General features: G+C 42.8%; 1 protein-coding gene across 1 annotated transcript; it reads right to left on the reverse strand.

The window, feature by feature from the left end:
* Window positions 1-39,267: 39,267 nt before the first annotated feature.
* TEF (TEF transcription factor, PAR bZIP family member) lies at window positions 39,268-57,329 on the reverse strand. Its single transcript, XM_060245385.1, has 5 exons — window positions 57,074-57,329; window positions 47,673-47,996; window positions 44,298-44,518; window positions 42,533-42,744; window positions 39,268-40,196 (listed from the first exon to the last, which is right to left on the reverse strand). Exons 1-5 carry the CDS (start codon window positions 57,210-57,212, stop codon window positions 40,175-40,177), a joined length of 918 nt encoding a protein of 305 aa, XP_060101368.1. The 5' UTR covers window positions 57,213-57,329; the 3' UTR covers window positions 39,268-40,174.
* Between the last annotated feature and the right edge of the window lie 3,619 nt (window positions 57,330-60,948).

Raw genomic sequence — 60,948 nt, forward strand, 5'->3', positions numbered from 1 at the left:
TGGTTTGGAGTTATAGGGCCACAGGATCAGGGCCACGGCCCCTCTAGGCTGCTTTGAATTCCAGTAGAAAGAAAAATATATAACTATCTGTAAAGTACTGGGGTCGGCGCAGTAAGAGACCAGAGTCGGAGAGTGATTTCAGCAAGCTTTACTTCAGGAACACACACACAGACTGAGCTCTATTCAAGCTTCCCGTTCTTTTATACAATTCTTGCCCCCTTCTGATTGGTCCTTAACTATCTACATGGATTGGCTATTTACAGGGCCCTAAGGGCCTATCAGGGTACAGTATGAGCCTAGATGTTGATTGGCTACTTATGTTTCAATCCTTCCCCTGATTGGGCACGCTTAGGCCTTCTCTGGAACCCTGGTGTGGAGTACAAGCTTTGGCTTGTTCAGCTTCCCTCCAAAAGTAACAGTTCCCTCCAAAAGTAACAGTTCTCCCATTTAAGCCTAGGACACAACACCCCTCCCCCCATAGTTCCAGCTATCAGGTGACATAGTCCTGGAGATATGCCAGAGGGCGGTGGTCTCGTGTCGAGCGTCGGAGCTCCGAGGGGACTGGGCGTTCCGACTCGGTTGGTGGTTCCGCGGCTGCAGAGCTGGAGACATCTGGGACGGCGGCCCGGGGAGACCTGGGTTCAGCTGCGCGGTCGGGGGTCTCCTCCTGCTGGGCAGAAGCGGGCTCCACGGAACCCTGTTCTGTGTCAGGCTCTCGGGGACTTACGTTGTCCGGATCTGGAGCCTCTCACCTTGGCTCCCCGGCAGGCAGGCGACCTCGGAGTTGGTCGATGTGTCGCCTCAGGAGATGTCCACCCTCCAAGGTCACTGCATAGGAGACCGGTCCGGTGACGTGGTCCACCTTTCCAGGGAGCCAGGTGGGGCCAGTGGTGGCATAGTTCCGTGCCCACACTGTCTCACCTGGGTAGAACCCTCTGGGGGCTTTAAGGTGTTCCGGCGCCGGTCGCCTGTCTGGGGCTCGGTCAGGGTGCAGCTTGTCCAGCAGGGTGCAGATGCGGCAGCCCATGAGGAGTTCTGCTGGACTGCGACCTGTGGAGGCGGTAGGTGTGGTCCGGTAGGCCATTAGGAAACATGCCATGTCTTTTGGCCAGTCTGAGGGGCCCAGACAGTTCAAGGCCTCCTTTGCCGTGCGCACCATCCGCTCTGCCTGGCCGTTGGTGGCTGGATGAAACGGGGCAGAGCGAATGTGCCTGATGAGGTTCTTGGCCAAGAAGTCCTGGAACACTGCAGACGTGAATGCTGTGCCGTTGTCGGTGACGATGGTCTCCGGCAACCCGTGGGTTGCAAAGATGGCCCTCAGAGCCGTGATGGTCACCTGTGATGATGGCGAGGGCACCTGGACCACCTCCAACCACTTGGAGTATGAATCCACTAGTATGAGTAGAGTCCGCCCATGGAAGGGGCCAGCAAAGTCCATATGCAGTCTTGACCAGGGGGTTTTGGTGGATTCCCATGATTGCACTGGGCCACGTGGGGGGTCAGGCCTTGACACCTGGCATGTCGGGCACCTTTTAACCCAAGCCTCAATTTCTGCATCGAGGCCAGGCCACCAGACATAGCTCCGTGCGAGAGCCTTCATGCGGACTATGCCCGGGTGTGCCTCATGCAGGGCTCTCAGCACTTGGTCTTGCAAGGGTTTGGGGATGACGACTCTGTTGCCCCATAGTAGGCAGCCTTTGTGGGTGGATAGTTCATCTTTCCGGGCTGCAAATGGAGTAAATTCCGGCCCAGTCGAGCCCTTGGGCCACCCCCTCCCCACCCAGTCCAAGACACAGGAGAGGACTGGATCACGAGCGGAGCGGGCAGCAACGTCGCGGGCGAGCAATGGCCTGTCCGGAAGCATGTCCATCAGTAGGATCTGATGAGCCGGGGCTGGATCGGGATCCACGTCAGGCAAGGGCAAGCGGCTCAGGGTGTCAGCATGGCCCATTGCCTTGCCCGGGCGATGCACTAGGGTGTAGGTGTAGCCGGCTAGAAAAATGGACCAACAGAGGACCCGTGGGGACAACACCTGAGGGGTCTGCCGGTCCGATGCAAAGAGGCCCAAGAGGGGTTTGTGGTCCGTATAGAGGGTAAAGGGCCGGCAGTAGATGTAATCATGAATTTTTTTTATGCCGGCCACAACTGCCAACCCTTCTTTGTTGATTTGGGCGTAGTTCCGCTCCGCTGACGAGAGGGTCCGCGAGTAGTACGCGATAGGGACTTCGGTCCCATCAGGGAGTCGGTGGCCCAGAACTGCCCCCACGCCATAAGGGGATGCGTCGCATGCAAGGACCAAGGGCAGGGTCTCATCGAAATGGGCAAGGACGGAGTTGGACATCAGGAGGCCCTTGATATCCTGGAAGGCTTTAGCGTGCTGGCGGCCCCATGCCCAGGGTCGGTTATTGTCTAGAAGTCGGTGCAGGGGTTCGGCCACCGCTGCCTTGTGGGGGAGAAAAGCATGATAAAAGTTTAGGAGGCCGAGGAAGGCCTGGAGTTCTTGCTTGTTGGTGGGCGCTGGAGCATCTCTGATGGCACGCAGCTTGCCGTCGGAGGGGAGGACCCCCTGGGCATCGATGGAGAACCCCAGGAATTCCACCCGATCCACGCCCAGGAGGCACTTCTCCCGTTTGACCTTGAGGCCGGCTGTTTCAAAACGTTGTAGGACTCCTCTAAGGCGGGCGGCGAATTCTTCAGGCGAGGCTGCCGCGATCAGCACATCATCGAAAAATGGAGTGACTCCGGGAAGTCCTTTTAAAAGAGAGTCCATGAGTTCCTGGAACAACCCCGGAGCCACACTCACGCCAAATTGCAACCGCTTTACTCTAAAGGCCCCCCGGTGGGTCACAATTGTTTGGGCGTTGGCCGTGGCCTCATCCACCGGCAGCTGTTGGTAAGCTTGGGCCAAGTCCAACTTGCCAAAAAATTTTGCGCCGGCTAGGGTGGCTAAAACGTGGTTGACGATGGGCACAGGGTATGCGTGGGCCTGAAGAGCCTTGTTGAGGGTGCACTTATAGTCTGCACAAATCCGCACCTCCCTACTGGGCTTGACTGGAGTCACGATGGGAGTTTCCCAGGTTGCGTGGGTGACAGGCTCTAGTATTCCCTGTGCAATCAGTTTATCCAGTTCCTCCTCAATTTTAGGCTTGAGCGCGAATGGAACTCGCCGCGCTTTAAGCCTAATAGGCCGCACTGTGGGGTCAAGGTGTAGTGTAACCGGGGGACCCGTGTAGCAGCCCAAGGTGCCATCGAAAACGGCCGGGAACTCTTTGCAAACCTTGTTAAAGTCCACTCCGACAGTCTTATTGACCCCCCTGATCTCTATTCCCAGGGGCTTGAACCAGTCGAGACCCAAAAGGTTTGTAAGGTGGTTCTTGACCACTAGCACTTGTAGCTGGCCCTTGAACCCCTTGTATTGGACTGGGACCAGGCCCACTCCCAAGATAGGCACCTTATTCTTCTGGAAGTCCACTAAGGTAAACCCCGGGTCCCTGAGACGAGGCCTCAGCCTGGTGGGAATTTTAAAAAATGTTTCTGCCACTATAATAGATGATGCTGACCCAGAGTCCACCTCCATTTGGCAGGGCACCCCCCGATCCCTACATTGACCCGGATTTTGGAGGGCCTGACTGGCTAGGGTAGGTACTGTACCGGGTATGGGTGGGCGTGGAGAGCGTCGGTCTCGAAGTCTGGCTGGCCTTCGGAGTGCGCAGATCTTTGCGGGACGCGTGCTCGGGATTTGGATCTGCAGGCGCAGGCGATGTGGCCTTCCTTGTTGCAGAGTCGACAGGTGGCATTCCGGAATCGGCAGGTCTTCCGCTCGTGCTGGCCCCCGCAACTTGCACATGCAGGTAGTGTCTTGTGTCTCATGCCCTGTGGGACATGGGTGGTCTTCCTTCCTGCTGAACGATAGCCGGTTTGTAGAGCTTTGTCCTCGTCTGAGTCCTCTGTAGATGGTTCAGGGTTGATCTGGTGTGCCGCAGCCTGTCTTGTCAGCCGTGGCTCTGCTGATCTGTCCTTCTCCCAGCTGGTGGCCACATCGATTGCCTTTGTTAGGTCGCACTCGGAGAGCCCCATACAAACTCAAGCCCCATACAAACTGGTCGAGAAGGGCTTCGTTGAGGTCTGCGAAACTGCATCGGCTTGCCACCCGGCGCAGGCTTGTCAAGAACGCCATCGTGGTTTCGCCTGCCTTCTGTGTCCTTTGTCGGAAGTCCCAGTGCCGGGTGAGCTTGGTTGGCTGGGGCTGGAAATACTTCTCCAGAGCGCTGATGATGTCGTCCACCGGCGTCTCTGAGAGCTTCCTGGGTTGGAGAAGAGCCCTGGCTAAGTCCACGGTCTCCGTGCCACACGTACTGATAAGCAGAGCTCTCTGCATGGTAGTCTCTGTAATCTTCCGGAAGGTCAGGTATGACTGGAAGCTTTCGACCCACGAGTCCCACAGCTCGGGGCGATCGATGCTAAAGGGCTGTAGGAGGTTGGCTGGAGCCTCCATTCTTGGCAGCGTGTCTGGGCGGCTTGCGAGCTGGGGTGTGCGCAGAGCGGAGGTGCGGACCCAGATGGCTTGGATTTAGCCACCTTTCCGTGTTCCTGGTTCTGTTGCTGGTTCTTACTGGCATCCCATCCTCGTCGCCAGTGTAAAGTATTGGGGTCGGCGCAGTAAGAGACCAGAGTCGGAGAGTGATTTCAGCAAGCTTTACTTCAGGAACACACACACAGACTGAGCTCTATTCAAACTTCCCGCTCTTTTATACAATTCTTGCCCCCTTCTGATTGGTCCTTAACTATCTACATGGATTGGCTATTTACAGGGCCCTAAGGGCCTATCAGGGTACAGTATGAGCCTAGATGTTGATTGGCTACTTATGTTTCAATCCTTCCCCTGATTGGGCACGCTTAGGCCTTCTCTGGAACCCTGGTGTGGAGTACAAGCTTTGGCTTGTTCAGCTTCCCTCCAAAAGTAACAGTTCCCTCCAAAAGTAACAGTTCTCCCATTTAAGCCTAGGACACAACACTATCCATTCTGTGCCCTGCTTTTTTCCCAGTTGGGTTTAGAGCTGACTTAAGAAGCCGGCATTTCTGAATAGAGGAATAGTGCTGGGGAGGCGGGGCGGGGGGGCGGAATAGGGAAGGAAGAATTGCAAGCCCTTCCCCAGCATGGGTGGCCCTCATCAGTTCTGACACTGCGTGATTCCCTTTTCTGAAAACTCCCATAGCCTCCCCCCTTTTCCTGCTTCCTCCTCTCCTTCTAGGGTTGCCAACCTTGAAGTGGGGCTTGGAGATCTCCAGGAATCACAACAGAGATCTATTCCCCAGTCTAAGGTTGCCAGCTCCAGGTTGGGAAATTCCTGGAGATTTGGGGGTGGAACCTTGCAAGAACAAGTTTTGAGGAGGGAAATGACCTCTGGAGGTATAATGCAATAGAGTCCACCCTCCACAGTAGCCATTTTCTCCAAGGCAACTGATCTCTGTCATCTGGAAAGCAGTTGTAATTCCAGTGATCTTAGGGTTGCCTGTGTCGGAAAATACCTGAAGACTTTGGGGGTGGATCTGGGAAAGGGTGGGGTTTTGGGAGAGGCCTCAGCATGATACAATGCCCTCCAAAGCAGCCATTTTCTCCAGGGGAGATCTCCTCCTGGAGATCAGTTGTAAAAGCAGGAGATCTCCAGGCCCCACCTGGAAACTGGCAACCCTAATTGCTGCTTGAAACTCATTAAAAGCTAGATGAATTTTGCTGTCTAGCAGCCAAGAAATAAGAGTGACACATTTAGTAATGCATAGCAATCTTTTGGTAAATATGTTGGTAAAGACTGGCTCAAACTAGGCTCTTAATTTTATCTACTCTTTTTCTTATCCTCATTTGGTTTCTAAATAACTCAAACTGTGTCATTCCTACTCTACTCCAGTCTAATCTACTCATGTCTGATAAAGGAAGTTTTTACTCTCAAAAACTCCATCCCCCTGCCTCCTCTTCACCACCTTATCCCCCCTCCCATCTCTTCCCCTAGCAGCCACTTCTTCCCCACCTTTCTGATACTCTTCCCTCGTCTACCTTGCTTTTTTTAGCCTTACCTGTTCCTCCCTCTCCAGTTTCACTCTTCTAATTCCATTCCATCTTATCCCTAACAGTTTATTTTCCCCTCCCCCAGTATTGCTACTAACTGAGGCTGAGTATTTTCAGCAAAGTTGGAAAGTAAGATCTGTGTTGTTTTAACTCTAAACAAATATGTCTTTACTCTACTTGTATGCATATCTCAACGCATATTATTATTTCCTTGTCCATTTTCACTGTTGAGCAATAGTTAAATTGAGTAGTATGGGTGTATTGGCTTAGGGAAGAAATGAAGTACTGACAGGATCTTTTTTTAGTCTATCCTTGATTTTATACTAAATTTAAACGTTTATAGTTTTAAATGGCATTTTCTTTTATAATATTGTATTGCCTCCTACTTCCTATTTTCTGGATTCCTATGAAGCCACAAGCATAGCCACCTTCAAGAGGGGTTTAGATAAAAATATGGAGCAGAGGTCCATCAGTGGCTATTAGCCACAGTGTGTATATATTGGTACTCTCAAAAACGTATTCCCCAAAACACTTTGCTGATCTCTAAGGTGCTACTGAACTCCACTCTGTGTCACTCCTGAAGCTTAGGAAAGAAGGTAGGTGGGCAGGATGCAAACTGAGGTTTACAAGGACTGACATGTATCAATGTGCACCATACTTCTAGACTGTCAGGCACCCTAGGCAAGACTAACCTCTGGCACCCCACCCCCACCCCAGTACTGATAATGTCACTGAGTCACATGGGGGTGCCTAATTCAGAACCCCTGAAGGTCAGCGCCCTAGACAATTACCTAGTTTGCCTAATGGAAGGGCCGGCCCTGGCTGAGGGCCAAACTTGGGGTGTGCGTACCCATTTTAGTACTCCATAAGGTATAGGTGGCAGGGAACAGCACCACAGCCCATTGCATTACAGGCAAGCCCTCATCACTTTTTAAAATAATTTTAAAATGGTGGCAGTATTCCTATGATGGCCCCAAGTACAAGCATTCATTTATTTACCTTTGTTGCCTGCCTTTGGGAGAAAGGGAGAGTAGAGGCTCCTGATGTTGTTGTAGTGTTGGCTTTATTTATAAATATATAAAAGTAAAGAACAGGTGGAAGCAAGAGGCACTTCTGAAGGACAGCATATCCACTACCTCACATCAGATCCCAAAAGCAGAGAGAGATCGCTAAAGATCCTGTACCCCTATCCCCAAAGATGCTTCAGCCACCGCACAGTAGTGCTTGTTTCTTCCACCAGCTATAATGCCACAATTAACATAGACACCCATTAGCTCCTCCCCTCCAGTTTGGTGGGAAAATAATCTTTCTAGCCCTGTTGGCTGGGTGTGTGTGGATTGGAGGGGAAGGCACTGGAAAAGGGCCCAGTCTGCCCAAAGGAGGGAGGGAGACCCATATCTGACCTGCCATGAGACAGACATGTGTGGCAAAGTCCCTGGGCCAGCTGGGTAGGGCTCTTGCCACAGGGACAGTGGCTCAGTGGTAGAGCATCTGCTTGGGAAGCAAAAGGTCCCAGGTTCAATCCCTGGCATCTCCAAAAAAAGGGTCCAGGCAAATAGGTGTGAAAAACCTCAGCTTGACACCCTGGAGAGCCGCTGCCAGTCTGAGAAGACAATACTGACTTTGACGGGACTAAGGGTCTGATTCAGTATAAGGTAGCTTCATATGTTCATAAGTCCAGGGCCCGCCCTGTGCTGAGCAGGGGGAGTCTGAGCCAGGTACCTATTGTTTGACTCTTGGCAGTGGGGACTTGCACCTGCCCCTCTCTTTCACCTTGGGTGGCCTCAGTAGGAGGCCAGATTGAAGTGGCCCTGGGGGGCCACCTGCCAGATACATCCCTGTTTCCTTTGTCATGTGGTGACAAGAGCCCAAACATATAGGCAAGGCTTTTCTTGAGCAGTAACTCAGTTCCGGCTGGCTTAGCATCAGGTGTGGCCTAATATGCAAATAAGTTCCTGCTGGACTTTTCCTACAAAAATAACCCTGCATATAGGACAGAACCATTCACAAATTCCACATTCTTTATGTTATGTTATATATTCACTAAACCTCTAATCATATTCTAAAAAAATGTAATAGGGAAAAAGACCAACAGGAGAAACTTTTATAAACACTGAACTTTCTCTTTGCTGAGAAAAGGTTCTGATCTTGAATTTCTGCCTGTAATGTAGGTGATAACTGCAAAGGACCCTTGCTGCCCAAAGAAAGGAGGGGGAAGAGTGGGTAATTTTCTATTATTAGGAGCTGAATTCACATGAAAAGGAATATCCAGGTTGACCACTGGGCCTGACATACCAGTTGAAGATTTAATGAACTCCATGTCCTTCTGGTAATTCTATTGTGTGTGTGTGTGTATCCACCTGCCAGATGGCTTCTGTTTGTGATCAAAATCTTGACTACATCTCATGCCATATCCTGGACATTGTTTAGGATTAAGTCAAGAATCACCTCTCCTTTTGGCAGTTCTGTGACTATCAGAAAATGAAAGGGAGATTCCCAAATATAAAAGTGGATTGGAAAGAATTAAACAAAACAAAAAAACAGAGAAGGAAATTCTGGAGAGGCAGAAGAGGCCTTCAAGAACAAATCTCCCCAGCCACAGTGTCACTTCATGGAAATCTTTGCTCTTCCTGGCAATGCTGAACAAACAATTAACTACAATCCTATTGAACATGTTATTTAAAACTCCAGTGAGACAATGATAAATATTCAGGAGAGACAAGCAATTCCACATCACTCACTTTCTTCCTCTTGGGCCTCATCAATGCCCTCTCAGAGGTGGTAGTTACTTTACGGCAAACTTCTATACATGGAAGCAAGCAGCTGCTTACAATCTAGCCTGTTCAGAAAAAAATAAGTTTCTCTAGACCATGTGACCACTCCCAGATTCATCTCCCCTTTTGTTGGCCAGTAGGAATGGGGCTGAAGAAAAAAGGGACTGTGACACAGGAGACCAAAGGGTTATTTGACTGCCTCAACACGATCTCAATATGAAAGGGAAGCCCTTATTGAACCATGCCATTCCTCATTCCAGAAGCCTTCTAAAGGCTAATGCTGCAATTCTAACCCAATTACTTAATTAGTCCGATTTATGTCAGTGGAAATACTCTAGATATTTTTTAATGTGATCAACATCCACTTTTCCCAGTCCAGTCATCCAGTATACGTTATTTGATTGGGATTTTAAAAAAACTTTACAGTAAACTGATCGAAACAAGATGGTCAAAACCAGCTGGAACTGTAGGGATTTGTTCTCTGTCCTCCTCTATATACCATCCAAAATGAGATGGGTGACAACCCTAGAAAGGGCCTTTCGAGTTCCCTACCCAGGGAGATTAATCTGTTCTTTGTCATCATCTTCTAACAGTGAGTGAAGATTTCTTGGTTTTGTTTGACAATCTCTCACTGACCATCATCCCTGTTTATGTTTTCAATTTTTTTAAATTTTTTACACATACAGATAGAGATGATTTTAATGTTTTTGATGATTCTTGTTTAATGTTTTGGGTGATGCTTGGAGAGGGCAGAGTTTGGAGAGAGGAGGTCAGTAGGGATGGGATGCCACAGTCCACCCTCCAAAGCTGCCATTTCCTCTTGGGGAACTCATCTCTGTAGTCTGGAGATGAGTTGTAATTTTTGGAGAATGCCAGGCTCCACTTTTAGGTTGGTAACCCTATTCTCCACCTAGGATGACCAACCTCCAGGTGTGGCCTGAAGGCCTCCCAGAATTACAGCTGATCTCCAGATTTCTGAGGTCAATTCCCCTGGAGAAAATGGCAGCTTTGGAGGGTGGATTCTATGGCATTACATCCTGCCGAGATCCCTCCTGTCCCCAAACCCCATCCTCCCTAGGCTCCACTTCCAAATCTCCAGGAATTTCCCAATCCAGAGTTGGCAACACTATCTCCACCCCAGAAGTTTCTCCTGCCATTCAAACTCACATCTTCTTCTGCCTGTCTAATATTTCTTTTTTGGACTTTTAATCACTTCCTCAAATGCTGTACATCCAAGATGGAGCGTCACAACTTTCCCGTAAGTCTTCCTTTCCTGATATATGGACAGTGTGACTATGGCCATTTATCCTTGCCTACAATATCCTCTCCTGTCTTCAGCCTGGATGGTAATGAGGTTTTCTGCTGGTGGAACACAGTATCACTACCAGAAAAGTGAAGGGGGATTTACCAGTTGTTCTCCTTTTCCATGGAAGATCACCATTTCACTTCCCGAACTGTTACAAGGAGCCTTATGACTCCAGGGCTGCTGTTTCAGGGGGCACAGCAGAAAGCGACAGATATCAGGAGATCACTTCTGCCCATAATAACTAAGATCCAAGCCTCCTAAAACAAATTTTAGGTATATTTAGGGAGCTAGTGTGGTGTATTGATTAAAATTTTAGGGTCTGGGGGAGCCAGGTTCAGATCCCCATGCTGCCATGAAAGCTGACTGTATGACCACGGGTCAAACACACACACACTCAGCCTAAGCTATCTCACAGGGTTGTTGTGAGGATAAAACAGAACAGTAGAACAATGTAAGCCACTCCCAATTGGGGAGAAAGCAGAGTATGTATGTATGCATGCGTGCGTGCGTGCATGCATGTGTCAAGCATGCGGTTTCAATGATGAGTTGAAGTTGATACAAACTACGTTTATTGATAAACCGATACTTTCAGTTTAACAGATTCTTGAGAATGATGCTGCAAATACATTGATACAATACTTTTAAGGCTTACTTCAAAGGGATTCCAAAAGGTGGGGGCGAGGGATAGCTCTCACACATAAACTATCATAAATGTCTACATTCTCATAGCGTTATCAGGACTCTGTCCTTGCTTTCCCCAGATGTGTCGCACTCCCTACCAGGAATGTATGGGAAGGTGCTGATTACTTCTCCTCATGTTAGTTTAGTTTCTCTCTACTTCTACTTTGCAAGCAATAAAGCAGGAAGGGGGAAGGGAAAGAATAACAGAGCTAACAGACCTTGGTCCTCCAAGATACTTCACAGACCAGTGTTATGGAGGACCCTAAAACATCAATGGAATTTTACCATGCTTGACATACTGCCCCCCTTAACATCAGCGTCGGGGTTTTTGAAGGAATGCTTTATAAAACTTGTTTATCAAATCAGGGGCTAAAACATCTTGTTCTGCTACCCATTCATTTTCACTGGCCAGGAAATGTTTCCACTTAATCAAATAATACAAAACCCAATGTTTTACTTTAGCATCTAAAATTTCTTATACTTCATGATGACTCTGATTCCCAATCTGGATAGGTTGTGGAGCTGGTGGTCGAGGGTGCCAAGGAGTACCACCCGGGTCTCTTCACAAAAGACTGCAATGAAAGACAGGGTGTATTTTACTAAACATCTTGGGCAACTCCAGTTCTACCGTCACTTTATTGATTACCCTCTTGATCTTAAAAGGACCCAAAAATCTATAAGCTAGCTTCTTTGAAGGCTGATTCAGTGGAAGGTTTTTTGTTGATACAAACACAGAATCCCCCACTTGGAAATCCCAAACGGGCACATGGGATTTATCATACTGCTTTTTATAAGCTTCCTTGGCCAATTCCAAGTTATCTTGGATCCCCTTCCAGCTGCTCTCCAATTTGCCCCACCATTGCTCGAAAGAGGTGGGGTCTCGGGGTCTCTCTCCCCCCGGCAACAATGGAACAGGCTTGCCTTCATACCCATTTACAATCTGGAACGGGGAAGCTTTGGTTGAGTTATGCACACTGTTGTTGTAACCATACTTGGCAAATGGCAAGAGGTCCACCCAATTAGACTGTTGGTGGTTCACATAACACCGTAAGTATTGTTCTAAAAGCGCGTTCACCCGTTCCATTGGTCTGTCCGTCTGTGGATGGTAAGCTGAGCTCAACCCCTGTTCTATACCCATCAGTTTGCAAAACTCCCACCAGAAGTTGGCAACAAACTGTGGGCCCCTGTCACTAATGATCTTATCGGGGAAGGAGTGGAGTTTCACAATATGGTGGAAAAACAAATAAGCTAGTGTCTTAGCAGTTGGCAGTTGCGCACAAGGGATGAAGTGCGCCTGTTTGGAAAAGGTGTCCACTACTACCAGAATTACGGTTTTCCCTTGCAAGGCTGGTAATTTGACTATGAAATCCATTGACACTACAGACCAAGGACGTGTGGCTGTTTCTAAAGGTTTCAATAATCCAGGGGGCTTTCCTCCCCTTTTCTTAGCCATTAAACAAATAGGGCAAGAAGCCAGGAATTCAGAAACGTCCTTTTTCATGGATGGCCACCAGAACTGCCCTATTAATCAGATGTAGTGTCTTCACATACCCAAAGTGCCCAGCTAGCTTGTTGGAATGGCAAAATTGCAGGACCTCTGAGCGGAGGCTCTTAGGAACATAAAGTTTGCCATCTTTATACCAGAACCCATCCTTCCCCTTTTGCACTTCACCTGGTCGGTCTTCCCCTTCCTTTTCGGTCTCTGTGGCCAGTCGTTTCCCCCCCACTTCTCCGTTTGCAGATTCCGCCTTGTTTTGGATCGGGTGGTTACCATGGTGGCTACTTGAGAGGGGGAGATCAAGGAGTCCACTACCTCCTCTTTTGGCTGTTGTGCTGAGGAAGGTGCGAAAGGGCGTCTGCCAAGAAATTTTTTGTCCCTGGGATGTGCCTTAGTACAAAATCGAATTTGGAAAAGAACCCCGCCCACCTAATTTGCATTTCATTGAGTTTACGATGGCCGGTGAGTGCCTCTAAGTTTTTGTGATCGGTCCAAATTTCAAATAGCAGTTTGGCGCCTTCCAGCCATGACCTCCATGTTTTTAAGGCATAAGTCACAGCAAAAACCTCTTTATCCCACACTGACCAATTTCTCTGCTCCTGGGAAAATTTTTTAGAAATATAGGCACAGGGCTTTAGCCTTTCCTCCTCATCTCTTTGCATGAGGATGGCTCCGACAGCGACATCGGAAGCGTCACATTGCACAATGAAAGGCTTCAATTCATTGGGGTGGCTTAAGACTGGCTCACTTGTGAACAGCCTTTTGAGCCTATTGAATGCTTCCTGACATTTTGGCGTCCAATTCAGCTTTGCTCCCGTTTTTTTGGAGTCTGGACCCTTCCCCTTTGTTTTCAGTAACTCTGTGAGGGGTGACATTATTTGAGCAAACCCCGGTATGAAGGTTCATTAAAAATTTGCAAACCCAAGGAACAATTGGAGCTGTCTACGTGTCCTCGGAGAAGCCCAATCTAGTACCGCTTGAACCTTACTTGGGTCCATAGCTAACCCCTTCCCTGATACTCTGAAACCCAAATAGTCGAGTTCGGTCTTGTGGAACTCACATTTTGACAACTTAGCATACAACTTATGCTTCAACAGTGTACTGATTGGAGATCTTGTGAGTAAATAATTATGTCATCCAGGTACACCACCACCCCCTTAAACAAATAGTCGCTCAGCACTTCATTGATAAAGTTCATGAACACTCCCGGCGCTCCTTGTAACTCAAATGGCATCACTAGGTACTCAAATTGTCCCATTGGTGTATTGAACACTGTTTTCCATTCATCCCCCTCTTTGATGCGCACCCTGAAGTATGCATCCCTCAAATCCAGCTTAGTAAAGATCTTCCCCTCCGACACAGTACCGAGTAAGTCCTTGATGAGGGGTACTGGATAAGCATTGGAGGTGGAAATCCCATTAATCCCCCGAAAATCAGTACAAAGTCTGAGCAAGCCATCCTTCTTTTTCCTAAAGAGGACGGGGGCTGCATGGAGGGCTGTGGCGTTTCAGATAAAGCCTCTCTTCAGGTTCTTATCTAGGAACTTCCTCAGTTCCACTTTTTCAGCCCACCCCATTGAGTACAGCTTGGCTTTAGACAGGGTCTGCCCTGGGATCAGTTCAATGGCACAGTCTGTGTCCCTATGGGGCGGAAGTTCATCGGCTCCCTGTTCACTGAACACCCCCTTAAGTCTCGATAAGCCTTAGGAATCGTCTGGACTTCCTCCATTGTCAAGCAAACCTTTTCATTTTGGGGCAGCGGACTGGGGCCCCACTCCTTCTTCTAATGATGGGCTCGATACCTCGTATCATTGAATTCTATCATCTAGTCTCCCCATCGAATGTCTGCTCGTGCTTGGCTAGCCACCCTACTCCCAAAACCACATCGTAAGAGGATGATGGTGCTATTACAAAAGCTTCCTGGTCCCAGTGGTCTTTCATGCCCACTGGTACTAATTGAGTCTCTAATACGCATGGCTCCCCCCTCATTACTGACCCATCCATCTGCTCAAACTGGATGGGATGCGGCAAAGCCGTCGTGGGAAGCCCCAATGCGTCCACCAGCTTAGGGGCGATTATGTCTCTTGTGCACCCCGAATCAATCAAAGCCTTCACCTGCACGAACCTCTTGAGTCTGCTGTTTAGCAGGATTACTGGCACAAAATATAGCGACCCCGTTACTCTCACCCTGAGGGGTGCCGGCTCATCGGCGACCTGCTGACTGGCACCGTTTAGAGCAAGTTGTTCTCATTTCCCGCCGGCTCATCCTCCCAGGACATCTCACTCAGCTCATCGATGATGATGGTGTCCTTGTCAGGCATCGAGCTCGCTGCTGCGCTGCTCTTCGCTGCATCCTTAGGGTGGCCGGTTTGCTTCTTTGGAGTCGGAGTGCTTGTCTTGAAGGTGCTGGATGGTGGTCTAGGGGGGTTCGGGCAGCTACTGGCCAGGTGGTTTGGGTCCCCGCACCGAAAGCATTTGCGGGTTACTGGGGGCTTCCCGGCTCCTCCCCCCACCTGGGTCTTTTTCGCCTCCATCTTCACCCCTGGTTTCAGGTCACAGCCCGACTTGCTGCTCTGCTGCTGGCGTTGCATAGCCACTCTCTTCATGTTGGTTTCCACTTCCCCCGCCAGCTGTATCCACCCCACCAGGGTGGTTGGCCTCGCTTGCTGCAGGGCTCGATCCAGGACACTAGCATTCAGCCCGCGGGTGAAGTGCTCGATCTTCATCGGCTCACTCCACCCCCTCACTTTGGCCGCGTTGGTGTTGTTGTCCCCCAACAACAGACTAGGTTTTACGATGTGGCCACTTTCCTACAAGCCTTACTGGCCCAGTATGAGGACCCCCTACAGCTTAGGGGCGATTATGTCTCTTGTGCACCCCGAATCAATCAAAGCCTTCACCTGCACGAACCTCTTGAGTCTGCTGTTTAGCAGGATTACTGGCACAAAATATAGCGACCCCGTTACTCTCACCCTGAGGGGTGCCGGCTCATCGGCGACCTGCTGACTGGCACCGTTTAGAGCAAGTTGTTCTCATTTCCCGCCGGCTCATCCTCCCAGGACATCTCACTCAGCTCATCGATGATGATGGTGTCCTTGTCAGGCATCGAGCTCGCTGCTGCGCTGCTCTTCGCTGCATCCTTAGGGTGGCCGGTTTGCTTCTTTGGAGTCGGAGTGCTTGTCTTGAAGGTGCTGGATGGTGGTCTAGGGGGGTTCGGGCAGCTACTGGCCAGGTGGTTTGGGTCCCCGCACCGAAAGCATTTGCGGGTTACTGGGGGCTTCCCGGCTCCTCCCCCCACCTGGGTCTTTTTCGCCTCCATCTTCACCCCTGGTTTCAGGTCACAGCCCGACTTGCTGCTCTGCTGCTGGCGTTGCATAGCCACTCTCTTCATGTTGGTTTCCACTTCCCCCGCCAGCTGTATCCACCCCACCAGGGTGGTTGGCCTCGCTTGCTGCAGGGCTCGATCCAGGACACTAGCATTCAGCCCGCGGGTGAAGTGCTCGATCTTCATCGGCTCACTCCACCCCCTCACTTTGGCCGCGTTGGTGTTGTTGTCCCCCAACAACAGACTAGGTTTTACGATGTGGCCACTTTCCTACAAGCCTTACTGGCCCAGTATGAGGACCCCCTACAGGAGACCCGTGCGTTGGCTGGCCTGATAGGACATACAACAAGGCTCTAAGTCAATCCATGAGTATGCGGCCGAGTTCCACACCAACGCGAAAGACCGTTTTCTAGCAAAGGAGCATGGTAAAAGGAAGTCTTTTAGTGTGGATCCCTGGCAGGGAGCCTGTTAGCAATTTTGGCTGAGTTGATACTGGGAGGCAACAGCAGTCAAAATGGAGGCTGAATCATAGAAGACATGTGTTAGGCCAGTGAGAGTAAGGATGCTTCTCTGTATATATGTAGCTTGGAGTGCAGTCAAAATGGAGGCTGAATCATAGCATCCTTTTGGGGAGAGCTGAAAACAAAAAATTGGAATATGCCACTGAAGAAGTGTGCCAATGAAAAAGTGCATGATAGAAGACATGTGTTAGGCCAGTGAGAGTAAGGATGCTTCTCTGTATATATGTAGCTTGGAGTGCATGCTTGATGTAATCCACTATCTTGCTTAAAACTTGCCTAGTGGGTTCCCAGCTTAGATAGGTCTCCCCATCTCTACTGATTTAATTTATAGCCCACCCTTTCATGCTGAGACTCAAGGAAGATTACAAAATATTTTTAAAAATTCAGACAGCAGATGATATCCAATAAATAATGCAGTAAAACTAAAAGGTAAAAGTAGTCCCCTGTGCAAGCACCAGTTGTTTCCGACTCTTGGATGACATTGCATCACGACATTTTCATGGCAAACTTTTTTACGGATGGGTTGCCATTGCCTTCCCCAGTCATCTACACTTTCCCCCAGCAAGCTGGGTACTCATTTTACCAACCTTGGAAGAATGGAAGGCTGAGTCAACCTTGAGGCAGCTACCTGAACCCAGCTTCTGCCAGGATTAAACTCAGGTCATGAGCAGGGCTTGGACTACCGTACTGCAGCTTTACCACTCTGTGCCATGGGGCTCCTAGGTCTCACATATAACACTAGGACTGCAGAATTAAAAAACAGTGAAAACAACGGCTTTTTTGGAGAAAAAGCCCAGCAGGAACTCATTTGCCTATTAGGCCACACCCCCTGACATGAAGCCAGCCAGAACTGCATTCCTGTGTGTTCCTGCTAAAAAAAAACCCTGATGGGGAAAAAAAAACTGTCTTAAGGCATAACATACCCATAACACAGAAAGTGGATTACAAAGGCAAAAGACAATGCAGTAAAACAAAGGTATTTGCTGATGATGCTGCACTCGTCTCCCACTCGGTATCAGCTCTGCAGCACATGACGTCCTGCTTTGCAGAGGCTGCCAAGCTATTCAACCTAGAAGTTAGTCTGAAGAAGACAGAAGTTCTCCACCAGCCTGCACCCCAGGAAGATTATCACCCTCCCTGCATCACTGTGGGTGAATCAGTACTGAAGACAGTCCAGCAATTCAGCTACTGGGGTGCATCATCTCCTCAGATGCCAAGATCGACAAGGAGATTGACAACAGGCTGGCAAAGGCAAACCATGCATTTGGCCGACTGCACAAAAGAGTGTGGAGCAACAAGCATCTGAAAAAAGGCACAAAGATCAATGTTTACAAAGCGTTTGTGATGACAACCCTCATCTACAGCTCCGAATCGTGGGTTTTATACCGTCATCACCTGCGACTCCTCGAGCGCTTTCATCAGCGCTGCCTTCGCACCATCCTCAACATCCACTGGAGTGACTTTGTGACCAACACTGAAGTCCTCAAGCGGGCGGAGGTTACAAGCATCGAAGCACTGCTGTTGAAGACGCAGCTGCGCTGGGCAGGGCATATTTCTCGGATGGAAAACCACCGCCTTCCCAAGATTGCTCTGTATGGCGAACTTTCCACCGGCCATCGAAATAGAGGGGCACCAAAGAAGAGGTACAAGGACTCCTTGAAGAAATCCCTTGGCACCTGTCGCATCAACCATCACCAGTGGTCTGACCTAGCCTCAGATCGCAAAGCATGGAGGCACACCATCCACCAGGCTGTCTCTTTCTTTGAGAACGCACGCATAGCTGGTCTTGAGGGCAAAAGGAGATTGAGGAAGAATCGCACTGCTACAGCACCAACCCCAAATCAGACTTTTCCCTGCAGCCACTGTGGCTGGATCTGCCTGTCCCGCATTGGTCTTGTCAGCCACCAGTGAGCCTGCAGCAGACGTGGACTACTGCACCCTTCTTAAATCTTCGTTCGCGAAGTCAAGCCGAGAGAGAGAAAAAAACAAAGGTTATCCATACAATAAACCTTGCGATTTATTGCAATAGAACTACAGTTCTATTCCTTTATAAAAGCTTCCTCCTGAGCTGTTCCTCTATACTACAATTCTAATCCACTTATAAAGATGCTCTTCTGAACACTTTTGATTTGCACATTCTATGAGATGACACAATTGCGGGTGCCTTCCTGATCTCCCCAGATAAACTATTACACAAGATGGGGGGCTACCTCAGAGAATGCACATGTGCAGGTTTTGCTCACATAAGCAAAGCTGTTGCAGTGGAACAGAATAGGAGAGCTAGTGCCGTGGGTATGTGAGACAAAGATCAGGAAAGGCCTTTTATGTGATAGCCAGTTCCTTGAACCTGGTAATTGATTAGCAACCAGTGGAGTGAGTACAGAGTGGCTGTGACATGCATGCTCCACTTAGCTCCCAAATAGTTTAACTTATCCTTCTGTTTACAGTATTGGTAGTATTTTGTTAAGCTTTCCCACAAGAGGAAATCTTTCTGTTGCCCCTCCAGACTCTGAAGCCTCTCTTGAGCACACAGCTATTAGCATCCCACAACAGCTAGGAAACTACTTGTTCATTTAAAGCAACCTCACCCTGATCCCTTCATAGGGGCCTATATCCTTTTCACCACAAACACCATTCTTAAAAGGAGCCCTGCCTTACCTCCTAGTTCCCTCCTATGTCATCCATTCTCCTGCAAGGCTTTGCTACTTTTGCCACTCACAGGAAGGAAACCCTTTATTTCCGCTATGAATGCTGCTCCAGGTGTCAGATCAGCTCAGCATTTGCAGGGTTTGGAAAGGAGCCCAGTTAGAGATACAGACTGGAAACTCAAGCCATGTAAATGTCATGTCACTCTTTCCCTTTTTTGAGGCTGAAATAATGCCAGAGCATTTCCCATTACGTAAGTCACAGAGTACCTGGGAACCTGGATGCCATCAGTGGATAGCAGGGAGCAAGTGGAACAGCCACAGAAATCAGACAAAGCTATTTTTATAGTTCGCCTCCTTTTTTGCCATCTCCAGTCCCCCCTCCACACACACACTATGGCTTTCTTCACTCATCGTGTGCTGAACAGAGACGTAAGGTATTGCAAGCTTTTTGTCAAAACTGGAACAGGAAGGATCCCTTAACTGTTAAGCTGTTACTCTTCACACTGCCTTCAAGGCATTCAAGAACTCTGAAGAACTTTTATTCATATCCCCTTCAGTGGTCTACCTCTCCATTTTTACTACCCTCCCCCCCATCCCTTCCCCCTGCTGTCTTTTCTTAACCCCTATCTATGCTCCCTATGGTACTGGCAATCCCGTCTCATTGCTGTAATATTAGAAAGGTCACTCCTGTCCTTTCCCATCCAGGAGCAGAGCAGGAAGAGTTCCGAGAGGAAAAATTGCATTCTCATTTGGGAACCTGACACTCGAGAACTGCACTATCAGCTGAACTAAGATGGAGAGACAGATGGTCTGAACCACGAGGACGCTTTGCTTAACGCGGTGACATGACCGACTCTCTCTTGAAAACCCTGCACAGATGCTGCTTCAGAGCCAGGCTTTGCTGAATCCACCAGCATTGAGGCAGATGATGAGAAGATCTGCCACTGCCTTTAGAGCAAACACATCTAACAGAGGATAGATGGGGTTCCTCCTCTACTTTTAACTTTTAGAAAAGGACAACAGGCATCAGTTGTTCTTTTACAACATAGCACTGAATTAGTAAAGCTGTACTGATTCAAATTCCCTGTTCAATGCAACTCTGAAAGGTGCAAGAGCCTTGACCACTATTATACTTGGTCAATCAAGGTGCAAGTAGGTATCATATTTAAGAGAAGGGCTATTATCCATATTTAGTTGTCTGTATTATGATTCTCTGTATTATGAGATCCTTACTGCATTGATTTTGCCTGTAATTCACCTTGAGTGTCAGAAAAAAGACAGACTATAAATGAAGCAAGCACCTGAAGCAAAAGCAATAAAATTAGCTCCAGTCTTATTTGGGGTATTATTTTGTAGTTAAACATTTCCAATATGACTGTTGACATTTATTAGAAGATGCTGTATTCTGTAATATTTTGAATCTGAATCAATACTTTCTCCCTGGACTGTAGTCAGGTTTTCAAAAAAATCTGCATGCCAGTGTCCACTGTTAGGCCACACATACACTGAACAACCCATCATGGTCAATCAGAAGGCCCAAAACAAACAAACAACCAATCATTGCCTTGCTATCTCATAGTACTTTCCCTAGCTCATATTTGAGCACTGCACCTGCACACCATTTTCAAATTCTGTGTGCAGTGTGTGTGGACAAGCTAGGGCTGACAGCCCAACAAGTCCCTGGTGGGCAGTTGGGCAGAGGAGAGAGTTCCACTCTCCACTGGCCAAAAGAGGTACCTCTATGTTGTATGATCACCTCCACTCACAAAATCAGTTCATGCAGTAATAGAAAATGAAGAATAAACACACAAAATTCTTTACTGATGAACAGAACAGGACCAGTGTAAGGGTGCTTTGATGAACCTCAACAATAACCTTCCAAAGCAATATTAGATCTAAAATAAGTTACGTACTACTTCTGTGTCAAGTTTGGGTATAGGGGAATCCTCTGTTACAGCAACTATAAATGGAATTTCCTGGTGGCAAATAGGAAGGGGAAAGTGGACCGGGAGAATAGTTCTGGAACATCAAGACCGTTCTGGAGCAGAGGAAGGAGCATCCTTGAACCAATTTTTTAGAAGGGGTTATAAGAATATTCTTAGAATTAAGTGGATAAATGGCTTCTTTTATGGAAGCTTAAATAAATATGGCCTAACTCAAATAGGAACAGAAGAGCACTTACATTTCTGTCCAAGTGTATTGTCTGTACAAGCTCCAATGCTTATTAGACAGGATAAATGAAAGCAGACAAAAGAAACTGCTTACAGGAAGGCAAGTTTTCTCTTCATTATCTCTACAAGTTTGGGATATCTATCCTATTCCTCTGCAGATCTTATCGTCCCCCAACAACAGACTAGGTTTTACAGACTTTACACTCCAACTTGGCAATTCAGGATTTTTGGGGCTTTTGTGACACAAAGTCTTTTTCCATCATTTGCTTTCCTTGAAGCTGCCTGCTGGCCCGGATAAAACTAATCCAAGAAGAAATAGACAAGAATGTATAGCAGTTGGACTACAGTCTGACCATCCATCATGCTGGCTCAATAGTTGTATAGAAAAAAAAACACGATGACAGTCTAATGGGAGCAAACATCCTGTGTCTTTAACCATCACAGAAGCTGCTGAGTTTAGACTGGATTAATGTCAGCAAATGCAATTTGCTTTTCTCTTTTCCTCTTCAGTTCCTTCCCAACAACCTTTCATTTCAGGTTTTAATTTAGAGACAAGGTCACAGTATTTGCTATGCCACAACAGAGCCATCTGGTGGTCAGATGCTAAAGAGCTGGACCTGGACCTTCCTTAACCAAAAACAAACCCCCAAAAAACTGGTCTAGTAAGATGGAGGCAGGTGTGTTTCTGCATTCATGTATTTGTCCCATTAATGGAGGAAATGGGGTGGTAGAATATTTCTACAAGAGGACCTGATCCCCTCCCCATTGTCACTTTCCTCCCAACCCAACTCTCTTCTGGCTCTAGTGCTTAACTGGGAGAATGCATGGTGGCAAAATCTTTTCCATAACCACCACAATGATAGGACAAAGTCCATAGATTTTTCCTTAGGAAAAATGTGATCCAAGAATTATTTAAAGCTCTGTAAAATGCAGGGCGGGGGACCACTTAAAATCTTTTGGAATGCTACATGATCAGCTATGATCCAGTGAAATTTTAAGGTGTTGAAACAATGGTGGGCATTCTACCACTCCATTCAGGAAAGACTGAAGGCAGAGAAAGGACTACTGAAATGGTGTGAAAATTCCTCAGATTGGAGGTATTCAAACACTGCTGAGCAGAATGCCAAGGTACAGGCCATTATATACTATCTTGGCATGGAAGGAGGTTTCCGGGTTTTTTACCCTCGGTTTACCAGATATTGACAAACAAGGAACAGCAATTTCAGAAGAGAGTTGTTGAATCAGATTTGAAAATATATATGGCAGATGAGTGTGAAAATTTTCACAAGTCTTTTAGAAAATTTAAATTTCTACAACATGTTATTTGGATGCCATGGGAACAAAGAGGGCTATAGCAGGCAATTGTGTCCAACCTCCTCCCTCCAAAATCAAAAGAAAAGCTAAGCTGTCCATTCACTCTGAACTTTGCTCATGCTGTGGGAGTGGCAAGGTGTTTGGGCCAAACAGCTAAGATTGTTTGCTATGCTCTTCTTCCCCGAGACAAAGTTCAAAGCCAGAAAATCACAGAACCATGTCAGACAAGTTCATTCCATGTAAATCATATATAAAGGCCACCTATTGCTATACCTGGAATAATGCCAGTATCTCTCTACCTTTACCCTGAAGCTGATGTCCTGTAGCCCACTCCATTCCACCAATCTTAGCTCTTTCTGTGTCACTCCCCTTTCACAGAAGGTAATAGTTTGACTGTGTGTTGCTCTTTCATTCTGAAGAGGCAAAAAAGTATAAAAATACTGAAGGGCTATAATTGCATTAACATGTCTCATATCCAAATGGCAGAAGAATGGAAGGAAAGAAACCAATTACCTCAAGGCCTGAGACAATAATTTGTCCAAGAGTCAAAAGTAGTTTGAATGAAGTAGTTTCCCATTACATATGGTTTGTGTGTGTCCTTTCTTTCATAGTTTTTTTTTTAACAGTAATCCTTCTTTCAAGCCACACGCAATTCTGCAGGAATAATAAATTTATCTCTAGTCCAAATCAACCATATTTCCCTAAATTCCCTTTGAAACATACTGGAGACAAGAAATGGGCTGAGTTCTTTCTAAAGGAACAATTTATTTACTTCTGCCCTTAACAGTTATTTTCCTCTCTTCCAAAATGATGTCCATACTCTGCAATTCCAAGCAGAACAGAATAGCATGGGGAGGCGGGGCGTCGCTCAGAGATGGCAGACGTGTTTTAAGCTAGCTCTGCTCTCTTATCCTCCTTACTACTGAAAAAGAAATTATGGATAGCTGTAAATACGGCGGAAAATGAAGAAAAGCTCCCAGAAGACCCCCAGACCAACAAAAAAGCCAGATAAGTCTGTCAGAAGTTTTTTCCCTTTGTTTAACAATAGAAGTCCCCAGGGAGATACAGGGCCTCTCCAGATAACTAAAATGGCGCCCGCTACTAACTCTCCCCATAACGAAAAGAATTCTGAGAATTCTTTTTCCAATCACAAAAAAAGACTTATATACCTTTAAGGATGAGATATGCATGTTTTTTACCAATTCAATGACAACTCTACTCCAACCAGTTAATACTAAACTGGACTCCCTAGCAGTTGAATTCAACGAAACCTCTAAAGTGGCTGAAAACGCCACTGAAATGCTGTATACGGCACAAGATGAAATAAAGGCTTTACAAAACTTTGAAGCACAGGTGTCAGAAAAAATTATACTGCTGAAAAATCGTTGGCGGGAACGGAATTTGAAAATACGAGGGATAGAGGAGGGTGCGGAAGAGGGCACCACGCTGACAAAACTAATGGTGGAATGGCTAGATAAATATATAAAAGCTGAAGGAGAGCCAGTTTGGTGTAGTGGTTAAGTGTGCGGACTCTTATCTGGGAGAACCGGGTTTGATTCCCCACTCCTCCATTTGCACCTGCTAGCATGGCCTTGGGTCAGCCATAGCTCTGGCAGAGGTTGTCCTTGAAAGGGCAGCTGCTGTGAGAGCCCTCTCCAGCCCCACCCACCTCACAGGGTGTCTGTTGTGGGGGAGGAAGGTAAAGGAGATTGTGAGCCGCTCTGAGACTCTTTGGAGTGGAGGGTGGGATATAAATCCAATATCTTCTTCTTCTTCTTCTTCTTGAAGAGATTTCACGAAGTACCATATCTAAAGCTTACAGGCTGGGTTCGAAAGCCCTAGGAAAAAACAAGCCAAGAGATATACTAATTCAATTCACTTCACTGGATGTGCGAGACGCTGTGCTGCAAGAGGCGCGAAAAGCCGATTTCAAATTCAAAGGGAGAAAAATTATTATTCTCACAGACCTTTCACCAGGGGCCTTAAAGAAACGTCGTATATTAAGGATCGTGTCCGCCAAACTCTTTGAAAAAAACATAAGATTTCCCTGGAGCCCAATTTCAGACATATCGGTGTTTAAAAATGGCGCGCTTTTCCAGGCATTGGACAGGATCACTGGAAAAGCACTACTAGCAGCTATGAATATCTCCATTACGTAGGAAGAAGATCAGCTACTATCCACGGAACAATCTGCAAACTGACTTTGAAGCAAACTCCTGTTGACGTTTTTCGTTATACACTATATATATTGCTCTATGTTTCTGTTTTGTTGCAGGGCTATACTCTAATAAAGCTCTGGAGTGTAATGATCTAGCACATTCCATTACAAAGGCAACAAGGGTTTCATGGCTGCAAGAACTCATGAAAGCGATACTGAATGGTTTGTCTGTCTTCTTGGAGTACCTTAATGTGTTATAAATTTTTGTGTTTTAAAATAACATAGATCAAGCTCATTTAGTTAAGGTTGCCATTCTGGTTTGTCAGTCTTCTTGGAGCATCTTAATGTGATATAAATTTTTGTGTTTTGAAATACCATAGATTAAGTTTATTTAGCTAAGACTGCCATTTAAATTAATTGCATTTCTTGGTGAATGAGCCTAATATGTATACACCTTATGAATGAAGCAGTTGTTTAATACTTGAATATAAAAGTAGTTTATGCACATTTAAATGAATAGTGTAGTTAGAGCTCTTGGAGTTACAAACACTAATAAATTAGATAGTAAATAGTATTAAGGGTTAAAATTAATTTTATTGAGAGTAATTGTTTGTGGATGTGTGTGCATGTATATATATGTATATATAAATGTGTATATGTATGTACATGCATATATATATATGGTTTTGACTTGAGATATATATTTTATAGTTGAAATTGAATTTTGTATGAGTTCTTAATAACTATATTGATGGTTATACTTAGCTTTTTAGTGGTAAGGAAAACCTTATTAACTTATAGGATAGAGCTTAATTAGTAATTAGTGTAAGGATGGTTAGCTCGCTATGGTAAGAACTATTCTATTATAATACATGTTAGTTATTACATAAATGACTGTAGTTAAACAGCTGTTAGTGTGGAGTTGGGTGACTTGTTATGGTAAGAAATATTCCATATATGTATAAATCTGCTACTGCCCTAGGAAGTTACTTATTCTTCTATATTTATATATTTAATATATTATTGCAATTTTTTATGCAACTTATAACAAAAGCAAGATTGTTTTGCTGTTAACATAAGTATTAAAACAACTTTTAGTGATGTTAGTATAGATAGAGAGAAATATTTCTGACAACTAACTTTCCCTTTATTTCCTTTATAGGTACTCATAAACATAACATTTAGTTTCTTTTTTAGATAATAACTATCATTTATTGCCTTATTTTACGCAATAAATATACAACTAAATAAATTTAATAGACTAATAAATTCATCTGTTCTTATATATATACAAATATAATAGATGATTGCAATTTTTGTATAATTTATAGGGCTCGACCAAACTCAAGGGTGTCTAGATGTTAATAGTAGTATTTATACAACCCTAAGTTAAGTTAGTTAGTGAGGAATAATTTTGACTACTTATTTTCTTCTCTAGCACAGCTAGATCTATTTCCTGTATAGGTACTCATAAATTAAAAACTTAATTCCTTTATGGTATTTTAAAAATAAAATGAAACATAACTTTTTATTTTTTTAGATAAACATTAATTATTGCCCTATTTTACTCAACAAATCTACAAATAAATTAATTAATAATTATTACAGGGGAAGAAACTCTTATAGTTCTAAGAGTTATCAATAAGTATATAAGCTGTACGCTGGAGGAGGGAGTAGCATGCTTAATCATATCTTAGTAAACTAAAAGTGCCCCCACATTATTTAAGTGTAGGAGCAATTAGGTGAAAAATTTTTCGGTCGTTGTTGTTTCAGTTCCTTAATGAGAGTTTTTTTTACCAATTTCTCTCAAGCCTCTTAATGTGTAGAGGTGTGGAACTGTGTCCCATAATTGAGGACTTTGTAAATAATTAGGTGTTTAAGAAAAGTTCAAAGTTTTTGTTACTTTATAGTTTTACACTATCTTGCTACGTTATATATAAGCAGACTGAATTAGAAGAGGTGTACAAAATGTCTAAGCATTTAAAAATAGCTTCCTGGAACTGTAGAGGCTTAGGAAATCACATTAAGGTAAAAAGAATCACAAATCAAATGTTCAAGGAAAAAATTAATTTCTTATGCTTGCAAGAAACACACTGTAAAAAAGCTTGTGATCCTATTTTAAAAACAATGGTTTCCCCAAAGTGTTCAAGCACCTGGCTCTTCTAAGGCGAGAGGGGTCGCCATCCTGATTTCAAAAAACGTTCCTTTTCAATGCCAAAAAACGTTAGTGGACTCACAGGGTAGATTTCTGTTTATCAAAGGTGATTTAGATGGATACCCATTGACAATTGCAACAATTTATGCCCCCAACACCAATCAATTAGAATTTTTGGATAATGTGTTTTCAAAACTAAATGAGCTCAAACAAGGAGAAGTTGTGATTGGGGGAGATCTAAATTTAATAGTAGATCCCAAAATGGATAAAACTTATAAAAACAAATGCTGTGTGAAAGACGTCAATAGTACATCTAAATTACAAGCTTTGTTTTCAAAATTTGGTTTAAATGATGTTTGGAGGCTACTGAACCCAGGGGTTAGACAATATTTATTTTTCCCCTGTCCATGGAATATATTCTCGTATTGATTACTTGCTAATGTCGAACAACATTTTACAACACATAGTTGAGTCAGATATTGGATCTAAATCCATATCTGACCACTCAATTATAACAGCTATATTAGATCTGAATAATTCAGAAGACACCAGTCACACCTGGACATTAAATACTTCTTTATTATAAAATCAAAGCTTTTGTGAAGCAGCTACGAAACAAATAGAGGAGTATTTTCATTTTAATAGCATCGTGTGGGGTAAAACAAGAAGTCATTTGGAATGCATTTAAAGCAGTTACTAGAGGGAATCTTCTGTCGTTATCCACTCACTATAAAAAAGAAAAACAAAAGGCAATAAGGGAACTGCAAAATAATATTAAACTACTAAGGCATATGAGATTTGGGGGTAAAAAAACGTTTAAAAAATTAGATCTTGAACGTAAGAAGCTAGAGGTTCTTGAAACCACACAAATTCAAAAACAACTAATGTTTCTAAAACAGAGATACGTAACTAAATCACCTAAATATTTAAAACTGTTAAAGCATAGGGTTGCCCAAAAGAAAGCATCTTCATTAATTCATGCCATAAGATCTCCTCAAGGTACATTACAAGTGAAAACAAAAGAAATTATTGAACAATTCTTAGAGTATTATAAAAACTTGTACAAGTCCACCAACCCTCAACAAAGTTCTATTGATGATTTTCTCAAAAAAATTGATTTCAAAACCAAAATTTCTGAAGACCATTTATTGCTTCTAGAAAAACCAATTGATAGTATTGAATTACAAAAAATTGTTAAAAATATGAAAAACAACAAAGCACCAGGCAATGATGGTTTGATGTCAGAGTTTTATAAAAAGTTTTTACCTAACCTTCTAGCCCCACTTTTGGACATGTGCAATTCAGTGCTGGCAACAGGCTCTATGCCAGATTCATGGAAGGAAGCTAGAGTGATCATTTTACCAAAACCAGACAAAGATAAATTAAATTTAGGATCTTATAGGCCAATCTCTATTTTAAATCATGATTTCAAAAATTTTTCTTCAATTTTGGCATCTAGGTTAAACAAAATTATTCCCAAATATATTCACAAGGATCAAGCCGGGTTTATTCCAGAAAGGTCAATTATGGACAATATCAGAAAATCCCTAAACATCATCAACTATTGCAAAACAAACAAAACCGAGGCAATTTTGTTGTCACTAGACGCTGAAAAAGCCTTCGATAGAGTAGAAATCCCCTTTTTAAAATTAGTTCTTAACCACATGGGATTTGGCCCTAAATTCATGCGTTCAATAAAGCCTATATATGAAGAACCTAGAGCATTTTTAACAATTAATAATTGTAACTCACAGTCCTGGATTTTAACAAGAGGCACTAGACAAGGATGTCCTCTATCACCAATTTGGTTTGCTTTGTCGCTGGAACCTCTTGTGGAAGCTATAAGATTTGATCCTCAAATTACAGGAGTGTCAATAGGTTCTCAGAAAGTTTCATATAAGTTAAGTTTATTTGCTGACGATGCTATTTTTTATTGTACAAATCCAATATCTTCTTTATCTAGACTAATGAATTTAATTAAAGAATTTGGCAATGTGGCAGGGTTCACTATAAATTTTGGAAAATCTGAAATATATCCCATTTGGTTGAGTACAGAACTGGAAGTAAAGATAAAAAATTTATTTCCTTTTAAATGGGTTAAATCTGCTTTTAGACATTTAGGTATCTTAATCCCTTTAGATTTACAAAACTTATTTAGGGCAAATTTTGACCCGTTGATAAATTCTATAACAGATAACTTCAAGGAATGGGAGAAGCTCTCAATAAGCCTACTAGAAAAAATCGAACAAATCAAAGTTTTTATTCTACCTAAAATTATTTTTATTTCAAAACCTCCCAATTTTAATTAAAGCAGAATTCTTTAAAAAATAGAAAGCGTCGATATTAAATTATATCTGGGCAGGAAAAAAACACAGAATAGCATATTCAGTATTAGTTAAACCACTAGCTCAAGGAGGGTTGGCCTTACCTGATCTGGAAAAATATTATTTAGCAGCTCAACTAAAATATGTTATCCTTTACTCTGCACCCTCACATGAAAAAGACTGGATTCAAATAGAACAAACATTTATAGAACTGGACTTAATGTATGAAACTATTTGGAATATACCTAAATTTCGCAGTTCAAACATTCTCCTTAACCCCTTTTTAAAGTTAACCTTGAATGTCTGGGATAAATATAGATCATTATTAGCTCCTAACCCTCTGGCGACTGTTTTTCTGGGCCAAGACTGGTTCCTGGCAGCAAAAGATAAATCAAGTTTTCAAAATTGGAGGGATAAAGGCGTCTTCAGACTTAAGCATCTAATTATAAATAACCTTATGAGAACGAACAAAAACTTAGAAAGGAAATTTCATCTCAAGGCTGATTGGATGCAATATAATCAGGTTCACCACTTATTACATAATCCCAATATTTTATCCCAAATTAACAGGCCAATGAGTGCCTTTGAAAAAGCCTTGACAGACTCTGTTAATAAATTAAAAGGTAAGACAGCGGTTATTTATAAAACTCTTAATAATTTTAACATAAATATGGATAGTCCTCTTTTAAAAGCATGGAATAAAGACTGTGGTACACAAATACCTAAAGAAAATTGGTCTAACATTTGGCAATCCAATTTATTTCACACTCCCTTATTGAATCTAAGATTACAAAACTTTAAAATTTATTCTAGATGGTACTTAACACCACTATAGGTTTTCCATGCTAAGAGATCGAAAGACGCCAATTGTTGGAAAGGATGTGGCCATTTTGGATCATTTATTCATTGTTGGTGGGAATGTCCTAAAGTTTCGAATTTCTGGAGAAAAATTTTGCCACTCAGCGAACTAATAATAAATCATAAGTTACCTTTCTCCCCGGAATCGATTCTACTAAATTTATGGGAAAATGAAGAATTGCTGAAACAAAAAACAGAATTGGTGTCTCTGCTTATATTAGCAGCAAAAATATTAATAGCCCATCAATGGAAGTCAATGGTTTCACCATCTAAAAGACAATGGTTCTTGAAAATCTGGGACATAATAGCTATGGACAAGATAGCAAGCACTATACAGCAATCAGAAATATTAGAAAGAGGAAACAAAAACAATATGTTTGTAGAAAAATGGTTTTATTTCTTTGAATTTGTACAAAAACAGCAGAATGCTTTATGTAAACTACCGGAAAAATATCTAAACTTTGAATTTTATTAAGATTCCTACCTCAATATTGTAATCAAAGCAAGATAGCTAAAGTTATGGATAATGTTATAGTTGTAAGTTCTTGCTTTTGTTTGTTTGTTACGGTATATGTTTTATATAATATTAATAAAATTGTTTAAAATGAAAAAAAAGAATAGCATACTGAAACTAGCCACATTAAAAAAAATGTTATTCCTTATCCTTTGTTACTTCATGAAATAAACTTCTCATCTGCATGCATAATTATGTAAAACACCCATTCTCCCAGGAAAAGCTCTTAATGTTTATTGTTACCTGTTAAGCAGCTTGTATCTTTTCACTCTGCTCAGGTACATGTGGGAAAGAGCTCTCTATCTGCAGGAAGGAACCTTCACATTTAGGTGCACAGAGTGGCAGGTACAAGCCAATATTTCTGACCAAAATAATAGTATTACTTACTGAACAGTTGTATATCTTTTACAAGAATCATACATTACCCTTAACAATAACTAGTGCCCATCTATATTCCTTTTACAAATCATGTACAGCTAAGCTCAAACAAGAATTTTTTTGATCCTCTGCTGTCCCATATTAATACACCATTTTACCTACTGGAAATTGACAACACTGCCAAAGAAGCAGTAAGAAGTGACTCTAGGTATTTTATGGATCCAACTGGACCTTTAGACTTTTGTCTTTGCATCCATGGATTTCACTAAATTACTTAACAGGCATCTAATCTCAGTCTTTGTTCTCAAGGAGAAAATTTCAGCTATCTTTTAAGCAACACTTCTGGTGATTAAGAATATTTACTTACTATGAATTAATGACACTTCTGAAACAGTCAATCAATATTTCATTACATGTACCATCAGCACCAGTGCAATTTAATTCTTACATAGGTCTGGTACATTCTCATTTAAGGTGGCTCTGGATAGAACTTGTGATATAACCTGTTTGTGCACAAACATGAGAATGTTAAGCACAGGTTGGTAGGTACCTCAAACAGAGCCTGGCTTACCATTTCAGACTCCCACCAATGTTTCAAGATGGCTGTGAGAGCACAGGTGCCCTCTAGAGGGGATGGAAGAACACAGCCTAAGAACAATAATATCCTTGAGATTAACATTTCTGATAATTTGTTTCAGCAGACCATAACAATATAACCAGGAAGGAAAAGAAGAATGTGCGTTTGCATTCATGGGCAGAACTAGCCTTCCCAAGCCTCCCGCCCTGGCGGGAGAATACTGGATTTTCAGCCTCTTTTCCCGCTTTCCATAACTCTGGAAGCGGGGGGAGGAGGGGGGAATGGCGCCAAGGAGCATTTGCGTCGTCCGGGGAGGAGGTGCTGAGCCTGGCAAGGGAAATCTTGAGAAGGGAGGCTGGCTCGCCAGCGAGCGGGTGGAGGTGGCTGCCGAACGCAGGCGGGTCTTGACGGACTCCAATGCCCGATGCTTCTCCTCCTCCCTTCCCTTCCCACCCAGCCCCGTTGCAGCAGCCGTTCTTCCTTTTCGCAAGCTGCTTCCCGCGCCCAGTCAGCTGGCTGGGGGGGGGGGGAGGAGAGAAGCCCCGCCTGCAAAGGACCATGTGCCTTTGCACCTCCGGAGGCTTGATTGCAAGGCTCCACTTTGGGATGGTGTGACTGCTGCTGTAAAGAAGCTGGCAGCAACTCGTGAGTAGAAAGGCCAGTCCCTCGCTTCAGTTGCCAGAAAGGGGGGGGGGAGGGAGGAGGAGAGGGAAACGTCTTCATTATTCCCTATGTGGAGATCAATTCTCATAGGGTATAATGGGGAATTAATCTGGAGGTTTTGGGGGCTCTGGGGGAGCTGTTTTTTGAGGTAGAGGCACTAAATTTTCAATATAGTATCTAGTGCCTCTCCCCAAAGTACCCTCCAAGTTTCAAAACGATTGGACCAGGGGGTCCAATTCTATGAGCCCCAAAAGAAGGTGCCCCTATTCTTTGTTATTTCCTATAGAAGGAAGACATTTTAAAAAGTGTGCTGTCCCTTTAAATGTGATGGCCAGAACTCTCTTGGAGTTCAATTATGCTTGTCACACCCTTGTTCTTGGCTCCGCCCCAATGTCTCCTGGCTCCACCCCCAAAGTCTCCTGGCTCCTCCCCCAAAGTCCCCAGATATTTCTTGAATTGGACTTGGCAACCCTAGGCAGAACCAATGTACAGCAGGCAGTGCAGAATCAGAGCTCATTCTGAATTTATGTGGCCCCAGAAAACTCTTACTGATAGACGTCAGTGAGAGATGAAGTCTCTGCACCATAATGCTGTGGGTAAGGTATGTGTACACAGTGTCTAGGTAATCACTACATCTTTAGTAGAATATACACTTTATTTTTTAAAGGAAAATACCAACAGAATTCAATACAATCAAAACTTTACATTTTTAAAACAAGAGCATTTTTTAAAAAAAGGACGCTTAAGAGCAGAGAGGCTTTAATATATCCAGAAAATCCAGCCTGGTTTCCACAACCACAGAGTTCATATCTATTATTTTGTCATTTGAAATAAGTGTCGGAAATGGAAACACAAGTGAATACCAGGCAGACTTTTAAGCATGTAAATAATTTCCTTATCAGGACCACCATCTAAGCCCTTTCACTAGTCATCTGCCAAGTATTCATACATATAAAAAAGAACCAGGATGATGTATTTGAAGAAATAAACAGATGTGCGGCAAGGGATAATTTTGCCGATATATTTTTACAAACTTAATTACATAATTAGTTATCTTACTTTACTATAGTGCTTTTATTGCAGGTCACAAAAGCATATACAAACTGATCTACAAAACGTATATACAAGAATAACTTTGCCCACCATGGATTGAGCACATCTATGAGGCGAAATGCAGCAAATCTTAATACCATACAGCAAATGTAAAGTTTCATTTTTATAAAAACTAATGTTTTGCAGTGCACAGTCAAATTTTCTGTACTGACAAAAAGAACTTAAAACTCAGTTCTGTTACTCAAAATAAAACGGGCAAAACACATTAGTTCCAACTGAATGGACCAAAGATAAAAGCCTTACAGGACTCACAAACTGAAAGGTCTATTGTAGCACACATCTCCACTGAATGTCTTTCATATAGCAATGCTGCTGGTATGTGGCTATTTAGTAACATATATTTTAAGAAGTACTGCCATATCCATCTACTTAACAATGGAAAATGGATTAAATTGATTTTAATTTCAACACCATGCCAATGGTGACAAGTTGTATCAGCAGCAGATAATGTTAGTAAACCAGAATTATATCAAGGAATGCTTACTGCATGCAACAGCTAGACTAGAGATGAAAATTATCTAATTAATCCAACGTAATTCCTGTCCAATTGTATAAAACATCTGATTGGCCAATAGTGAATCACTGTAGACTGATAAAGGCTGTACAAGCACTGTACTTAAGACAAAATACAGAGCATTTGGTAGCTCTAAAACAGCAACACACTTCTTGTCACATGGATGTCATGTGTGGAGATCCCAACAACTGGCAGACTGGCTATCTCCAAATAGGATTGGTTGAGTACTATTGTGAATAAACTCAGTGATCATGGAAATACCTTCCATGCTGGCTCTAAATTTTCTCTGCTTCTGTGGTTTAATAAACATTTTGTAAATAGAAAGCATCACAAACCAGAACTCTACAACACCAACTTAAATTATCTGATTTCTATAGTTTTCTAAGAAAAATTCTCAAGCCATGCACAAGTTGGCAGAGGTTACAATGGAAGCACTTATTACTCCATGTGGACTGAAATATTAAAGTGTATTTACATATTCTTTGTTATACAAAATACAGTATTCCAATAATAATTTTAATCACCATATTTTAGACACGTAAATGTAAAACAAGCTATTCCTGCAGTCCAGGATTCTACTAAACACTGCCTCAGTTGATGGTTCAAAGCACATTAATTTGTTATCCAAGACAAATCAGTAAAAGCATATATTCATAATAACAGATGAAATTAGTATCTTCCACCCACAGTTAATTTTTTATCATATTATTAAGAGTTCAAAAATATATAACAAACTTTCCTCCTGAGACTTAGATTCTTCTTGCAGCCATTTTATATCATGGGATCATCAAAAACATGCCCAAGATATTAAGGTGTCACATCAAGAATAATGTGCACTATAAATGAGCCCTGCTAATAAAATTGGGATCTGCGATGAAGCATTCACAATGAGAGATTTCAGTCTCATCTCCCTGTTTTTCCTTTCATTTTCCTTTTTTTTTTGCCTCTGCTTTGCAGTACTCCATTCAGCTGTAACATTACTAATATCTATAATTTGCAGAAGTGCTATTGCAAAATTAAGCTGGAAAATATGCCTGATGTTCCTGTATTACAGGCATACAGTCACATTCACACAATAATTTTCTGACAAATGCTACAATTTTGTTAGCTTTGGTAACTAATCAAGAAGTATAGATCAAGAAAGATGTAGGAAACAGTGGAATCTTCTAATGGTCACTTGGATCACTGGGCAAAGCATACACTATGGCTGACATCAGTGCCATGCTTCAGGACATTCAGTGCCATCTATCGTGGTTAGAATGAAGACTACAGCAACTAGACACAAGACTCTATCAACTGGAGTAGATACTGCGGTCCAACAACCTGTCCCCCCACCCCACCCCGAAAATCTGCCTCTCCAGAGCAGGGGGGCAGAAAGACAAAGGAGACCACCACCTCCAACTGCAGGCTGGGGGCAGTTATGGGAAATGATCCCCTACAGCCACCGGAGGGAAAGCACCCTCACTCCAAGGGGCCAACACGGCAATAAGAACTGGGAGGAAATGTACCCTGCATGAGGAAACCTTACTAACACAGCTGGAGGATCTTTTCATTTTAGGAGATTCCCACAATAAAAAGGCGATCTACTGAATCCAAGAACTCGGGTTCAGCAAAGTACAAGATGAAAGTGTGATGTAAGAACTGAAGGAGTATTCTGTCAACCATGGTTGATGTCAACCACGGTTGATGAAGCTGGCAAAACCAAGAGTTAAACTGAGAGGACTTTTTATGAGCGTTGACTTTACCCGTAAGAACTGAAAAAACATGTTGTAGGCCTGCATTCCTTTCAGTTCAAAATAAAACTAAATTTGAAACAAAAATAAAGATGTAGCATAGTAAGAGCACCTCAACAACAAGAGTAAGCCTCATCTCCCTGCTCTTCAACCTAATGATGGACATACTTAGCAAATAATTTACTGCTTGGCACTGGCACATCAGTCAATCTTATTCCTTCTCATATGGACTTCAAGGGATGTTGTCTGCACTTAAAATGAAAGCATCATCATCTTATTTTTTTTTAAAGCATCTTATGTTTTGGTTCAGAGATGAGTTATTCTCAGAACCTATTCGTGAAGCTAAGCTGATATGGATCTGATCGGTCCCTTGGATTGGAGATCCCATCTAAGAGAAGGACATGGGTAGAATAAATATTTGTTTAAAAGTATATTGCACAGGAATATGTGTAGCAAACATTCATTTGTCACATTGTATACACCTAAACTGTGCATCCTCAAATTGAAGAACTGCTGAAATTTAACAAATTAGGTCCTACATGTTTCTCTGGGAAATGAGAGTGGATACAGAACAAGCACAAGAATGCAGTTCTTTCTCTTGTAAATGTTCAGTTTACTGTAAGATTTCTGATATAATAAAAAGGATTTAGCAGGTCAGTTTTTATGTCTACTTCTTTGCTGAATCAGTCACAGCATGGGAATGAAGGTCTTCAGTTTTTTGAGTAATATATTTGTTTTAAAAGTTTTACAGTGTTCCTGTAGGCTTTGACCACTAGTTTACTGCCATTGTGTCAGTGCAGTTCCCAACTCATGGAAGATAGGTCTACTAGCAGCTACTAGCAGTGTAGACTGAGAGGAACCTCCACGTTCAGAGGCAGTCAACCTCTGAATATTGCCAGGAAGCAATATCAGGGGAAGGTTTCAGCCTCTGTGCCCTCTTGAGGAAATGGTTGGCTGCTGTGTGAGACAGGATGGACTAGATGGACCACTAATATGATCCAGCAGGGCTCTTCTTACAATGCTGCCCAGCTGTGAGGTTGCTACAGGATGTGGGCCCTTTAAAATCCTGTCTGACTGACAGCTGATTATCAGTGCTGAGCACCCTCAAGGTGCTGCCTGACTCACAGCTGATCTGCAATGTTGAGTCCCCCCACATACCCTACTGATCAGCTGTACAACAGCAGCCTACAGGGAGAAGAGCTAGATGACACCTAGGAAGCAGACACTAGTTTCTGGGCCATTCTTACGAAGGGAAGAAAGCTGGGAATGACATGCCAGGTGGGCACTAGGCTACAGAGGAGGAAGGTGGGATGGGGTGGAGGCAGTGCCGACAGTGACCCAGAACTTCCTCCCCTCTTTGTCCGAAGCTCCGTGGGCAGGATTCTGAGGGGCAAGCAAGCTCTTTGGTGAGGGCCAGAGACACAGCCCACAACACACTGCATGTGATATCCTGAGAGCACTGTCTAGCAGCCTGAGTAATACCATGACCAACTTCTACAGCTGGAGTATTTATTTATTCCAGATAGCACAATGCAGCTCAGAACTGAAGTGGAGAAATCTACAGAAAAGTATTTAAATATTTTAAAAAACACACCTCAGAGATCCTGGGAATTTAACAGTTATAATAACCAAGATTAATATTGCAGGTTTAACATCAAATCTTATAAATGCTTTAGTATTCACAGCACCAAGTAAAATGAAGTAAAATTATCTCATGAATGAAAAATATTAAGCAATGTGAAAAAGAAAACTCTGTTCAAATTGTAGATGAATACCACAAAGATACCCCTGAAAAGAACAAAAAAAAATGTTCTTTCATCATAGCTCACCACTTTACATGGGAATAAAAACCTCAATAATTCAGATTCAGTACCAGAGACTAAATGCCTATGCTAAGCCTATTCACGGTTAGGAGACATTTCTCCCCGCAGACTTAAACATGAGGAAGATGAGCTCCTAAATTTAAAAAAAAAAAAATGCCTTGTTTATTTTACAGGGCAAACTCTGTTAAAATAAAGAACAGAATAACCTACAAAAGTTAACTCAAAGACTACTGGCTTAATATGAAATTTTATCTTCCTATTGTTTAGAATAAATCATTTTAAAGTTGTTAACATCTATCTCTTGGCTGCTCAGAACTTACTGTTGCACCAGCTCTTCCTAAAAATGGCAGTCATACAGATTGCACAGCTGTTTTCTATTAGAAGTCATATAACTATGCAATTAAATAGGAACAAAGTCTACACAATTACTTCCTGAATTTAAACTACTGCATTGGACAATTGAGTTTAGACACTATTGAATGCCCTGACTTGGATAGCCTAGGCTAGCCCAATCTCATCAGATCTCAGAAGCTAAGCATGGTCAGCCCTGGTCAGTATTTGGAAGGGAGACCACCAATAGCAGGGCTGTGACAGGGAAAAAGGAAATGGCAAACTACCTCTGAATGCCTTGCCTTGAAAACTTCATGGAGTCACCAGAAGTCAGCTGTGACTTGACAAGCAAAGAAGATGATTAATCTCCTACTGTTATCAGTGTAAACTAGTTACCAGAATGGAATGGGTTGCAAAAGGAAAACAGCAGTAAATGTGAAACAAATTATGCTACATTATGTATATTCTACAGCAGAGAGAGACATATTTTAAGAGAAGAGAAATGAAGCACATAAAGATGATTAAGAGTTCAAACTATTCCATCAGAAATGAGTGAAGCTGATTTTCTGCACAAAGATGCAGGAGCACTCATGTGTAACCTTTGCAGCCAAGTCTAACATGAGCTCTGAATGCAAATCCTCCCAGTATCATTGTGGATGAAGTGGGAGATTTGATTTAAAATTATACTGCTTAAGATTTTACAGATGGAGGTCATCAGGAATGCTTTCACTATTACAACTTTTTCAGGGAGAGGAAGGTATACAATACAGCAAGAATATTCCATTATTTTTGCTAACATGGGAAAACATGAAAATTAATGCAAAACCAATTTTTTACATTACTGTTCATTTATGCCATCTTCCCAAAGGTACGGCAGAAGAATATTAAGTGATTAAGCATCTCTGAAAGCTATATGTGCAATGTAAGATCAGGTACTGAAAATTATGGTCTGAACACAAATTATAGAGAGGTTGTTAACAGATTCTGATCTGTCAAATCCTTTTTTCCCCTGGTACATTTAATCCTCCTAATTATGTCATATATTTAAGACTCTTATTAACAGTCCAGAGTCAAAAACATTTTATACAATATGCATATTGTCTTAACAATTAGAAACAATTAAAATCTACATTTGAGCAGAAGATTTTGTTGGGACTGAACACTGAATCAGCAGACAAAATCAGGATTATACAAAATCTCATCTACTAGCATAGCTTTGTTGGAACTTGCCTGCCAGTTCCAACTTCAGAATTCAACATCACTTTAAGCCCTTGAGCTCCAATGTCCACAGCATCCAGTGATGGAAGTTTGTTGATACGGCTGTATGGCTCCTATAATCTTAAGAACCATTTGGCTAAGTATCTGAAAAAAAATATGTCCACTCTAGAGACTATTTCTCCCCAGTGCTACAAGGTACTTTTATTAATAAATATATCAATTTATTCTTAACTTCCTTTTCTGCTAGTTTTACTATATCCATCAATATTTTACTAGAAATATTTCATACTTTTGACACATTATGAAATTTCTTGTAGATCATGCTCAGGGTGTAACTTCTACAGCACTGGTAAGACATATTACATAGGAAATACTTTTGCACAGCCTACTTTGCTCTCTCCAGGCCACTTAATTTTTCCTGCCTTATAGGCAGGCATATTGAAAGGGATTTCACTGTGCTCTGCACTGTGCCCTATATGATGGTCCAAAACTCCAATGTCTATCATGCTTAGTGAGGCACTCAGTGACATTTAAAATATGTTTCAGAGGGAAATAATGGAAGGAAAGAATAAAAGTTGCTAACATTAATACTGTACATTGCCAGGAAGAGGTGAAAATCAGAATTATAAATTTTACGCAGCTGACACAACCAGAAGAAGCTTCCGTCATTTTTGATGACTTGATACAATTTTTTTCAATAAGATAAAAAACCTAAACATAAGAACATAAGAGAAGCCATGCTAGATCAGGCCAATGGCCTATCCAGTCCAACACTCTGTCACACAGTGGCCAGACCCAGGTGTCATCAGGAGGTCCACCAAAAGAGTAGATAACTCTTGTATCCCCTCCTCCAAAAGAAAGTGACAGCAGGAAGGATGGAACTGAACAATGGAGGGGGTTTTTTTTGCAGTGTATGAAAAAAGGAAATAAAAATGTCTTCTAGATTATGGTAAAGAGTAAATTGTGAAAACATTTCCCATTATTTCAATTTCAATCATTATATGGGCTCTACTTTATCATATTAAAACGTATTTCTTCTGTTTCCACTCCAAGAGAACAGGATATAACAGCTTAACAGGATCTAGCTGCAATATTAATATTCATTATAAAGCACAGAGATGAGAACACAAAATTCTTGAAGAATTATAGTTTAAGCCTTTTTTCAATTAAGACTCGCCATTTTCTCCCATCATCTCCCCAAACACCACTTATTCGTTATCAAACTGAACTCAAGGACATGAGCACCAAGTGTAACTGAAAAGAGTTAATTAACTGTACTGCAAGCTGTGGTTACAAGGTAAAACAGCAGTACGAAAAGAAGTGTAACATTAGAGACCTTAGCCTTTTCATCATGCTCAGCCCTTAGGTAGTTCAGATGAGGTACTTGCAGGGAAGCTGGGTCATCATCAGTTGTTTGTGTAGAATACCTCACATCTGTCACTGTTCACTCTGACGACAGGTGGTTTCATGTGTAGTTTTAGTTTCTTTGTGATTTTAAAAGTCTTTAAGGTTGCATCACTCGGAATCGGATAAGTCGCTTTAAACAAAGCAAAGCAAGAATGTGACTATATATGCATATATATATATATATATATATTAGTAACAATATCTTATTACATTGCATTCTCTGGGACGTCACCAATTCCCCATTATAAAAGGAAGCTATATGGGGAACATTAAACTAGCACTAACAATAAAGCCAGTTTAAATGGGACAAATGTAATCATGAAGGGAACAATAATCCTAGTAAATGTACACTAATTACAGAGGATTAGAGGAGGCTGCTTCTCTTTTCCATAAAAAGCTACTGTTTTAACTGATAATTCATCCTAAGTCCTGGTGACTTTTCTGAAACTGATTTGACCGCCCTATTAAAAAGAACAAAGGCTGTAAAGAAAGGCTTTTGGTATTGCTAAGTACTCCTGTCCAGTGTCCCCTGTAAGATGAGTTAGTGTGAGCTAGCTCAGTTTTTTAACCTCCAGCCCACACATTTTTGTCTTAGCTCAGGAAAAATGGTCCCAGAACAAACTAGCATATGCAGTTGCTTATAACTTGAATACCAATAGCTCACAAAGTAGAATTTTTGCTCACAAGACTCCACAGCTTAGAAAGAGCACTGATCCTGTCCTAGAATAACTGTAGTGTCCCCACTGTCTCTAATTCAGGGACAGAAACATCATTTTCAAGATGTAAATTTCATGCATGTGATGAAACCTGAGGTTGGAATAAATTTTGCTGAGTGTAAGGTGCCATTGTTTTATTTTCTATCTTCAACAGACAGTTCAAACATTCAGACTTCTCCCTCTCTTTGATGATTCCGATATAGAAGGTGCTTCAAAATCTGTAATTCTGATTATCATATGCATTCTAATACATGGACCTGAACATATTAATTGGTTCCAATATAAAGTTTAGGTACGCACTTATTTCCATCTTAATCAGTCAGCCCTGACCTGGATAGGCCTGGGTTTGAAAGGGAAACCACCAAGGAGTACCAGGGTCATGATGCAGAGGCAGGCAATGGCAAACCATCTCTGAATGTCTCTTGCCTTGAAAACCCCATCATGTCTCCAAAGGTCAGCTGTGACTTGACAGCAAAACCCCCCCATTCTTATTCATCCTTGCAGTTGATGGTCTAGAAGATCCCTGGTGTTATACCTGAATGTACATCACTCTAGCATCATGCACTACTGATGGAGGACACAAGCACCTGTTATAAACTAGTGGAAAACTCAAGTTTTGTTTATTGTTTTGTTGATTATGAGATCAAAAATGTGCTTGAGAGGCAGCTATCATGGAAAAACCTGATGTCAGGCAGTCCAGGAAATAATAAAATTAAGTAGTTTCATATCAAGACGGTCATTCTTTATATTTGTCTGGAGGCCTCTGCATGTGGCAAAGCATCACTGGGATAGGCCCTAAGCAAGCTCTCCACTTGCACCTGCTGGAATGGCCATAGCTTTAGCAGAGGTTGTCCTTGAAAGGGCAGCTGCTGTGAGAGCCCTCCCAGCCCCACCCACCTCACAGGGTGTCTGTTGTGGGGGGAGAAGATATAGGAAATTGTAAGCCACTCTGAGTCTCTAACTCAGAGGGAAGGGCAGGGTATAAATCTGCAATTCATCTTCTTCAGGCAGTCCCAACATTCATACTACTCTTACATTGTAGCTTGTTGCTGTTAATAAATCAATACACTCTACTGCCGAACAAAGTACAGGAATGTATATCCAATGAATGTAGTCATTTAAGTGAGTCACATGTTCATTACAAGTTCTTCTGTCTAATGCAAGTGGTTTAGAGGCAGAAGTTATGATCTGTAGGTCAATCAATTAAAAGGATAATGTGTTTACAATAGGTAAAGATATTGCTGTCCCCATGGAATCAGAATTCCCAGGACTGAAAAAGGATGCCTACCTATTCTCAAGATAACAAGGGAAAATTTGCAATCATTCTGCTTTTTAAACGATTTCACACAAGCAATTATTCATGATTACTCAGTGCCTTTTCTTCCATACTATAACATTGGCTTGAATCCAAAAGGGAAGTTTTTTGACATCATTTCCCTTCTCTTCCAAATAGAGGTGAGAACAGCAAAAGCTCCATTAGTCCAACATTCTAGACAAATAAAACTGTATTTCTCCAGTAATCAAAGTAGTGTTCCTGGATTAGCAATGCCAAATTCTGTGTGTTAAACTGTACAAAATTCTGACATGTATTAAGACAAACACCAGAAAATATTCTGACCAAGTAGCATCAGCAGAGGTGATCTTTGTCAGGGAAGCACAATACAAAATGCTTTACTAACATTATTTTTGGAAGCCACTACAGAAAGCAGAGAGATCCAATGGACAAAATAAGGGAAGATGGGTTGCTTACAAGGATCCATATCTGCTCTCATATTTAGAGACAATGTTCTTGCATTTTCCCACTTCCTTCCGCAGCTCTGCCACCTCTGTCCTCAGCGCTGTATTCTCTTTCTCCAGAAAGGCAGCTCGGATTGTGATCTGGTTCTCTTTCAGTCGCCGAGCATCACGGGATCGCTTGGCTGCCACATTATTCTTCTTCCGCCTTGACCAATACTTTTCATCCTAGAGAGAAGATATCAGTTAGACAGTTATTTAAAATCCACAAAGCAATTATCTTTCTCCCAGAACTCTCTTGTACAAACTTGGTAAAGACTCGCTTAACATTCAGAAAATACAAAATTTTATCATTCTGAGAAGCTTACCAGGCTATTTTCAACAACAACCCAAAACAAATAAAACCCAGGTCCCCTTAGGAATAGTTTAACAGATGAATTTACAGGTACAACAGAGAGGTTTTCTCCAATTATTTTAAACTATGATGAACCCTAAATGCTGATAACTGATGTGTTAAGACTAAAATGTCAGTGCTGGGAGACTGAACCATGGATGACCTAATGTGATAAAAACATGTTCACATTTCTAATACCTGTGTCCAGGACTTTTTTGGTAGCTGGAACTCCTTTGCATATTAGGCCACACACCCCTGATGTAGTCAGTCCTCCTGGAGCTTACATTAGGCCCTGTACTAAGAGCCATGTAAGCTCTTGGAGGATTGGCTATATCAGGGATGTGTGGCTTAATATGCAAAGGAGTTCCTGCTACAAAAAAAGCCCTGCCTGTGTCCCAGCAAAAATAAACCCAAAAAGTCAAAAAAGAGCTAACCACAGAAAAAACTAGTACTGTAAAGAAAAGCAACATCACTGAACATGTCCTGTCAGAGCCAGTATTGTTTAGTCTGACTGGCAGCAGCTCTCAGGGTCTTAGGCAGAGATTCTTTACCATCACCTACTACACGAATCTTTTAAGTGGGGATGCTGGGGACTGAACTTGGGATCAATTGCATGCAAAGCGAACACTCGACCATTGAGCCGTGGTTCCTCTGTGTTGAACAGTTACCCCAGCAGTGAGGAAGCCAGCCTTGAAAAAAATATTTTTTAACCAGCTTTGGGAAAAAATATTCTGAATATTCAAGGTAAAGGGTCAGCAGGGTCAGAAAACAGGAAGAGGTCTCAGGAATCCACCTCTCCCCCATCAACCTTCTTTAGGGGCCCTCTTTCCTCTGACCTCCAAGGGAAATCTCTCTCCCTGGTTCATGTTGCCCTCTCCTGCAGACACTCTACTAGGTGGGGGGGGGGGCAAACTTGCTTGACATAAGAGCCACAGAGAATAAGTGGCAGATGTTTGAGAGCTGCAGACATGAATGTCAGATGTTTGAGAGAAGGAAGGGAGGGAGGGGAGGGAGATTAGAGAGAGAGAGATGGGGAGTGAGAGGTGGAAAGAAAGCACCAGTTGTTTCCAACTCTGGGGTGACAGTGGATCATGACATTTTCACGGCAGACTTTTTACAGGGTGGTTTACCATTGCCTACCCCAGTCATATACACTTTACCCCCAGCTGGGTACTCATTTTACTGACCTCGGAAGGATGGAAGGCTGAGTTAACCTTGAGCCGGCTACCTGAATTCAGTTTCCGCTGGGATTGAACTCAGGTCGTGAGCAAAGCTTGGACTGCAGTACTGCAGCTTACCACTCTGTGCCACAGGGTTCCTTATTACTTTCCATTAAATAATAACATTTTAAAGACACATGAGAGAAGAATTTAAGTAAGCCTATTACCTTCTGATCGTCTGGGACAAAAACCTTTTTGGCTTTTTTAATCATTGGCTGTGGTTTCAGGTCCTCTTCAGCAAATTTGTGCTTTCTAGGGTTGAAGAGCTCACCTCCAGGTACACTAGAGAGCACTAAATCAGCAGGATCGGGGTTGAAATTCACATCAACCTCAACACAGTCTGGATCAATGGGGCTGGGAGTCAGTCTCTCACTATCAGGCGAGGATTCTGGCAAAGGCAGGAAACAATGCAACAGCTGGTCAGTATAAGTAAAAAAGCAAAAGACAAACAATAGGCCACAAAGGGGCCAGTTGCAGGAAAGATTGTTTTATTATTGACTTTTTAACAATTATACCCTTGGCTAATTTAAGCCCCCAAGGCCCCTACTTAAAAAGGGGGGGGGGGGAGACTTTAAAAAAGTACCAATTAACAATACAATGAACAAAACAGATGAACAATCAAAACAGATTATTTTTAAGGGCAACAAGCAACCTTAACAGGCACTTAAGGGCATCAAGCAACTTAACGGGGTTGACAAACATAGGGTGTTTTCGCACTTAGCGTTTGCTCCCCTTATGCCACGGCGCAATTATGTCCGGCTCATTTTCCTCGTTTTCGCACATGGACTCATTTGCGGAGTCGCTTTCCATGAAGCCCCGGCTCAAATCGTTTTCCCACTGGCATCGACTTGAGTTCGATGCCCTGTCAATCATTTTTTTTTAAGCGCAAGTCTGGTTGCGTAAGGACGTAATAACGTAACATCGAGCAGTCACAGCTGTTCCTTCCCCTTCTTTTCGTGGACAAACCGCATCACGTGTGCTGCTTCTGCTCATGGATTGGCTGTAGCTGTAGGATCCTCCACAGCCCTTTATGTATTAACAGAAGCATTCACAGTGGAGAATCCTAGCACTAGATTCCCCCCCCAAATTCTGAAGTTGCGAAATATCGCAATAACGAAGAGAGAGAAATCGAGGGGTGTGTGTGTGTGTGGCAGCTTCTTCCTTTCCCAGCCTCGCTCCCTCCCGGGTGGCGAAGCTGGGATTTCCTCTGCGCTCTTTCCCCTCCCTGGCTGGCGCTTGCAACGGGGACCTGACTGATTCCTGCCGCCAGAGCTCCCCCCCCCCGCCCCATTCTCTCCTTCCCCTTCTGTGGCGCATGTGAAGAGCGAGCTCGCGTCTATTTTCTAACCGAGCGGAATGTAGCCAGGGAGAAGAATGCAGGACTCCAACTTCCCATTTTATACATGGCGATTTTGTGCAGGTCCAGAAATCCTGGTGGCACAGCTGAGGGAGGCATTGCCTTTTTAAAACACACACACATGAACGCTTTGGCCCGCGCTGGCACTAGATTTCTCCCCCCCCAACAATGTATAATGTAGTTGCGAGATAACGCAACAGCGAAATAACGCAGGAGGGTTTGTTTTTTTTGTTAATTTCGAAATATCGCTATTACGCAAGAAATATGAAGTTTAAAAAAAATGGCCATGCGGGCACTTTTGGGAAGCGCCGCGAATGGCTGATGATTGGCCAAGGGGGTGGATGGGGTGGGAGGACGGAAAGGGAGAGGGTGACGCCCACAAAGCAGTCGATCCGGCGTGGATGGATTTCCCACAGCAAACTCCGAGGAGTGGATCCGGTGTGGATCCGGAGGTTTTCAAAAACTCTGGAAGGATGTTGAAAAACATACTCCGGCGTGAAACCCCTGAAGCGCTGGAGCAAACCGCAGCGCCGGAGCAACAGGTGGGAAAACCAGGAAAAGATCCGGAGGTAAATGGGGTGCTACGCCGGAGTAAACGCTAGTGCGAAAACGCTCATAAAGACTTAAAGCAAATGTCATTTATGTCAGGAGACCAAACAGTTTTTCTCTAATGACAAAATATTGTAACAGAAGGCTCAATGTAAGTTTTCATAATTTTGGGGTCACCATGCAAAATCTTAAGTGTGTAGACAGACTCACATTAGAGCAGTGTGCTCTTTAAAATTATGAAAGCATTCAACATTTCATACCTCCTATAAATGATATGCCTATATAACATACTCTCAAATAAGACTCCACTAAAGAACTCCAGTCTTAGAACTTCGCCTCACTGCATTGGTTCAAGAAACCCAAGCAAAGTCTCACAAGATTCCTTTCGTCAGAAACGCACAGAACCCTGGCATACCAAAAGAGTCTGCTTCCTCAAAATTAAAATCAAGATTCACTCTTCTTCTGGAAAGCTGGCTTGAATTAATACTATCTCACACAAGAAGCATACGTCTCTTCTCCATGTATCACCTCCTAGCAACCATTTAGAGCACTTTAAGTACGCATCAAGTTGTAGGCTTTGTGCCATAGAGCATTATGTTCAAAAGCATAACCTGTTGCAGTAGGAGACTTAACAGTTCAAACTTAAGTAGTTATAGCTTCTTAAGCCCACCGACTTCAATGGACTTAGAAGTGCAGCTTTCATAAAGAACAATCCTAAGTAGAGTTACAACTTTCCATCAGAATGCAGGGCATTCTGTGCAGACTCCTGAAGCATAATTACTGCAATTAGGGTAATTTCCAACATTTTCCCTCATGGGGTGCCAGAAGACACTCTCATCATAAGATCAAACCACTGAATGGACTTGTACCTATATGTTTTAAATCATAAAGAGGTCACTTCATGATAGTCTTAGAAGTAACTGTGTGAGGAAAAGTGTGAAAACCAGTCCATGGTTTGATACCACTGCCATGCTAAGGGGCTCCAGAGAAGGTACAAAGAATAATAAAATAATCAGTCTAACAGTAGCTAGGGTTTATCACCACCATCTAGGGAACCACATTTGTGTGCCACAGCAGAATTATCCACTACAAGCACCTTATAAAAGATACACAGTAAGCATTGTTTGGAGTTCAGCCATTATCAGAAAACACATCCTCTGAACACCAGGATTTGCTGATCACAATAGTGGGGGCTAGCTACCTAATCTTTTGAAGAAAGTATCTATTGGTATTGGTCTCTGATTCCTTGATCATGATATATCTCAAAAATATAACAACTAAGAAGCAATTTTTCACTTTGGGCCTGAAACTCAATGGCTAATGTCTATATTCTGAATTAGAGACTACATAACATGGATCAAAGCTCTTGTGTGTTAGATAAGAATAAGTTAGAATGACTTTTACTCACACTTGTCTTTTCAGACACATACATTTTTACAGTAAATTACTACTGATTATGAAGCAACAGGCAAACATATCTAATTGATTTTTACTGAAGAAAATGTGAAGTGGCAAAAACCAAAAGTTACATGAAAAATCAATGCTGATGTCTAAATCTGTAACAACTAGCCCAGGAGCAGAACATGTCTCAGACAATTTCATAAGGCATTGCTTGCTCCTTTTGAGTTATACCTACCTTCACTTGCAGTAGTTTCTGATGGCTGGAACACCACTGTGGAAGATGGGGATGCTGGGGATGTAGTAGAAGCACTGGCAGGTTCTTTTCCTTCCAGTTCAGCCACAGGCAGGAGTGGGTTTTGATTTAGGTCCAAGTGATTAGGACTGGAAGGGATCCCATTCTCTAAAAGGAACTCATCCAAGTCCATATACTCCAGATGAAAAGACTCCCCATCATAAGGAATGGTTTTGTCCCAGATCGGAGGCATGAGGGAGGCTGAGACTGCCATTGTACTAGCAGCTGCTGCTTCATCTTCCTCAAATTTTTCCTTTTTCTCTTTATCTAAAAAACAAAAACAACAAAAACCCCCAAAGAAGTTTAGAAGATTAAAGAAATATCTATATTCTATAACAAGTTTTATTATTATTTACCTATCAGTTTATTAGAAACACCATGGTCCAAATATGATGTGACCAATGCAGCAGGCAGCCTTACAAGATCTAAAGGTCTCTCCAGCTGATCAGGCCATATGCTGCCCACTGATCAGCTGAAGAGCCTTTTAAATCTCACAGGAAGAGAGGAAGAAGAGTGGTTGGTAGTGCTTGGGGCAGGGCTTCCCCCACTGGTCAGCTGGCTAGCAGCAGACTGAAGCCCCCAAAAGTGGGGGAACCCCTGCCAGGACCTGGGGGCTGGCAACCCTAGTTTAGAACATAAGAACATAAGAGAAGCCATGTTGGATCAGGCCAACGGCCCATCAAGTCCAACACTCTGTGTCACACAGTGGCAAAAAATGTTATATACACACATACACTGTGGCTAATAGCCACTGGTGGACCTGTGCTCCATACACTGTGGCTAATAGCCACTGATGGACCTGTGCTCCATATTTTTATCTAAACCCCTCTTGAAGGTGGCTATACTTGTGGCCGCCACCACCTCCTGTGGCAGTGAATTCCACATGTTAATCACCCTTTGGGTGAAGAAGTACTTCCTTTTATCCGTCTTAACCTGTCTGCTCAGCAATTTCATCGAATGCCCACGAGTTCTTGTATTGTGAGAAAGGGAGAAAAGTACTTCTTTCTCTACTTTCTCCATTCCATGCATTATCTTGTAAACCTCTATCATGTCACCCCGCAGTCGACGTTTCTCCAAGCTAAAGAGTCCCAAGCGTTTCAACCTTTCTTCATAGGGAAAGTGCTCCAGCCCTTTAATCATTCTAGTTGCCCTTCTCTGCACCTTCTCTAAAGCTATAATATCCTTTTTGAGGTGCGGCGACCAGAACTGCACACAGTACTCCAAATGAGACCGCACCATCGATTTATACAGGGGCATTATGATACTGGCTGATTTGTTTTCAATTCCCTTCCTAATAATTCCCAGCATGGCATTGGCCTTTTTTATTGCAAACGCACACTGTCTTGACACTTTCAGTGAGTTATCTATCATGACCCCAAGATCTCTCTCTTGATCAGTCTCTGCCAGTTCACACCCCATCAACTTGTATTTGTAGCTGGGATTCTTAGCCCCAATGTGCATTACTTTGCACTTGGCCACATTGAACCGCATCTGCCACGTTGACGCCCACTCACCCAGCCTCAACAGATCCCTTTGGAGTTCCTCACAATCCTCTCTGGTTCTCACCACCCTGAACAATTTAGTGTCATCCGCAAACTTGGCCACTTCACTGCTCACTCCCAACTCTAAATCATTTATGAACAAGTTAAAAAGCATGGGACCCAGTACCGAGCCCTGCGGCACCCCACTGCTTACCGTCCTCCACTGCGAAGACTGCCCATTTATACTCACTCTCTGCTTCCTATTACTCAGCCAGTTTTTGATCCACAAGAGAACCTGTCCTTTTACTCCATGATTCTCAAGCTTTCTAAGGAGCCTTTGATGAGGAACTTTATCAAAAGCTTTCTGGAAGTCAAGGTAAACAACATCTATCGGGTCTCCTTTGTCCACATGTTTGTTCACCCCCTCAAAGAAATGCAACAGGTTAGTGAGGCAAGATCTTCCCTTGCAGAACCCATGCTGAGTCTTCCTCAATAACCCGTGTTCATCAATGTGCCTACTCATTCTGTCCTTGATAATGGTTTCTACCAACTTTCCCGGTATTGAAGTCAGACTGACTGGCCTGTAGTTTCCCGGATCTCCTCTGGAACCTTTTTTAAAGATGGGGGTGACATTTGCTACCTTCCAGTCCTCAGGAATGGAGGCAGATTTCAATGAAAGATTACAGATTTTTGTTAGAAGATCCACAAGTTCAACTTTGAGTTCCTTCAGAACTCTCGGATGTATGCCATCCGGACCCGGTGACTTATTAGTTTTTAATTTGTCTATCAGTTGTAGGACCTCCTCATTTGTCACCTCAATCTGACTCAGGTCTTTCAACACCCCTTCCAAAATTAGTGGTTCTGGGGCGGGCAAAAAGTTCTCGTCTTCTACAGTGAAGACGGAGGCAAAAAATTCATTTAGCTTTTCAGCCATTTCCCTATCCTCCTTCAGTAATCCTTTTACCCCATGGTCATCCAAGGGCCCCACTGCCTCCCTGGCTGGTTTCCTACTTCTAATATATTTGAATATTAGATTTAGATTTAGTTTAGATTTCTGTGTGACCCACAGCTTAAATGACATAGGGCTGAGCAGGAGTCCCTAAGCATCACCTTCTAGAAGAGGTCAGCCAAGTAATATCAGAACCACTATAGCACAGTACCCCAACTCCCAGCTCAGCTTGCACTCCAGGAAAATACCAAAGTCATTTATGCATTATATTTATTTTCTCAAACATTCAGTATTTTGAGAGAACTGCCAACATACATTTTAGCTATTGCTGATCTACCCACACTCACATTTATTCTCCATTAATGTGTAAATTCCGGAAAAAAATTCCATCACCTCCATAGGAGTTGCAGGGAAAAAATAAACAAATACATATGACATTGCTTTTTGGCTATAAACACAACCTGTAGTCAACTTAGATTAATTCTGATATAGTGGACAGAGAACTGGCTGTCAGAAGTTCAACCCCCTGCTCAAGTGTGAATGTCTAGGGATGGGCATGAATCAGCTGATGAACTAAAGTTCATCACAAATTTTGGCTGTTTCATGGTTCATAAACTGATATGGTTTGCAAACCAGTGTATCTGTTTCATCCACATGAACTGAACTGTAAAAATGAAGGTCACCTACGAAGCTCATCAGCCTTGGATAAGTTTCAAACTAAACAATCTCAGAGGTCTGTTAGACTGCTTGGAAGAAAGAAATGAATGTGAGAAAGAACTGTTTTGAAGTTTCACTTTATAATAACATATCTCCAATTCTTCGTTTTCTAAATCAAAGGGTATTTGAAAGAGGGAAGAGATCTGGGAGAATGCTAGCTAACATCCAAAATAAACCAAAAGACATGCCCGCAGGTTTTAAAAGAAGAGGTTGGCTATGTTGTGATTTTACTATAGGAATAACTTTCAATAAATTAGGTAATTTACAGTATAATATAAAAATATGGTTGCCCCTTGCAACGGCAATTTCCTGAAATCCTAAATTTAAATTGGATATTCAGTGCAATGAACATGCTCTGTTCTCATCCGACTATTTGGCTTCATTTTTATTTCAATGTGCTTTTGGTACTGTTTTGTCAGGAGGGAAGGTAGCATGGTATAGCCCCATCTTGACAGATATTGAAAACTAAGCAGGGTCAGTACTTGGAAGAGAGGCTACTATGGAAGATTATGCAGAGGAATGCAATAGCAAACCACCTCTGCTTCACATTTTCTTGAAAGCCCCTTGCTGGGGTTGCCATGTTAGCTGTGACTTGAGAGCTCTCTCTCTACACACACACACACACACACACACACACAGACAGAGCGACAGAATGAGTTTTGTCTCTATCCAAATGTTGAATTATTTTAACGATTTTATTATCTAATTTTAATCTACCTTTTTATATTGGTTTTACAGCAGGTGTGATCCTGACTTAGATTTTGCTGCAGCTGTTTGTAACTGATTTTGTTTTTAATGAATTATTTAATGTTGTTGTGACCCATCTTGGACATACCTGGATACACATAATAAAAACATTTTAATAATGAAGTGGGTGATTTTTATTTATCATTTCAAAAATAAAGCATTTTACATGAGATAACAATAAAGCACATACCAAGTCTACAGACTCACAGACAAAAGGTAGGTAAGAAATTTTGACAGCAAAGAGAATGGAGATTATCAAGGGATACAATAAATGGAAATGTGTATATCAGAAGGGGAAACATTCCATGTGAAGAGAATGAAGAGCCTGATGAAGGCAGGGATGGGAGAAAGAAGAATAGAAAGATGTCAGCAAAATGAAGGCAATACCGAGATAAATGATAATTAGGGAAAGAGAATACGTTAAGATCCACCCTGCTTATTACATTTTATCCTACCATTCCTTCTAGGAAATTCATAGCAAATAGCATACTATTTAATTTCAAATATTACTGATGTCTTAGGAATTATTTCATTGCTCCATTGTTTTGAGGCTGCTAAGAAATTTAAACTCCAATTAAGCAGAATCTGCACACAAAAACAATTTATTGCTGAGTGCATGTGTTTTCATCCTCCCTTCTTGCATAGAGGGCCTGTTTTCCCATGACATATGAATGCAGGTGCCCCAATGAATCAGAATTTGCTTACCCACAAGCCAGGATGCTTCATGCTCCACACAATAAGGAGATGGAGCAGATGCATATATGAACACAGCAATAAGCTCCATTCATACACAACACAACAGTGGAGTTTGTTCTGACAACTGAATGCAAATACGTGGTCATTTTATGACTGTATTTTTTAATTGTTTGTATTTTGTCTATAAGCAAATAGAAACTTTAAAAAAAAAACATTTTCGAATAGCTACAGTAAAACATAGAAATGATTAGAAAAATAATATATACCATTCATACATCCAGACTTCTCATTTAATCTCCACAACTTTGTGATGTAGGTTAAACCAAAACTTATTAAGAGACTCAAGGTCACCAAGCAATATTTACAGTGAACAAATCATTGCAAACAAACATTTAATAAGCCCACAAGCGCCCCACGTAACTTGTTTTCCAGCAGAAAAAAAATCCATCACTATACTTTTTATGCCAATGATTCATAAATTTCAACCAAGGGGACAGTCTTGATTTAAATCATTTTGCTAGATATTGTTTGACTATAATACAATAACTTGTTAAACTCTGAGTTATCAAAATGCAATATGGTGCACTCAGGGCATAATTATGTTTTGAGTTCTAACAGTCTGATCCTAGTATCCATTTTTAGACAAAGTGGTGAGATACAAATGAAGGTAGCTAGATAATGCAATAAATTAAAATCAAAGTTGTTTATTATTTTGCATTTCAAGAATGAAACTTAGCTTAGCCCGGGGTGGCCAAACTACAGCTTGTGAGCCACATGCGGCTTTTTCACACTAACAGTATGGCTCTCAAAGCATCCACCACACCATTGGCTGGCTTGGAGAAGGCATTTCTCTCTTTAAATCACTTCTCCAAGCAAGCCAGCTAGCGGCTTGGAGAATGCATTTAAAGTTAAAGTTGCTTTCTTTCCATCTCTCCCTCCTTCCCCCATCTATTTGCCTGCCTGTCTTGGCCCTCAAACATCTGACGTTCATGTCTTACGGCTCTCAAATTTCAGATGTTTATTCCATGTTGCTCTTACTTTAAGGAAGTTTGGCCACCCCTGGCTTAGCGCTTTCAAGAGAGCCAGAAAAGATGAAAAGCCCTGGGGAAACATTGTGCCTCACTGGTTGAGCACATGATTTGCATGGAGAAAGACCCATGTTCAATCCCTGCTTTCCTTACTTAAGGAAAAAATGATCAAACGATAGGGGATGTGGGAAAAGTCTACTTGAAACTCTGGAGAACTGCTGCCAGTTTGGGTACATCAAGGGTGTCATATGTCTGGCCCATGGGCCAGAACTGGCCCACCCAGGGTTTTAATCAGGCCCACCAGGCTCTTTTCTCCCTCTCCCGTCCTTATCCTTTGAAGTTCCAAGGCTGCTGAAGTTCCCTGTTCTTTCTGCCTTGTCTGACTGCAGCATGAAAAAAGTTGCAAAGAAAAGGTGGAGTAGATTTTCCATTAAAATCTCTGTACCCAGATAGATAGGGCCCAGAGACCTTAATGGAAAACCCATTCCACATTTTCCTTACAACTTTGTCTGTGCTGTTTCAGCCTTCCTATGGCCAGTTGAAGCTCATGCTTCCTGGAGTTGTGTCCTTGTAAATAAAGGGTTGATGTTTCGAGCCAACTTGTCTCTGCTCAGTGAACCTGAGAACAGGTGGAGAGAAGCTTGCAATGCCATTTCATTGCTTTCCCAGGCTCAGAACATTTTATATTTTTAGTTTCTGCTGTGATCCTCCTTGTGCTTTTTCTTGAAATTTTATTTTAAAGACTGCACTGCCAAATCCCCACTATTTTCCCACCTTTCATGTTTTCCCAAGCACAGAACCCTTTTTAATTTCTGCTGTGATCCTTGAGCTTTTTCTTGATGTTTAATTTGTGAAATTGCATTGCCAAATCCTACTATTCCCCCATCTTTCCATTTTAAACAATATATTGCAAGAGTTTTCAGCCTGTTTGTATTTCAGGTTAAAACATAATATCTTTAATTGTGTTTGTGTCATTCATAAAGTTTATATCTCTGCTGCCTCAAATTACATTTTATGACACACATAGCCCACTCCCACAAAGTCCCATTTGTGGCAGATCCGGCCCTCCTAACAAATGAGTTAAACACCCCTGGAGTAGATGATACTGACTTGATATGTCAATAGACTATAAACCAGCTTCATGTGAAATATATAAAAGACAGTGTAACAAAAGATTGTGTTGAAGATTAAGAAATCTGACTATAAATGTTCAGTGGGCCATTCAAAGTTAAAAATCAGAAACCCACTTTGACCCGCACGTGTTTACAAGGGTTCCAGCAAACATATAAGACACAATGCAATGTGGTATTTGTCTTCAAGATTAAAATATTGAAATTAAAGCTGGTGTCCTACATCAGGACTCAATAATACTCCTCACAAGCACCTCAGAAACACTGAATTTTGCTAGTCTAGTATGTGTTCACCAAGCTGATTATATGCCTTGTCTTTCTTTACTACTGTTACAACAGATGGACTCAGAAATGAGAAACTGTAAGCTGAAGAGGCAAAATCTAAAATAACCCTACAATAGTTGAGCGTTCATAAGAGTGTTTCCAGAATTCCTGAGTCCCATAAATTAACCCACATGAAGACTGTGGTAACTGCTGCTACTTCAAACAGTGAGTGGGATTTATCAGATAAGCACAGCTGGTACAGGTTGGGTTTTTTTAATGAGAACTGCATGATATAGCACTATATCAGCTGCGACAGAAGCTATCACTTAAATGCAACCTCATCATCACTAAATATATTTGTAAAAAATAAAGTGGGAAATTTAAAAATGATTAGAGAAAAATCACCAAAATAGAGTCAGAATGAAAGTCATATCAAGATGCTTTAAACTGTTTGGGTACTATTACACCAACATCAACATGTTTCTGCTGTGCTGAATTATTAAAGGAAAACATGTTTCTTGAGTAGACCACCTACTCTCTTATAAACCTGCCTGACCAGTATGGTCATCTTGAGGCCCTGCTTCAGGTGCCCCTCCCAAGATTAGATGGGTGTCAACCCAAGAAAGGCCAAGCATAGTGGAAATCCACTGAGGAGCCCTGACTGTGCAAAACTCTCTGAACACGTGTTTGGAGATGTATATTTACTTTTTGCATTTGCCATGTTTACTGATGACAAAGGCATGACAAACAAGATTGCCGTAAAAGTGGATCTAACAAAGAAACAATTCCAGGTCTGTTTAGCGATAACACGGATCTGGCGGTCAAACAGTTAAACATTATAGTAGCTCCAATATTAATAAAGACAATTTTACCACAAAATGTTTTGTGTGTTAAAACATGGATATTAAAGTATATCACTGCTATTCTACCAGCACCTGGCTCCTCCTTCCTTGGACTCTTAGGACATTAGAGACCTCTCATCTTGGGAGGAAGGACTAAAACATTCACTCAGCCACTGCAACGAATGTTGGGATTAGAGGCAGGAAAAAGAAAGAGATAATTTGTTCACTTTATTATAAACTGCTTTAAACAACAATAAAAAGCCATCTAGAAATATAGCAAATAAACATGCACAATTTGTTTCTTTAAGATCAACAGGTATACACTTTTTCAAACCTATCTAGAATCAGAACCTTTGGTGCATCAGCTGAAGCTATACACATGCATTCTTGAAATGTAGATAACTAATTTCAGCATCAAAATCATTCCTTTACATTTCAAATGCATCAAATACATAACTAGCCATAGAGGTTAATACGGGAAAAATTAATTCATAAATCAAAGATCCAGTTCTTGTTTCAACCATTCATATTATATCACCTAGACTCAGCAGCTCTAAAATCTTCAACCAATTAACACCCCCATATTTTCTTTTTAAGCAAATGGTAACTTTGAATGTAAAACCTGTAGTTCTGTGCATACTTAAGCTCCCTATTTGTGGTGCAGAGACCAGAATTGAAGGCAAAGCACTCATACCGATTCAGCAAGAGTAGTCAAAGAATCAGGTAAATTGCAGGGCAGTGCACATAGGCTGGTAAATTACTGAGTGAAATCACCATTTCCGCGGGAACCTGTCAGCGGGAATGTCTCTTTAGATCTGTCTTGCAAAGTGGATGGGAAAATGTATATGCTGTCAGGGATAGTCGTTTCAGACCACATTCCTTAAGAGATCTCCACCTTTGGTTTACTGTAAGGTAGCCAGAAGTATTTTCTTGCAGGTTAATTTGCACTATATACAAAAGCGGGCCCTTTGAACCTGGCCTCTTTACCCACTGGAATCTCGCTCCCCTCCCCACCACCAAAACCTGAAATGGCGCTCCCAATGCATCCCCAACCGCAATGGGGGGTCGGGGAAGAGGCTTCTCCTCGGAATCCGAGTGTGTACGCGCGCGTATGGCTTCTTCCTGTGTGATTTGACAGCTGCACCATCTGGAAACTTAGGATCAAAATCATCGAATCGGTCCCTGGCGCTGCGAGACGCCCTGTTTCCTGCCCCCTGAGACAGGGCGAGTTAAAGAGCCGAAGGAAACAAATAAAGCCACTAGCGCCTCAGGCACTGAGGAGCGCTCGGTAGGCGCCCAGCCCCACACCGCTTCCCCTTCGTTTCTCCCAAGGGGCAGGCAGGCACGAAGGGCAACTGGGGCAGGGACCGACCCCACTGGAGAGCGCCAGCCCAGCCCTTCCCCTCTCGCCCGCCCGCCCACCCACCCAGCACACGCATTCGCCCCGCAGCGACGACCAAGGCAGCAGCGCTCCCTCCCGCCGCCCTCACCGAGGCGCGCGTCCCTCGGCGGATTCTCCATCAGCTTCTTCAGCACCAGCGGGAAAGCGCCCGTCAGGCCCCGCTCTCGAGGAGCAGCTCCCGCAGTCTCCGCCGCTGCCTCCTGGTGGTGCGCGGCGCGGCTGGACATGCTGTACCCGCTCTGTGGGGGGCCAGCAGAGACTCCCCCTGAGGCGAGAGGAGGGCAGGCCGGGGCGACAGACGAAGCCAGCTCAAGGGCTCCCACCGAAAAAAAAAAAGAAAAAAGACACCACCACTCGACACTATCAATTGCGCATGCGCCCCCTTCAGATCGTAGCTCCTTCCATGGCCCCAAACTAATTATTATTCATAAAGCCAGCTTTGCCACCCACTTGTTCTACGCCCTGTGATTGGGTAAGTCTTCCAAAAGGCGGGTCCGGCCGATCCAGTTTAATACCGCGACCACTAGCGACTACCCGAGACGGTCCCCTTAATGCAGATCCGGCACGTGCGGTGAAGGGTGAGCGACTTATTAGCATGGTGACCCACCCACTTGACGCCCCAGGCGTTGGCGGCTCTGCCGAGGTTTCTAGCATTCTTGCGCTCTGCGCATGCGCTCGCAGCTCTTCGGCTCCCCAAAAGGAGCCCGCGGAGGGCTGCCCGTGTAGAGGCGCGCGTGAAATCGTTGCAACAGCCAATAGGAAGAGGAGGCGGAGTCCGTGCTCTTCTCTACCTGCGCGTGAAAGCGAAGGGGAGGCCGGAAAGGTGACGTAAGACGGGGCAGAATCCAGGATCCGAGCGCGGAGAAGGCTCGACAAGTCCCTGCGTTCAAAACGGGAGACCGCGACCAGGGGGATGAACACAAGCTGTCAACAGGGAACGGGAGAAGAGATTGCATGCCGGAAGCAAGTATACGGGGCTTGTTTACTTCTGAACAAGCGCACGACTGGATAGACGCATCTTAACATATAAACAAGTGTGTGTACAATTACATGTATATACATAGATCCAGGTGGGTAGCTGTGTCTGAACCTACAGAACCGTCAGAGTCCCGTGGCACCTTTAAGACCAACAAGGATTTATTCAGAATAGGAGCTTTCGTAAACAAGTATACTTCTTCAGATACACAGAAATTAATGTTTTATATCTATTGACAGATGCCTCTACATAGGTGAACAGCAAATTAGCATACAACTAAATGAAGATGTATTGACACATGCAAAGGCTAAATAGTAATAACAAGCTAAGTTTATAGATCAGAGGTGGCCAAACTGGGGCTTTTCTACATATATTTTGTGGCTCTCAAAGCCCTCACTGCCCTGCTGACCAGCTTGGAGGGCATTTGCCTCCTTAAATTACTTTTCCAAGTCAAGCAAACCAGCATCTTAGAGTTGCTTTCTTTTCACGTCCACCTCCCTCCTCCATCTGTTTTCCTTCCTTCCAGCTCTCAGATCTGACAATCGTGTTTTCAGCTCTCAGACATCTGATGTTCATGTCTTGTGGCTCTCAAACATCTGATGTTCATTTCATGTGGCTCTCAGACATCATATGTTTATTTTATGTGGCTCTTACATTAAGCAAGTTTGGCCGCCCCTGTTATAGATCAATATGTTTAGATTTAATTTTGGCGGGGTAGGCACCCAGCCCCACACTGCTTCCTCTTTGTCTCTCCCAAGGGGCAGGCAGGCAGGCACTAAGGGCAACTGGGGCAGGGACTGACCCCACTGGAGAGCACCAGGAGGGCTAATGTGTAAAAGTATCTGATTAAAAAAGATATTTTTACACATTAGTCTCCTACTTTGACATATTTATTGCTCCACTGGTCCCTCCCCCCTGTAATTAAATCCAATCGAGAGCCAATTTGGTGTAGTGGTTAAGTGTGCCGACTCTTATCTGAGAGAACCGGGTTTGATTTCTCACTCCTCCACTTGCACCTGCTGGAATGGCCTTGTGTCAGCCATAGCTCTGGCAGAGGTTGTCCTTGAAAGGGCAGCTGCTGTGAAAGTCCTCTCAGCCCCACCCACCTCACAGAGTGTCTGTTGTGGGGGAGGAAGATAAAGGAGATTGTGAGCCGCTCTCTTGAGATTCAGAGTGGAGGGTGGGATATAAATCCAATATCTATCTTCTTCAAACATACTGTGACCTATAAACTTAGCTTGTTATTACTATTTAGCCTTTGCATATGTCAACATCTTCATTAATTTATATGCTGATCTGCTGTTCACCTATGTAGCTCATACTTTGAATAAAACTTTGTTGGTCTTAAAGGTGCCACTGGACTCTAACTTTGTTCTGCATGTATGTATGTATGCACAAATACATGAGCAAAACACCCCTAACTGATTAAAAAGAAGTTAACATCCCTACTTGTAGATTGAAATGTATGTTTGATCATAATCAGTTTGGATAAGTAGGTAGAAAATGAATTCAAAATACAAGAAATGCTCCATTCTGACACCATTGGACTAAAAGATCATTTCCACATATATAGAGATAACATCTTCAGTTCAGGAAAGCTTATGCTCAATTTAAAAAAAAGTATTGAAGGTGCCAAAAAAATCATTTGCAACAACCAACATGCTCTTCACCAATAACAGAGGAAAAACGGCCAAATGTACAACATATGCCACAGGTATCAATTGTAAGATAGTCATATAATAGGTTGACATTAAGCAGGGTGACCCTGTATATTGTCACCCTGCTTATTTAATTTATATGCAGAGTACATCATGCAGAATGCTGGCCTGGATGAAGCAGAAGCCGGAATTAAGATTGCCAGGAAAAACATCAACAACCTCTGATGTGCAGATGACACTACTCTAATGGCAGAAAGTGAGGAGGACCTAAAGAACTTCTTGTTGAGGGTAAAAGAGGAGAGCACAAAAGTAGGCATGAAACTCAATATCAAAAAAACTAAGATCATGGTATTCAGGCCCATCACACCTTGGCAAATAACAGGGGAAGACATGGAAGTAGTGACATACTTCGCATTTCTAGAATCCAAGATCACTGCAGATGGTGACTGTAGCCACGAAATTAAAAGACGTTTGTTCCTTGGGAGGACAGCTATGGCAAACCTGGGCAGTATAATAAGAAGTAGAGACCCTGCCAACAAAAATCCGTATAGTCAAAGCGATGGTATTCCCAGTAGTAATGTATGGCTGTGAGAGCTGGACAATAAAGGCCGAGCGCAGAAGAATAGATGCTTTTGAGCTGTGATGCTGGAGAAGAATCTTGAGAATCCCTTGGACTGCAAGATGATCATATCAGTCAGTCCTAAGGGAAATCAACTCTGACTGTTCCCTGGATGGTCAGATGCTGAAGCTGAAACTCAAATACTTTGGCCACCAAATGAGAAGGGAGCACTCACTGGAGAAGATCCTGATGCTGGGAAAGACAGAAGGCAAAAGATGAGATGGCTGGACAGTGTTACTGATGTAACTAACATGAATTTGAGCAAACTTCAAAGGATGGTGGAAGACAGGAGGGCCTGGCATGACTTTGTCCATGGGGTCGCAGAGTCAGACTTGACTGTGCAACTGAACAACAACATATAACAGGAAGTACTTTTCAGCAATAGCATCTTCGATATTAAGCAGGCCTGTTCAATTAATATTTTCAAGAAGTTGCAGCTTTTTATGGCTTTGAGGGTTTGTTGATTTTTAATGTATAGTTATGTTTTAATGCATTGTGTGTCTCTTTGTATTCTATTTCTGTTATTGTAAGCTACTCTAGAAGTCTTTTGACAGAAAAGCAGGATATGAGTTTAAATCATAACAAAGAATAATGTTCCAATTCACTTCCCAGAGGCTCTGCAGAAACAATTGTCAGAACTGGAACGAACTTCAGACGATTCCAATACTTGTTACAAAGTTAGGATCTTTATTGAAGAACTACAGTGCTAG

This window comes from Heteronotia binoei, chromosome 8 (genome assembly GCF_032191835.1).
Source record: "Heteronotia binoei isolate CCM8104 ecotype False Entrance Well chromosome 8, APGP_CSIRO_Hbin_v1, whole genome shotgun sequence".
Taxonomy (NCBI): Eukaryota; Metazoa; Chordata; class Lepidosauria; order Squamata; family Gekkonidae; genus Heteronotia; species Heteronotia binoei.

What these genes read in the sequence shown, in the direction of transcription:
- TEF (XM_060245385.1), bottom strand. Translation starts at nt 57,212, where the DNA reads ATGTCCAGCCGCGCCGCGCACCACCAGGAGGCAGCGGCGGAGACTGCG. An exon ending in AGAAACTACTGCAAGTGAAG is followed by an intron (nt 44,519 to 47,672) that starts GTAGGTATAACT and finishes TGCCTTTGCCAG; the next exon opens with AATCCTCGCCTGATAGTGAG. An exon ending in TTGTCCCAGACGATCAGAAG is followed by an intron (nt 42,745 to 44,297) that starts GTAATAGGCTTA and finishes TCTTCTCTCTAG; the next exon opens with GATGAAAAGTATTGGTCAAG.